Raw genomic sequence first — 72089 nt, forward strand, 5'->3', positions numbered from 1 at the left:
GATCTGTCACTATAGGAAGTATGGAAACTGTTTTTGTTTTCTGTGAACCTCTAAAGTGGAAAGATGAGACTCCTGGAATGTGCTGTTGTGGTGGTAAAGTTCAACTTCCTCCATTTACAGACCTACCCATGCTTCTTAATTCCCTTTTCATAGGGGAACATCCTGAAAGTGAACACTTTTTGAATTTAATCCGAAAATACCACAGTGCTTTCCAAATGACTTCTTTTGGAGCTAAGCAGGTTGTGGAAGGGCATTTCATGCCTACCATCAAAGTTCAAGAACAGGTTTACCACTTAATAGGTAGTTTATTGCCGTCTCCTGAACATCAGCATACGTTTTTACAAATTTATTTTGTCGGTGATGAAGAAGAACAAATTAATATAAGATGTAAAAATGCATCTGTTGTCAATCCTAATTTGATTCGACAGCTTCAAAGAATGCTTCATGACTGCAACCCGTACATTAAAGACTTTAAATCTGCAGTGGAAAGTCTACCCAGTGATGACAAGGATCAGTTTCAAATAGTCATTCATGCTGAAAGAAATCCTGTTAATGCTCATAAGGGCTGTTTTAACAAACCTACAGTCAATGAAGTTGCAGTCGTCATAGTAGGCCAAACATTTGAAAAAAGGGATATCGTGTAACAAGCTACAGACAGCAAACTTCATAGAATCAGCGAAGTTCATCGATCATATGATGCTTTACAGTACCCAATTATGTTTTGCTATGGAGAAGACGGCTATTCCATATCTCTGCCTCAGGTACATCCTACCACGAAACAGCCACTTAACAAAACAATCTCACCTTTGAATTTTTATGCATATCGTCTAATGATAAGACAAAATAAACAAAATCACATATTCCACTGTAGATCTTTGCTTAGCCAGTTTTTGGTGGACATGTATGCAAAAATAGAAACAGAGAGGTTAAATTTCATCTGAAATAACCAGAAAACATTTAGAGCAGAAAGTTACATTCACCTCAAAGACGCCATTGATAAAAATGATGCAGACCTCAGACAGTTGGGCCAGGCTGTTATCTTGCCATCGTCATTCACAGGAGGAACATGCACGAACGTACCCAGGATGCGATGACCAATGTTCGTCACTATGGCCGTCCAGACTTATTCATTACCTTTACATATAACCCAAAATGGACAGAAATTACAGAAGCTCTACTCCCCAGGCAAAAACCCCAGCATCGTCATGACATCACAAGTCGAGTTTTCCATCTTAAAGTTAAAAAGATCATGAGTTTGTTAACCAAAGGGAGTCTTTTTGGAAAGCCCAGATGTTACATGTATTCTGTCGAATGGCAGACACGTGGTCTCCCTCACATTCATATTTTGTTATGGCTTGAAAATGCAATCACACCAGACCGGATTGACAATATAATTTGTGCAGAGATACCAAATCCAAAAGAAGATCCTATTCTGTACAACATTGTTAAACGTAATATGATACATGGGCCATGTGGAAACTTCAACCCACATTTCCAGTGCATAAAGGATGGCAAGTGCTCCAAGAGGTACCCCAAGGCATTCCTCAGTGAGACCCAGACTGGTGATGATGGGTATCCGAAGTACAGAAGAAGATCGCCAAGTGAGGGTGGGTTTACAGTAACTATTGAGAAGGCTCCAAGGGACTTGGGTACTTGATAACAGCTGGGTAGTTCCTTTTAATCCTGTTCTTCTCCGCACCTTTAATGCACACATCAATGTTGAGTACTGGAATTCTGTCAAATCCATTAAATATATTTGCAAGTATGTGAATAAAGGTAGTGATCAGGCCACATTTGCAGTGGAGAATGAATGTGATGAAATAAACATATACCAGACAGGTCGCTATATTAGCAGTTTTGAAGCCATTTGGCGTTTTTTCTCTTTTCAAATCCATGAAAGATTCCCTTCAGTAATGCACCTTGCGGTTCATCTGGAAAATGGGCAAGGAGTCTATTTCACTGCAGATAATGCAATAGACAAAATTAACACCCCTTCAAAAACTACTCTTATAGCATTTTTTGACCTGTGTAAGGTTGATGGCTTTGCAAGAACCCTCCTATACCACGAAGTTCCTTCATTCTATTTATGGAAAAAAGATAGATTTGTTTGAAGAAAACAAGGAACGTGTGTTATCGGATATCCAGGAGTGAAAAAAGACACAGTTCTTGGTAGAGTTTATACAGTGCATCCAAATAACTCTGAATGTTACCATGTGCGACTGCTCCTGCATGAGGTTCGGGGCCCCACATCTTTCAGTCATCTAAAAACTGTTGATGGTGTGCTTCATCTAACATTCCAGTCAGCATGTAAGTCAGTCGGCTTACTTGAGGACGACAGTCATTGGAACAAAACATTGGAAGAAGCAGCTTTGTCTGATTCAGCAGTTAGGTTGAGAGAATTGTTTGCCATCATGGTGGTCTTTTGTCAGGTGTCTGAGCCATTGCTGTTGTGGGAGACTCACAAAGGCAATTTCTCTGAGGATATCTTGCGGCAAGTACAGAGACATAATCAAGAAATAAACATACAAAATAAAGAGCATATTTATAACAAGACCTTGATTTTGCTGGAAGACATCATTCTGTCTTTGGGAGGTCAAACCTTACAAGAGTATAGCTTACCAGAATCAATACAAACTGATGACATTTTGGAAAACCGAGAATATCTGAAGCAAATTAATTACAATGTTGCAATACTGAAAGACACAGTGACAAAACATGAAGCATGCCTTACTGATGACCAAAAGATTGTCTACCATAAAGTACTACAAAGTGTTGAGTCTAATTCAAACAAAGTCTTCTTTTTGGATGCATCAGGAGGAACTGGAAAAACCTATTTGATAAATTTGTTGTTGGCCAAAGTAAGGAGCACAAAAAACATTGCAATTGCTGTAGCATCCTCAGGCATTGCTGCTACACTACTACAGGGAGGAAGAACATCACACGCCACCTTCAAGCTGCCATTAAATTTAAATCGAGTTGAAGCCCCAGTCTGCAGTATTTCGAAGCAGAGTGACCTTGCACGAGTACTCCAAGACTGTAAACTTATAGTGTGGGATGAATGTACAATGTCGCATAAAGCCGGAATAGAGGCAGTTGACCACACTCTTCGAGATCTCCCTAACAGCAACAAACTTATGGGAGGAGTCACAGTGTTGTTCTCAGGAGACTTCAGGCAAACTTTACCTGTCATGCCCCGAGGTACTCGTGCTGATGAGGTCAATGCTTGCCTCAAGAGTTCCTTTCTTTAGCCAAAAGTAGAAAAATTATCTCTTTCTACAAATATGAGGGTTCATCTGAGAGGTGACATCCATGCCGGCGAATTTGCTCATCTTCTGTTAAAAATAGGCAATGGAGATCTTAACAACATCCATAGCATCCTTAGCATCCCACCAAACCTGTGAACTACTGTCAACTCTGTAGACAGTCTTATAGCAGAAATATATCCTGACATTAAACACCTCAGACAGAAACCTGCCTCTTGGCTACGAGAAAGAGCATTGTTAACGCCTACAAACGCTTCTGCCTCTGAGTTAAATCATTGTTTGTTGGAACGTCTTGGTGGAAGTGAGATTGTTTACAAATCGATTGACTCAGTTCTGAACAGTGATGATACTGTCAACTATCCTGTTGAGTTTCTTAATACACTGGAGCCACCAGGAATGCCAGCTCACCGCCTTACTCTCAAGGTTGGAGCACCCATAATGTTGTTACGGAATTTGAACCCTCCAAAACTATGTAATGGAACAAGGCTGCAAATAAAGACACTGCGGCCGAATGTTATTGAGGCGACTGTGTTCACAGGCTGTGGTGAAGGTGAAACAGTGTTTATTCCATGGATACCTATAATCCCTTCAGACTACATTTTTGAATTTAAGTGGCTTCAATTTCCCATTAAATTATGTTTCGCCATGACTATTATTAAGTCGCAGGGGCAGTCACTGACAAAGGCAGGTATAGATGTGAGACAGGGCTGTTTCTCTCATGGACAGTTCTATGTGGCGTGTTCCCGAGTCGGCCAGCCAAGTAACCTGTTCATACTGGCTCCTGGGGGTGAAACTGCCAACATAGTATACAAAGAGGCCCTCACCACTTAATACCATTATTTGTTTTCTATTTGTAAAATGTATGAAAAAATGTGAAGTTTTAAATGTTTCTTTTAAGCAAAGTTCTAACCTTACCTATGTTGAGAGTTAGATTCCTGAGTTTAGTATTTTACATTCATATTTGTTATTTACAACAAAAAACTACCTTTTTAGTTTTAATGAGGAATTATTATTTCCTTTTAAAATTCAATTATTTTCTTATTTGTTTTTCACAAATCTTTTTAATTTTATTTTACATAAAGGAAACGACGCATGGTTACCTTCCGTGGTGTTTCCTGGGTAATGCAAAGAACCATGCAAAATGGTGAACATTAGAGATGAGCGAGTATACTCGCTTCGAGTAATTACTCGATCGAGCACCGCGATTTTTGAGTTCTTCCGTACTCGGGTGAAAAGATTCGGGGGGCGCCGGGGGGAGGCGTGGCGGAGCGGGGGGTAGCAGCAGGGAACAGGGGGGAGCCCTCTCTCTCTCCCTCTCCCCCCCACTCCCCATTGCAACCCCCCACTCACCCACGGTGCCCCCCAATCTTTTCGCCCGAGTACGGAAGTACTCAAAAATCGCGGTGCTCGGGCGAAAAAGGGGCGTGGCCGAGTAGGTTCGCTCATCTCTAGTGAACATATTTTTTTCTTTGGTATCTCTAAAGTAACCACGACTTCATAAGATTTTTCGTGTGAACACCAGATAAACACCAGTACCAAATTAACTCGGGCGAAGCCGGGTATATCAGCTAGTCTGACATACTGTGGATGCAGGTGCAATGTACTTTTCTGAAGTATCTAAATAAGGAAGAAACACAAACCAATGATGCCAAGTGTTGAATGAATGCCTGGAAGTTTATTCCATGTTATGGTCTCCCACAAGTGATTATCTGATGGGTATGGGGAGGGGAGAGAGTTGTGGGGGTGGAAAAGGAGTGTAGGGAGAGGGTTATGGGAGTGGGGAAAGGAGAAGATTATGGGGAGGGAAGGGGAATGGGGATGGGGGAGGGGAAGTTAGATGTTCTAGCCGTTGTCATCTGATATTCTAGGTTTGCAGCAGCACAATAGTCCTCGGATGACTCTAAATAAAGAAGAAAAAAAGTGTGAGACATTTCTGAGAGGAGACTTTTATGGGAACAGTAGTAACTAGAGAACAGGCTTCATACCAGAGGATGGAGGGTCGGGGAGGTTTAGTGGGGACTGAAGCCAGAAGTGCAGTGCAGCTTCAACTCCAGGTAATACAATAAACCAATGTGAGGGTTTAGGGGCTGCTTGACCCCCATTATCCTTCCCTACATGGACTAGATGTACTTATCCTTATGTAGGTAAGTTGTGATTTTAGCTACTGAACATGAATCTGCTCATTAGTGATGAGTGAACTGAAACAGTCCAACCCTGTTTTGGGTTAAATGTCACTAAAAGTTCAGTTCAGCGTGAACCCAAATCTCGGGCGGTTTGTCTCAGCTGAACCTCCACCACTGTTATACACTAGTTTTAGGGGTATTGGTGAAGTTCTGGTTCAGTTTAAACTAATGTGGAATGAACCAAACTTTATGCTGAAATTCAGTGAACCAGCCAAACCGAACTTTTGAAAAGTTCACTCATCACTACTGGTCATTATATGTTCATATACCCGCACAACATATAACTCCTGTATACAGTAGTATACACTGAGTACATTGCAGGTATCCCATAACCTATATAGGATCACCATTACCTCTAATCTATACATAGGCAAATGTAGGCAGAGAATAAAGCTATAAAGCTTTGTTCACATCAGTGCCAGTTTCTGTTCGGAGCCGCTGGCGCAGATCACACATGAAACGCTGGACAAAGAAATGCTGCATGTCCGGTAAAACGCTGCCGGATGACAGCAACTGAACAGACCGCATTATAGTCAATGGGGTCAGCTCACCGCCTTACGGTTCTATTATAAAAAGGAACCGTTTGGCTGAAGATTCTGTTTTCCTGTTCCCATAATAGAGCAAAAAAAACTAAATCCCCATCCCCAATGCAAATGTGAGCATAACCGAAGTTTTATTACCCTACCTCCATGAACCTCACAGAAAAAATACCATCAGACATAAAGAATAAATGAATTTGTATTTACCTGGTGAATCTGGCCCATCGTCCGAGGGTTCGGCTGCTTCTGCTGCTGGAAAAAAAATGTACAAGATGATAAAACCCAATGTCCCAAAACTAAAACATTGTATTCTATGGCCGTCTACGGCATACCATGAACTGATGATGGAATGCTTGTATGAGAGGTTATTCGCATTACTTCCCTTTCATCATCCTCCCCTTGTCTCTGAAGTGTGATTTCTGATGAGGGAGTGCGGGGGATATCCAGTGGGATGAGCCCAGATATTGGGGTAACAGTCACTGATGCAGGGTCCTACAATGAGATTCATCTCATCATGTATCCCAATAAGCCCATTGGAGATGATTCTGTACTTTCACAGTGATGTCATCAGTTTCATCCATAAATGTCTCATGGCCGGAGGGTTCTTCACCATCTTCTTCCTCCTCATCTTCATCACTATTAAACAATACATAAATATTATATATATATATATATATATATATATATATATATATATATATATATAGTGTTGTGTGATACATGGGGTATTTATGCAATAAGCACATTGGAGATGATTCTGTACTTACACAGCAATGTTATCAGATTCATCCATGGATGTCTCGTGGTCGGAGGGTTCTTCACCATCTTCCTCGTTGTCATCATCTCTGTTGAACAACATATAACATATATATACATTTAGTTCTGCCATCTAATGTGACCAGAAGATAATCAGAATCATCCCAACCCATCTTGTCTCTGATACATAGATCCAAATGGAACTAGGCACAAATATGGGGAAATGTACGTCACTGTGTATGGCAGTCTAAATCCGAAGTGCGCCAAATCTATTGAGAGGCAATCATTTCTTACTAAATTTAGCATATCTCTGGCCAATCTGTGTGCCAGAATGTGGAGTCTATGTCAGCTGTCAGCTGCTACAGATTTGTTCCATAACTTATGCCAGGTTTTGGCTACATCATAGTAAGTCCCTCAGGAAGTTGAACTTCCCTTTTGCGTTCTCTGATTTTTTTTTCTACAAAAGTGGTGATTGAGGTGAAAAAATATAAAACATCACGATTTTTGTTCAGTTCAGTGTGCTGTAAAATTAGCTATTTTTTTCCCAACAGAAAACTGGCTAAAGACTCTAAGTACATTCTTCCCCTTGTAATGTGTGGATATCCATGACTAAACTAATGGTGCCATGTCTTGTAATGTGCAGCACAAGAGCGCCACCCAACGGCAATAATAATCGTATGCTAACATAAGTCCTATCCAGTCATCCCGGGAATGTGTCCTGTGTACCGACCCAACTCATCATCTGTGTGATATCCAGTGTGTACCGCCATGTTATTTATTACCGTCTGGATAATACAAGTCATTATCAATGAACTAGGTGTAATGTTGTGTCATATATGGTGTGTACAATTAGCCCATCGTAGAGGATGTGGTACTTACAGATTGATGTCAGAATCGTCCAGGTATGCATAGTTATAAGAATGTTCTTCCTCATCTTCATTGCTATTAAACAATACATAAATATTATATAGTGTTGTGTGATATATGGTGTATTTATACAATAGACACTTTGGAGATGAGTCTGTACTTACACAGTGATGTCATCAGGTTCACCCATAAATGCCTTGTAGTAGGAGGGTTCTTCACTATCTTTCTCGTTGTCATCATCTCTGTTGAACAACACATAACATATATATACATTTAGCTCTGCCATCTAATGAGACCAATAGATAATATAACTGTATAAAAAGAAAATCTATAGATGAGGGTTACAAATGAACTGTTATCCCTTTTCTTTTTAGGAGGAGAATTAAAAAGAAAAAAAAAACAGCAGATCCAAAACCACTAGAACAATAGGGTTATCATGCTAGAAGATAATTACCGGCAATACACAACACGGTTGTCCTCAGTGTACTTCAGCCAACTGTGCGAGAAGAAGAATCTAGAACAGACAAATCAAAGAATTTTCAGTAACAACCAATCAGATTGCAGCATACATTTTCTGGTGACTGCATAAAGGTCTACTTTGTATGATTGGCCTTCCATGGCCAGTCGGTGTTATAGGCTTCTCTTGCCTTGCAAAAGAGCAATGAGGAAGTGTAACATGATAATAGGGGCTCCTGGGTGATGGTTGATATTTGTGTTATATTTCCTTCTACATTCCGGCTCTTATCACTGTGTTATCTATGGCCCCCCTTGTCCCTGACTTGTGATTATCTGATGAGTGTGTGGTTATGTCTGTGAAGAATAGCACCAGATATTGCGGTAACAGTCACTCTCATGGGGGTCCTACAGTGAAATACTTACATATTTTGCACGAAGTCTTTAAGTTCTTTCTGTGGCTCCTCATCAGCATATAGATAATAAGTTGGTTCCAGGGAGACCATCGCCACTTGCTCCCCCTGGATCCTATTGCAGAGTAAAGAAGAGGGTGAGTATCTTGTACATTGTCTTCCTACTACAGGGTATATAATTGAGGCACATCAGCGCCAGCCGTCATTTTCCAGATACAGGCAGCACTTCTGATACTGATGGATGAATGGATGGACATTGGCGTGTCAGATGAGAAACATCAGAGAACAAACACCTTGCAACCACTGCTGGAAGAACACAAGCCGATGGAGGCAGAGTTATGGTCTGGGGAATTGTCCGTGGCATTCTCTGGGCCGCTCATCCATGTGGAGGGCACTCTGAACCAATTTGGTCTGAATCCATCCTTGCAGATCACGTAGGCTCATACATGGTTTTTACGGTAATTTTGTTTGACTAATAAAATGTGTTATATGTTTGTGATATTTGAGGACGCAACAGGTTCTTCCTTATGGACTCTTTGTTTTTGTTCCCATTATCCTGGTTTATGCCATAAGTTGGTTGCACCTCGTTACACTTGTTTTTGTGGTGTCCATCTATTTATCTATATTTCATGAAAGGGTCATACAATAAGATACTTACATTCTAACTGGATATGCTAGCTTGAACTTTTTCTCGAATATTCAGCTCACTCTCTCTCTATCTCTCTCTCAAAACTGTAAAAGAGTAAATAAGATAGTGAGAATCCAGGTATGAGGGTCAGCCATTATTCCTCCTGGGTGATAGTTGATATGTGTTATTTTTCCTTCTACATTCCCGCTCTTATCACTGTGTTATCTATGGCCCCCCTTGTCCCTGACATGTGATTATCTGATGAGTGTGGGGTTATGTCTGTGAAAAATAGCACCAGATATTGCGGTAACAGTCACTATCATTGGGGTCCAACAGTAAAATACTTATATCTCTTCCCAGCAGTCTTTAAAATCATCTTGGGCCTCCTCATCAGAACAATCTTCAAAGTATGCAAAGTCTGGGCAGACCTCCGCCACTTGCTCCTCCTGAGTCCTATTAGAGAGTAAAGAAGATGGTGACAATCTAGCACATTGTCTCCCTACTCTCCACGCCTCCAGAAACACACGTGCCTTCAGCCAATCACAGCCAATGACAATGATGTCATTGAATGGCTGTGATTGGCTCTGTTTCTGGAGGCGGGGATTTCAAGCCTTTCGTAGAGAAAGCAATAGTCTGCCGTGGACCAGGAGGAAGCAAGAGCCTGCAAACACCAGGAGGGAGTGACAGTCTGCAGGAGCGCCGCAGATCGTCTGAAGAAGTGAGTAATGCTTTTTATTTTTTGCTCCACTGTATTGTCGGCTATACGCCGGCAATACAGTGGAGCAAAGAATAAAAGTGACAGTTGGGGGGTCGTCTTATACGCCCCGTCGCCTTATACGCCGGTATATATTTTTATTGTAACACATTTCTGGATGAATTGCAGGGAAGGGGTTATATATTTAACCCCTTCCCGACCATTCATCCTGCGATCGCCGGCAGCCCATTGCATTCAGTGGAACCTGCTGTATTGCCGACTCCATTGAATTCAATGGGCAAACATCGTTCTTCTCTGCTACAGCTGTTACAGCTGTGCCAGAGGAGAAAGATCTTTACGCTGACAGTGCGGGGGGGGGGGGGGGCCCACTCTTGCCGCTATTGTGGCTTAATAGTGGGACCTGTGAACTTGAGATGCAGCCCACCATGTAGCCCCTCGCCTGCCCTATCCGTCACTGTGTTGTTCCCATCACTTTGTAGAATTGCCCAGATTTTCACACATGAAAACCTTAGCGAGCATCGGCGAAATACAAAAATGCTCCGGTCGCCCATTGACTTCAATGGGGTTCGTTACTCGAAACGAACCCTCGAGCATTGCGAAAATTTCGTCCCGAGTAACGAGCACCCGAGCATTTTGGTGTTCGCTCATCTCTACTCCCGAGCCATCTGTCATGTTTTGTTGTGATCTTTTTCATCCCGTCTTCCAAGAGCTATAACTTTATGACATTTTTATTGACATAGCTGTATAAAAACTTTTTTTGTAATAGGACCATTTAGTGTAAGGTATAAGGTACTGGAAAACGTTAAAAAAATGTTTAAGTTGGGTGAAATGGACAAAAGATGCAATTGCAGCAATGTTTTTAAAATTTTGTTTTTATGACATTCACGGTGCTGTAAAAGTTACTTAACATTATTCTGTGGATCAGTGCAATTACAGTGATACCAAATTTCTACAGCTTTTTCAAAATACTTTACTAGAAAATAATTAAAAATTATTTTAGCAAAATTGCTTGTTTTGAGGTAGATACAACTTTTTGTTCCAATCTCTGTAGACAAGGTAACAAAACAAAACTTTTTTGTTTTGTTCTATGATGTTCACCGTGAAAAAGGGTCGTTTTGTGGAATTAAAATTTTTTTTTTAAACATTTCATTTTCAATTTTGTTTTTTTTTAGCCCTATTAGGCTATTAGACGATGCAATCTTCTGGTCACTCCCATAATATACTGCAGTACCTTTGTATTGCAGTATATTATGCTTGTCATACATCCTATACTCAAAGATGGCAGGACTACGGATATTTATTAGACCGCCTGTTTGCCATGACAACCTATTAACACCCTTGCAGAGGACCAACGGAAGTGACAGTGTGTCTCTGAAACCCCCTGCTGTAGATGCTATGGGCTGTGGCATCGAAGGGATTAAACAGTTAGGGTCATCTGATATGTGCACTCAGCTCCTGATCCGTGCCATCACTATGTGTATATGAAAGGTAGGAACAGCTACTATGAATGGTCACCACGTAGGATTATATTTATATTTTACCCCAGGGAGATTTATAATGAGAATTCAAGTCTGTGAGAGTCACTATATGCCACTTGTACTTCTCTCTCAACAGGTTCTGCATTCCATCTTCTTTTTTGGACATATTAACCGCCCACCAATCTCACCAGATGAATTTATTCCTGAACAGAATGAACAGTTTAAAAAAGATTTCCCAAAGCCTTTCAGGGAGTACAAGACCCATTATCCTTGTTACTCCCCCTTCTCTATTCTCCTGGAATACGTAAGTTGTACTTGTTACACAAGCAGAGAGAAAAAAAAACCCACGACACTGCCCCCAGTAGTAGTAATGGTGACACCGCCCTCCCCAACACTGCCCCCCTAGTAGTAATGGTGACACACACACCCTACCCGACACTGCCCCCAGTAGTAGTAATTGTGACACCCCCCTCCTCGACACTGCACCCCATAGTCGTAATGGGGACCCTTTCCTTCCCGACACTGCATGCCATAGTAGTAATGGTGACTCACCCCCTCGCCAACACTGAACACCATAGTAGCAATAGTGACACACCCCTCCCTGACACTGCACCCCGTAGTAGTAATGGTGACACATACACCCTTCCCGACACTGCACCCCATAGTAGTATTGGTAACAACCCCCCCCCCCCTTCCTTGACAATGTCCCCGGTAGTAATAGTGACACCCACCCCCTCCCCCCCCGAAGTAATACTTACCCTTCAGCTGAGGACCGGTGGACGCTCCTGTCGGGATCAGCTTCAGTGCAAACTGCATGTGCAAAGAATCTGCCAGGCCTTCTGAAGCGATAAGCGCTATTGCTACGTAACCAGGTATGATCGTCCACACGGGATGGGGGGGCACCACTGTGGGTAAGTATATATCTTCTGTATGGCTCGTTTACAAAGCACAAAGTATATTAACCCCTTCCCACCATTAACTACCTACCCACCATCAGGGCAGGAGGCTACACCAACCTCTATCTAATTTAGCCTAAAGAAAATTGCTCTCCATTCAGCGCTTTAATGCAGTGCAGACAGCTAGTTAACTGAGTCAAGACTATTTGACCAAGGGTTCAGTTAGCTATACTAACAAGTTTGCTGACCTTTCTGCAGATCTAGATTTAAGTGGAGGGGTATTGTCTTCTCCTTTACTTACTCAGTCTAGACAGTCAGTAAACTGGGTCACTAGCATCTGACTGCAGGTCTAGTGAGCTAAACTAGCAAATCTGCTGACCTCTTTGCAGATCTAGATTTAACCTGAGGGGTATAGTTCCCCTAATCCTTATCTTTTACTCTGAGTGCTGAGACACTGGTCTATACAGCAGGAGAATGGTGTTATAGAATAATAAACCATCTCTACGTTACCGACACTATCAAATCGGGTAGACCAATTGTAGCGACACACCAATGGTAGCTGCTAAGAGGCGGTGTATAAATACCAAATTTACACCTGCCAATCAGGAGAGCCAATATCAGAATTATTTGGGACTCCTATAAAATCTATCTTGAGCCGTTCCAGAAAATTCTTTTGCAACTAAAAATCAAGATGCACCAGCAATTATTCTCTCGCATAAACAACTAATTAGGTAGATATATCTACTCTGATTCATATATCTGTCAAACCTTCCACATTGATGGACATATGTATTCTAAATAATCGACCACCCGGTTCTTGAAAAGTCGTGGGTCCGACTGAAATGCATTGAACCATTCATTTTGAATCAATCACTGAATATCTCGATTCAGTCAGTGATTACATCAACTCACTAAGGTCTAGAGTTTTTTGGCTAATTATATATGAATATTAGAAGATGGTTGGTCAAGTCTATCAACCAAACCAGTGAATGAAAACACTAAATTGGGACAATATCTCATACTGAGGGGTGATAATAAGTTATAACCTATTACACTACAAAATCTCAGATATATGGGAGACACAACTAGGGAGATTGACAACGCCCTATCCCCCCATGTATATATTGTCCCTCTAATGGGAAGTTCCTATGGCACACAAACTGCATAGCCATACGTGAGACGTACAAACTGAGTCTAAAATCACACTTCCTGTATGTGGTAACACCGTGACCTATACCAGCACGTGTTCTGTTCATTGTTGTTTTGTCTTTGTCTTGTTTTCTCATCAGTGGATGAGTGTCTTGAGCCCAAAGTGTGTTTTTTAAAGTAAAAGTAATAAAATATTATAGTTTTAAGGGATCTTCTGTGATTTGGGCATTTTATAAATTAGTTCCCTCTGTCTCTGTGATTCTCAGTAGTAGTAATAGTGATACCCCCTCCCCTTCCTCCCCCCCGACTCTGCACTCCGTAGTAGTAATGGTGACACCCACCTCCCTGACACTGCATCCAGTAGCATTAATGGCGACCCCCCCCCGACACTTAACCCCATAGTAATAATGGTGACACCCCTTCTCTGACTGCACCCCGTAGTAGTAATGGGGACACCACCCTCCCCGACACTGCACTTGGTAGTAGTAATGGTGACACTCCACCTCCTGACACTGCACCCTGTAGCAGTGATGGTGACAGCCCCTTCACCGACACTGCACCCATTAGTAGTAATGGTGACACCACCCTCCCCGACACTGCGCGCTGTAGCAGTAATGGTGACACCCCCATCCCCAACACTGCACCCAGTAGTAGTAAAGGTGACAGACATAGCCTCCTCAACACTGCCCCCAGTAGTAGTAATGGTGACACCACCTCTCCCTGACACTGCACCCCATAGTAGTAATGGTGACTGTTCCCTCCCCGACACTACCCCCAGTAGTAGTAATGGTGACACCCTCCTCCACCCGACACTGCACCCTGTAGTAGTAATAGTGACACACACACCCTCCCCGACACTGCACCCCCTAGTAGTAATGGTGACACACACACCCTACCCGACACTGCCCCCAGTAGTAGTAATAGTGACACCCCTCCCCCCCAACACTGCACTCCTTAGTAGTAATGGTGACATCCACTCCCTCCCCGACACTGCCCCTAGTAGTAGTAATAGTGACACCCCCCTCCCCAACACTGCACCCTGTAGTAGTAATGGTGACGCCCCCCTCCCTGACATTGCATCCAGTAGTAGTAATGGTGACCCCCCCCCCTGACACTGAACCCCATAATAATAATGGTGACACCCCCTCCCTGACTGCACCCCGTAGTAGTAATGGGGACACCATCCTCCCCGACACTGCACTTGGTAGTAGTAATGGTGACACTCCACCTCCCTGACACTGCACCCTGTAGCAGTAATGGTGACAGCCCCTTCCCTGACACTGCACCCAGTAGTAGTAATGGTGACAGCACCCTTCCCGACACTGCACACTGTAGCAGTAATGGTGAAACCCCCATCCCTGATACTGCACCCAGTAGTAGTAATGGTGACAGACACAGCCTCCCCAACACTGCCCCCAGTAGTAGTAATGGTGACACCACTTCTCCCTGACACTGCACCCCGTAGTAGTAATGGTGACTGTTCCCTCCCCGACACTACCCCCAGTAGTAGTAATGGCAACACCCACCTCCCTGACACTGCATCCAGTAGTATTAATGGCGACCCCCCCCCCCGACACTGAACCCCATAGTAATAATGGTGACACCCCCTCTCTGACTGCACCATGTAGTAGTAATGGTGACACCCCACCTTCCCAACACTGCACCCTGTAGCAGTAATGGTGATTCTTCCCTCCCTGACACTACCCCCAGTAATAGTAATGGTGACACCCTCCTCTTCCCGACATTGCACCCCATAGTAGTAATGGTGCCACACACACCCTCCCCGACACTGCCCCCAGTAGTAGTAATGGTGACACCACCCTCCTTGACACTGCACCCCGTAGTATTAATAGTGACACACACCCTCCCCGACACTGCACCCCATAGTAGTAATGGTGACACCCCTCTCCCTAAAACTGCACCCTGCAGTAGTAGTGAAACCCCCTCTCCCCAACAGTGCACCCTGTAGGAGTAATAGTGACACACACACCCTCCCCGACACGACCCCCAGTAGTAGTAATTGTGACACCCCCCTCCTCGACACTGCACCCCATAGTCGTAATGGTGACCCTTTCCTTCCCGACACTGCATGCCATAGTAGTAATGGTGACTCATCCCCTCGCCAACACTGAACACCATAGTAGCAATAGTGACACCCCCCCTACCCAACACTGCACCCCATAGCAGTAATGGTGACACACCCCTCCCTGACACTGCACCCCATAGTAGTAATGGTGACACACCCCACCCCGACACTGCACCCCATAGTAGTAATGGTGACACATACACCCTTCCCGACACTGCACCCCATAGTAGTAATGGTGACAACCCCCCCCCCCTTCCTTGACAATGCCCCCGGTAGTAATAGTGACCCCCCCCCCCCAAAGTAATACTTGCCCTTCAGCTGAGGACCGGTGGACGCTCCTGTCGGGATCAGCTTCAGTGCAAACTGTGCATGTGCAAAGAATCTGCCAGGCCTTCTGAAGCGATAAGCGCTATTGCTACGTAACCAGGTATGATCGTCCACACGGGATGGGGGGGCACCCCTGTGGGTAAGTATATATCTTCTGTATGGCTCAGTTACAAAGCACAAAGTATATTAACCCCTTCCCGCCCCATGACGTAAGGTTACGTCATGGCAAGCTGGTACTTCCCGCAAAATGACGTACCCTTACGTCATTGGGATAGCACGAGATCATGACTGATCTGGCGCTATCCCGCAGCGGGAGGTGGCTGTCAGTGATAGCCGGCCTCCCGCTGCAACAGCAGGGAACGAGTTCACAGAGGCCCTGCCATGCCTTATCACAGCGATCATAAGTGCTGTGCTGCAAGTCCCTAAGAGGGACTCAAATTGTGTTAAAAAAAGAAAAATGAAAAAAAAAAAATGTAAAAAAACCCCTTTTTTTGTGCTTTTTCTAATATTAGCATAAAAAAGGTAAAAAAAATTAAAATGGCGCATATTTGGTATTGACGCGTCCGTAACGACGTGTACAAAAAGTTGAACATGTTTTTTATTTTGTACGGCAAAAAGCGTTTAAAAAAAGCGCTAAAAAACAGAAAAACAAAAAATGCAATAAAAGTGATAAGAAAAGCCGTATATTCCCCAAAATGGTACCAATAAAAACTACAGCTCATCTCGCAAAAAATATCCCCTCAAAAATCTCTGTACATAGAAAAATAAAAACGTTACAGGACTTTGAATGCAGCGATAAAGAAAAAAAAAGATTTCCAAAAAAAAGGGGTTTTATTGCAAAAAAGTGTAAAAACCTAAAAAAGTATAATAATTTTGGTATTGTGTCATTTATGCTGCATTATTAACGCTGTAAAAAAAAAAAATTCTATGGCAGAATTGATGTGTTTTCTCTCTCCATTTTTTTTCTAAATCACTGCATTCAAAGTCCTATAACAGCTGAGCACTCCGAGGAGAGAACAGCTGTATACTGAATTTAGCGTCTCTGGCTTGTCTTCTGTATACAGTGCGAGCTTCATTTACATGCTAATAAGCTGTTAAGTAGCTAACTAGCTACTTAACAGCTTATGCAAAGTGAATGCTCAAAACTGTCACTCAAACTGACATTTGAGCAGATTTTGAGCGCTCATCCTGCCGTGTAAATGCACACAACGATTATCGCTCAAAAGATGGAAGATGAGCAAATTTTGAGCGATAATCGTTGCGTCTAAATTGGCCTTAACCCTTTCCAATCCAATGTCGGGCCTGCCCCGTCATCATAATTTCCCTCCACTGCTCCAATGTCGGGGCAGGCCCGACACTGCAGTGCAGGAGTGCATCTGCACTCGATCGTCAGACACATCGGGTGCAGATGCACTCCTGCACTGGTCCTCATCGAGGACCCCCGAGGAGAAGGCAAAAAAGGGTTTTTAACCCTTTCTGCCTTCTCCTTTACACATTACTTAGCGCTCAATTAGCGCTATGTAATGCATAGAGATTCCGGCCGGCCAGCGATCATGTGACTGCCAGTGTTACCTGACCCCCGGCAGTCACATGAACGCTGAGCCGAGAGCCTGCACCGTTGGAGGACCTGCTTACCTGACCGGTGTCTTGCGCATTCTCCTTCTGTCTCCCGGCCCAGCGATCATGTGACTGCTAGGTGCCACCTGACCCCAGCGGCCACATGATTGCCGAGCCGGGAGGCAGAAGGAGAATGCGGAAGACGCCGGACAGGTAAGGAGGTCCCTCCCTGCACCCTCCTGAACTCTGTCAGTTCAGGAGGGTGCAGGAAAAATGTATTTTTTCTCATCCATTCTCCCCAGCTCCAATTTATTTGGAGCTGGAGAGAATGGGTGAGAAAAAATAAATGGATTGGAAAGGGTTAAGACATTTTAAGGGCCTCCTTATCCACATTATCAGCTGTGGATCATTCTAATAAATGTTTCTTTAACTTGACTTTGTTTTTCCAGATTGTGGAAAGTCTAAAACCAGAAACTCCAGATGTACTCTTGAAATATCTAGAGGGTGTCATTAAATCCCTGTTGATTGATGATGAAGAAGGAAACAATAGTTTTGCAGCCTCTGCGGTCACATACTGCTATGTTACAAATCCGTGTGATGGAAAAATTCTCAAAGAGGCTTATGGATGCTCAATGTCCTGTAAAGGAAAGGACCAAAAAAATATAATGATTAATATATCTGCCCTGCTTGTGTGGGACAGGGCAATATCATATGCAGTTTGCTCTGCGGGTATGAGTCCTCCTATAACATTCCCAGTAGAAGTGCACTGTAAAGCCTACAAACTCAGACCCAAAAGAGAAATCCCTCCATGTACAAAATGCTTCAACATGTACAATGGACCGTTTAGCCCAGAATACCAACCACTCAACAAGAAGGAGGACTGGCCGTACGGAAACTGCGCTGAAAATGAAGCACTTAGCCGACTGCTTCAGAGTCACAAAGATGTGGGGAGAGAAATATATATCATGGATGAAGATGGTGGGAAACTGATGAACAAAGAGGATATGGAAAATAAGTTTAAAGACATACATGAGGGTGAAATACAAAAGAAGCTCTGGCAGCAACTTACATCTCGGAAATTTACGCTCATCCCAGGAGAATGGAACTTATTCACTCCATCAGTCTGAAGTATCACATCAGGGTCTTCTAACGCATACAAATCACAAGTTGCTGTGGAAATATGACTATTGGTCACGATGGGTGTGCTTAACTATATAGAGTTTAGCTTGGTCTCTCTCTTTTTTATATTCTCTCTTTTTCATATTCTCTCTCTCATACTGTGTGCTATTTAGCAGGGACAGCTCTATAGGAGATAAAACCTCCAGACTCACAGGCTGAAGGAGCTACTCCCTGAGACAGAGAGCTCAGAAGGAGCTGAGAGGGCTGCAAGCCTGGGGTCCAGTGCTGATCAAACTGTAATGCAATGACTCTGAAAGAGAAGGACTGAAGGGCAAATGCTGCCCGATAGCACGTCCCAGTCATGCTCGTGAGTGTTGCTAGCATTGCTGAAAGCGCTGCAGGCATAGAGGTGGGGTGGTCGGGTAGCATTCTCCCCCAGCCCGTCTCCATTCACAGTAAGTAGACAGTCGTTCAGTTTTTGCATGCAGAAACGAGATGGCCCTTAAGTGCAGACTGCATCTGTCCATAGGCTGTATCTATTCAGCTGAGCCTCAAGAACTGACAAGTATTTCTAACAAATGCCCAAATGCTGCTAAACTGTCACTGAAGTGAACCTCATTAGACCTTCTACAGAACATCAACTGTCAGCTGATGACAAGTCAAAGGAGGGCTCCTCCTTGAAGACTTTTTGGCAACAAATGGCGCAGAAAGGGCAACTCAAATAGTGGAATTTATTAAAAAAAATAAAGGGGCTCTATAGTTAGCCATGGATACCTGCACATTGCACACCCATGAACATAGAGAATGGAGGACAAAGAAGATTGACACCATTGTAAAAGGCGAGGACAGATTCCGCCTTAAAAACTTGTTTAAGAATTATTACAAAAAGTGTAACCCTATAATTTATTTTATGTAACTTTGTTTTATTTTTATTATTAATTCATCGAATTTTGTTTGCATTAATAAATTGTGTTGTATGAATCCACTTGTCCTTCTTTAAAGCCGTATCCGAACGAGTTTGGTAAAACATTCACACAGACTAAAATAAGCGTATCTTCCCTGAGGAGCATCTGCTGGCCATCCTGAGGTAAGAGCAATTAGTTTTCCATGTGTGTTTAGAGATCTTTTTTTCCTAGAATGTGTTCCCTTTTTTCTTTTGTAATATCTTAAGTATTTGTATCTGTCTTGTCGTTTCAGATTCCTCGCCACCGGGAACTCATTTGCATCACTGCATTTTTAGATCCTGTTGGGCTACTCTTACATCTGTGGGATTATCAGGAGGACCTGCAATGTTATTTTGAGTGGCTGAAGCCATTGGTGATGTCACCGCCCTCTCCAAAAGACTGGCTGGACATCGCCGAGGGATTCCAAGTTGCCGCGCAGCTTTCAAACTGTATCAGGGCCCAGGATGGCAAGTACATCTGTGTGAAGAAGCTACTGCACTCAGGGTCCCGATATTGCAAATATAAACAGTACTTTTCCATAGTTCTGTTAGCCGTAGCTGACAGTAACTACTGGTTTGTACTTATGGATATCGGGTCCTATGGAAACACTGCAGATGCTCCCACTTTCAGGGATTCAAAAATGGGGGAGCGGCTTCTTTTCAAGCGACTGTCCCTCCCAGAGCCACGGATGATTCCTGGTTCTTCAGTTCCAATGGATTCGTTATTGTGGCGGATGGGGGCTTTGGCCCGTCAACCCACATTCTGCAACTATTTCCGTGCAGAGGGTTGGGCAACAAAAGACAGGTCTTTAATTACCATCTCACAGAGGCTCAGCATTTTGTCGAATGCGCCTTTGGGATTCTTACCAGTAAGTGGCAGATTTTCTTGTGCACCATTCAGATGGAACCCAAGAATGTGTGCATGGTAATTAAAGCTGCTGTGGCAAAATTAATAGAAGAGTTTAAGAGGGGACTAGACATCTTTTTAGAGTTCTACGACATTACAGGATATAGACATTAGGTGACCAGCTGGTTGTTGATCCGGGTCTTGGAGTTACGTAGGAACTCAAACGTTGATCCAGGGATTATTCTGACTGCCTTAATGGAGTCGGGAAGTAATTTTTTTCCTCCAAACAAGCTCAATTGGCTCGTTGGGTTTTTTTTACCTTCCTCTGGAGCAACAGGGTAGGGAGGGTGTTGAAAGAGGCTGAACTGGATGGACATTGTCTTCATTCAGCCTAACATACCATGTTACTATGTGGTACTGCATAATTTTTGCCGGATTAATGACGCGGGTTTGACTGTGGCGGATGATCCACATCCAACAACCAACCAGTTGTTGCAGTCGAACAGAACCTACAGCGTAGGCCAACATCTTCTGGACTTCTGGAAGTTTGAAACCTCTTAGCAGACTACTTCCTGACTCCTGAGGGAGAAGTTTTGTGACAGAGGAACTCTATCCATGAAGCCTGAGGATCTGAACTCTCTAAAGCGTGTTATTTTTTATGAGTACCGGCTTCCAAATTATTTTTTTAGCTAGGGTTTTTGTCATTTTTTAGGTAGGGACTCGCAAGACAATGAGGACCCTTGACGTGGGTTGCGAGCTTATATAATATGGCCAAATTAGCTCAAGGTTTCTTTAAAAAGGCATGTCATGAACTATTGCTAGTTTAAAGTTTTTGTGTTTTTGCATAATTTGGCCATATTATAAACTAATACCTCATTACCATTTGTTTGTCACTCCAAAATTTTTAAAAATTTTGTTTTAAAAAAAAGCCTGTGTGCATTGTCTCCTTTACAATGCCAAGACAAGGTTTTGTTGAGTAAACATGCAAAGGAATGTGTTGCAGCACAGACGCTGTATAGGGTTTTTGTTATTTTTGGGGGGAAGAGGGAATAGCTATGCTCTGAACTTCGTGTTATCTGCTCCACCGCTGGTGTCACTAGATGCAACACAAAACTACACATCTTAGAGACCATCATTGATGACATAGCAAGGGGTCACACAAGAACACTGCTGCTATTCACTGGCTGAAGGTAGCTGCTGATTAGCAACAGCATTCACAAAAGTCAGCGTAGAATTGGGACCCTGCAATACACCAGCGGTGGTCAATACAGGCCAGGTGAGTAGTTAAAAGTATACCAGAAGTCTAGTCTAGTAGAGTTGACTTTGGCACTCAATACTTTATCTCAGCATGACTTAAAGGGGTTGTCTCGCGGCAAACATCAAAATTTTACATTAGCCCATTCCCCCTGTCACCCCCCTGGCATAAAATAGCATTTTAAAGCGGTTTTTAAACCGCTTGCTACTCACCGATGTGATGAAAGATGAACTTATAAAATTCTTCTCCCAAGATGGCCGCTGGTCCTTTCCCAGGGATGCACTGCGGTTTTCTCCCATGGTGCACCGTGGGTCTTCTCCCATGGTGCACCATGGGCTCTGTGCGTTCTATTGCCGATTCCAGCCTCCTGATTGGCTGGAATCGGCACACGTGACGGGGCGGAGCTACGCGATGGCGCGTAGAAGGGGGCGGAGCCAGAACGCCGCTCGTGCCCGGACGAACCAGAAGAAGAAGACCCTTCTGCGCAAACACGTCTAAAAAAGCAAGAAGACCTCGAAATTAGACGGAGCCATGGAGACGGGGACGCCAGCAACGGAGCAGGTAAGTGAATAACTTCTGTATGGCTCATATTTAATGCATGATGTATATTACAAAGTGCATTAATATGGCCATACAGAAGTGTATAACCCCACTTGCTTTCGTGAGACAACCCTTTTAACATAGGAGAAGTGTTGAGATAAAAAACATTAAGAATTACACCAAACACGCATTCTTTGAACATTAACAATTGTTTATTAACAAAACCAAATGAATAAAAATAGAACATTTTGTAAAACAAAAAAACTATAAAAGACGTATTTTTATTAAATAATAAATTATTAACTTCTTAGAAATTCCGATATTGAGTCCCAGGAACACTCTTGGGTTAGCAAAAAGGGTCAAAGCCCATGCCAGCTTTTCTTTGCGAACACACTGGCATGTCACTGCTGTGACCAGTAGGGCCCAGTATTGCAGTTACGGGCAGGGTCAACTACAGGGTGGTTACCTTTGTGTACCCAAAAGTTGGGTTTTCATAGTAGCCATGGCCGAAAGGCAAATAGCCATAAGTACCTTGGTGTTGGGGTGGTGGTGGGGTAAATTGTTGCAGAGACTGTCAATATCTGTACTGATCTATCAGATGATGCAGTTTGCACAAAGAGAATGGTGGTAACGACACCTCTAGCGCATACAGCATGTAGGTGAATAATTGAACTTGGTGATTATGTTGTTTGGTCATGTTTACTGAATTTATATCCTCCTCTGTACCCAAATGTGTCCTTTGTATTTACATCTGGCTTCTGACCTCTTACTGCCTCCAGTCTCTGATTACCACAGGAGCGATTAATTTTTCACTTTTTGGGATATTACATATTCGCGGCAAAATGGTAAATGATTTTGAAGTTTACTGCCAAGATGCGAGGCCATGCATGTTCTTTCTGGCAGGCATATCAATAGATGGGCGTTGTTATCATAGTCTATCTTCGTATATTACCAATAGAAACTACAGGACGTCCCACAAAAAATGTGCCCTCACATAAATATGTTGCCGAAAAAATTAAAAAGTAAAGGTTTGGGTCAGAGTTTAACCCCTTTAAGGGGTTGTCCAGGAATAGCCTAAAATGTCCACTGTCAGTAGGACAGGAGAATTCATGTGAAGTACACAGTACTTGTAGGTGCTGGCAAACCCTTTGCGCCCTGCTTGTGAATTCTCTTGTCTTAACTATGATGGGTTATTGCAAGTTGCACTGACAGCAGCCATTTTATATCATTCCCAGTCAACCGCTGTAAGGACATGGCCTAGTTTGGTACTTATCAATGCTGCAATTTTGTTTTCATCTCTGCATTTAAACCCCTTAGATGATCAATTTTTAAATATTATTTTCTGCCGCCATTTTGTGCGCGTAATAACTTTTTTATTTTTCTATTGACGTAGTTGTGAGAGGACTCATTATTTGTTGGATGTCCTGTAGTTGGTGTTGGTGGCATTTTGGAATACATACAACTTTTTGCTTGCTTTTTATTGCATTTTTCTTGGCAATTTTTTTTTCTGATGACGTTCATCGTGCGGGGTTAATAATGTGCTACTTTGATAGATCGGATGTATACAGACACAGCGATACCAAATATCTATTTTTGTTTTATTATTTAGATTTTTTATTATAAATATTGCAAAAGGGGGATGTTTTGAACTTTAATAAACTTTATTGTTCTTATTTTTACTTTTTTTATAAGTCACCAGTACGGACAACACCTTGCGATGACCTGATCGCTTCTGCAGTATGATGTAATGCCATAGCACTACATCATACTGTGATCAGGCAGGTAGCCTATCAAGCCACCCCATGGGCATGGCTTGATAGGCATTCTGCCATAACAGCCCTGGGGCCAACAGCTGATCAGAGCTGTTGCTGCCGGGTGTTGGCTGTAAGAAACAGCAGGAGCCCGTGGTGTATTAAGGGAGATCACTGCGCAATCTCTCTTCATACATAGACCGACGACACAGGCCGTCAAAAGACATATCGGTGGTCGTTAAGGGGTTAAAAAGGCAGAACTTTGTATTTTTTCTGTTGACATATGAAGGCTATTGTTTTTGGGAATGCATGAGTTGTATTTTGAAATAACACCATTTGTAGGCACATGTAATATATAATTTATTTATTTACATTTTTTTAAGGGAAGGGGGCACGACTGCAAGGGGTTAACCTACTTCTACTTCTTCAATCCTGCACCCCTTGCAAGATGAAGCATAAAGCGTGGCGCTGGTTCTGTTCTCCCGGCTCTGATTTGTCGCATTGTGAGTGTCCCCGAGGTTTTCCTACTGTGCGCCGCTGTGAGGCTCCCCTCACCTATGCTGTCACTGTCGGCAGGGCTGTGCTTGTCGCCTCCGTGCTGCGCGCTGCAGGTATTCTTCCGGTGTGTGTCCACGTGGAGTGTATGCAGCTACCCCACATGCTGTAAACCTCAGCCGGTCCGGCAGCGGCTGCAGAACAGAGCACACTGTCAGTGCTTAGTAAGAAAGCCCCAACGGTCTGGTACTGGTCCACGGACTGGTGGTTGGGGACCCCTGATCTAAGTAAAACTATGTCATGTAACTATACTTTCTTTTCATGTTGTTACCAATGCCCCTCACATATGCTCCTCTTTAAAATGTAATTACAGTCATTGACACAGTGTCAGACATCAGGGGATTATAGCACAGTCTTGCAGGTCTGTCCAGATTTTCCATTTTCCTCTTAGGCTGAGCTTATACTGCATTTCAGTCTGCACCCAGCTTTTCCACATCAGGGTTCCATATGAGTCACGGAAAACACCACTCAGACGGAGCCCTGGAGGAAACGGTGGCCATATTGGTCTCCATTTTAGTAGAATTCCACTCCTTTCTGGCAGACCACGGACACCAACATGGTCACCTTTTTGCTAATGAAAACCTATGCTTTTGTTCAGGGTTCTTTCTGAATGTCGTTTCAGTGATTCAGACAAACTCGCGGGATGGTAAAGATGGGTGTACACTGAAATACGATGTGAACCCAGCCTTTCTAACATAAATGCACACTTTTACACATACATGCACACAAGCGTACTTTTAGATACATATACTCCACATAGGCACACGGGCATACTTACACCCACACAGAGTATAGTGGGCAGGGTCAGTCCTTCAACCTGGAAAAATGGGTGGGGATAAATCTTATGATATGCCATGGGTGGCGCTACCATCTTTTCCAAAAATCCAAGGTGCAGTCGGCCCAGCCGCACACAGGAATAGCGAATTTGTGTGCTGAATAACTTGATTACCTGTTTTCTCCTCGTAACGCCAGTGCCCGATCGCAGTGATGGAAGATGAATAATAAAGTCCACAGTCAAAGAGAGAGTTTTTAAACTGGAGGCACACAGTTTTTTTTAACTTGTACGGTCAAGGCAAACGTTTCCAACAAACAGCATTTAACAGTATTAGGTTTTACAATGCAAACACTCCTGTGCAGATTCTTCCCTCAACAAGTTTGTATCCAGACATCCCTCTCCACTCTGAATATCCGCAGTCTACGTTATCTGACGGACAATTACTGGGGTGTTCCCGTTACTTGTTGGGCACATACCGCATACACTTCACTTTTCTCCGTTACAATCACATTCACCCTTCTGGCTACTCAGTTTCTCAGTTGCACTTCTTACTGTGGTAGATGAATGGTGGAACCATGCACTCGCCACCACCCTCGCACCTCACACTTCCCAGACGAAAGACATCCTATTGCTGCAGGAGTAAGCCAGGGACTCGGCACGGGTAAGCTTCAGATCTCCTGTCTCCTCCTCACACGGTCTCCTTCTCCGATCAAATCTACACTCTTGCTTGAGCAAACTTCATTGCTGCTCTCTCGCATTACACCTCTTCTCTCTCTTCCCGACGACAACCAATATCTTTTTCTTCTCCCTCCTTTTTCTGACTCATCACACACATCACGCATTCAGCGGGTGAGGAAGACAGAACACATAACTGGGATAGGATGAGTGAACACAAAGCACAAACACCAATACAGTTACATACTACAATCCACAACACGAAGACAAACATCAGAGAGACACTCTAACTCCGGGCCACTACATGCATAAATATGTGGCCAGTTTCAAATGAGTGTATTACAGGCGCATTTTACAGACAACTGTCCCAGCCTGCCTGCAGATCTATTGGTCGAAACACCCAGCATGATGTAGATGTATGAAATCACCAGGATGAGAGTAGAAGCAGCGGTGTACATAGAATGCATGGGGAGGACAAACTGTGCATAGCCATGAGTACCCATAAAAGCCCTTTCTCTACTAGCGGTCGGAGTTCCAGGAGCGGCTCTACATGGACTACAATAGGGGAGGTCTGACTGGCCATGGGTTCCCCTGGAGCCTCGGGTGGCGGCACTTATCATAATCTGCCATTCTCTATGACACTCCACACTGTGGGATTTTGAGCTGCGGCACACCGAAGGTTCGGGAGATCCTCACGCCCTCTGTGCTGTTTTATCTCTTTCCCCTTTCTTTTATTTGTGTTTTGTTCATTATCGTCAATAGATTATGCTTAGGAATTAGGGGGTCACTGTCCTACAAAAGGAACACACAATAATCCTTTGGTTTGAGGATCTGACAGGCACATTACCATTGGACAGAGATGTAAACCCAGTATGAAGTGGAAAATGTACTTTAGTTAAATATATTCTGACTATTTACCTTGATCTTTTTGACATTAATGTCCCTTATCACTTAATCATCTTCATTTGCTAATAAAAGGGCCTCCAGGAGCTGTTTTCATAACATAGCATGGGCTGCAGCAGCGACAGGCAGGCTGCAGCAGCGACAGAGACCCATGTGAGGATCGGAACACCGGCGGTAGGTATTGATGTTTTTTTACATGTAGTGTAAAATTTTCCCCATTGAAATGAACTGGAACACATTAATGGCATTTCAGTTCATTTCAATGGGGAAAATTGATTTAGCTTACGAGTGTTTTGGGTTAAGAACTTCATCACTGAACGAATTAAACTCTTAACTCAAGGCACCACTGTATGAAGTATTTACCTTGATAGGGTTATATTTGGTCAAGTACTCTAGTACTCTGTTTTTGCAGTGAGACGTACATTCTGGGGTACTAGTAGTAGTGACACCGATACACACTGTTACCTTTGTGACATTAGATTCCATAGAGGTTAATACATCTAGTCCAGTAGTGACAAACCAATGGCATGTGTGCCTAAGGCGGCATTCAGAGCCCTCCCTGCTGGCACATGCTGCCATCGGCCACTCACCACATTAGTGAATACCGGCAGGAATGCCGCAGCTGCAGGCTTGTAACCCGATTGTTTGCTCTTAAATCAGAGCAGAAATTCAGGAGAGAGCCTGCCCGCAAGTCAAGAAGCTCGCAGGCTGAGGCGCCCGTAAACCAAGGTACCACTGTTTATAAAACAGAAAAGGGGGACCATCCTGTAATTGGACCATCCTGTAATTAGATGGTATCCCTTGTCCGTCTTAGTATAATTATTGTGGTGTTTTGACATCCTTTAGTTGGTATGTGGAGGGCATCCCAGACGTAATAAAAATAACAGAGGTTTGGTCTAACAGTTGAGATAATGTCTTTATTTGTACTTAAAGAAAATCTTTTATTCCCCCCCCCCCCGCTTGCTATTGGATGAGATACATATTCTGGGAATATACCCTTCTGGTACCATGACCCTCTTCTCATGTTTCATAATATTTTACATGATGGACATATCTCAAACAGCTGTGTTCTATCTTTCCCTACACAATGTGGTTGCTGTGATATTGATATAAAGTGGGTGGTACAGGATGACCCCTTTTCTGTTTCATATATGTAGTATTTACCTTGATAGGGTTATACTTGGTCAAGTACTCTAGTGGATGAGCTTTTATATAGATATTTTGCTCCATTATACTTGTTCTGTTTTTGCAGTGAGACGTCCATTCTGGGGTACTAGTAGTAGTGACACCGATACACACTGTTACCTTTGTGACATTAGATTCCATAGGGGTTAATACATCTAGTCCATTACATACACTATGGCGTAATCACGCTAGAGGTGTGTAGTCTCGCGCATGCCCGGTGGTTTAGTAACTTGTTTTATGATTCTCCTCTGGGTAAAAAAAACATCAACAGGGAATATGTGGAATCCCACACATGCGCAGTAGATCACATCGGACGTAGCTATGATGTTAGCTGGCACCAGTCACTTGGATAACTCTCCCGAGGTTGGCAGGAATCCAGCACATGCGTGTTTCAGTACTGGAGACGCCGCAATTGCACCAAATGGAGTGGAGCAGGATCTGATGGCTGCCCTGTGCCCCTCGGTCACCTGTCTGATCGACAGGTATGATTTTCACCTATATGGGAGGAGGTTTTAATTTGGTTGTGGTTTTTGATTAGCTGTGTGTTTGTATATAATACGTGTACCGTAAGTATATTGTCAGCTTGATAAAGACTGCTGAGGAACAAAGTTACGTCCTTTGGGATGAATTTGCACCATTGATGCTGCCTGTTCGTGTTTTAGCGCTGTGGAATATGTTGGCACTATAAGAAGATATAAAAATATTCAGGAATCCTTTTTGATTTGCAGCAATGAAGTATGCAAAGATGTAGTCTGCCTTCCTCTTGTAGATTTGGTGGAATCCAGATTCTGTCTGGAAAAGAGTGGCATCTATAATCTAACTATTGCCTTGCTGGAAGGTCACTGAAGTAGTTGAAGGTAGCTTTCAATAAAAGTTTCAGCAAGTGATAAACAGCAATGGGATGGTTTTGTCAGGGAGCTGGGGTCTGGGTACTGGTAGTCCCTAACAGCTGCCCACAACCCCTGTCCCTACCTACTTGCCCCCTTGGGCTAGGCCCCAGGGAGACAACAGGGCGACGGTCCCTATACTCTCTAGGGAAGCAGGGCAAGGGGTCAGAATTACAAACAGATACAGAGACAAACAAACACAGAGGAAAGTAAGGAATTCTGGGTCAGCAACAGGAGAATACGCGAGACCTTCACAGGTGTACTAGCATTGAAGTCCGCTTCCTGCCTATGATTGCTGAAGCTGTGGCCCAAGGCCTATGTCCCGGGGGAACTGCAACGGCGCTAGGTTGGGCCTGTGGAACTTTTTTCTGGCTAATCCAGTCTTTGGAGCAGTGAAAGAAAACGTAAGTGATTTAACGAGACCTTCACAGGTGTACTAGCATTGAAGTCCGCTTCATGCCTACGATTGCTGAAGCAGTGGCCCAAGGCCTATGTTATCAGCGCAGTGTAAGTCTGCCATGTTTGGCCACTCTGATTACTTTATTGTTCATGTATTGGGTTGCATTGGACCCACCTATGCTGTTGGTGCACACAGACTTCCCATCGCGGTGTTTGACCTGTCTGGCACAAAGACACGGACTGACTTGGGTAGGGGGCAGAGTGCGGATGGCTTTCCCCTTGCGGTGTCGATTGAGCTATCTGACACCTAGACAGAATGAATACTGTGTGGGCACATGGATTCCCCATAGCTATGTAACTCATGCCCACGTTTGCAGATCCTGATGGAGGTTGGCACTTTATTGGAATGAAGATCGAACGTCAATTTCTTATTGCTTCTGTACAGCATTGTGGGCTATCGCCCTGGTCCTTTTAAAGAGGGTCGCTGCCTAGCCGTGCCAACCCTCTGCAGTGTGTGCCTGCGGTTCCTCCTCATCGCAGACGCACTTATAAATAGACATGAGGGTGGTGTGGCATGAGGGCAGCTGAAGGCTGCAGGGTCGTGCGCGGGGGGGGGGCAGCATGTAACCCAGGAGAAGAGGCAGCGGAGTGTCCCGCAGGCAATGATTGTCCTTTGTTGGAGGTAGTGTGGTGCTTAGCTAAGGTGTGCCTTGCTAATGAGGGTTTGTCCGAAGTAAAAATTGTTAGGGGGGGGGCCCACTCTTGCCGCTATTGTGGCTTAATAGTGGGACCTGGGAACCTGAAATGCAGCCCAGCATGTTGCCCCTCGCCTGCCCTATCCATTTCTGTGTCGTTCCCATCACTTTCTTGGGTTTTCCAGATTTGCACAAATGAAAACCTTAGCGAGCATCGGTGATATACAAAAATGCTCGGGTCGCCCATTGACTTCAATCGGGTTCGTTACGCGAAACAAACCCTCGAGCATCGCGAAAATTTCGACTAGAGCAACGAAGACCCGAGCATTTTGGTGCTCGCTCATCTCTAGTAATAATCAATATATATTCATCAATATATATACTATAACATTATATCATGATGTTAGTTGTGTTCAGATTATTAGTTTAACTCTTTCTTGTCCTCCTTCCTTATTTCATTTCTTCTTTTCTCTCACTTCTTTCCCGATTTACATGTTTCTATATTGGCAATAAACGAAACATTTTATATACAAGATATAAAATATCAAATATCCCTAATGAAATTTAATGAGAAAATCTACCTGAGATGACATATGCAATATATTATAAGAAGCAATATACCATATACATCCGCTGATAACTAATGAAATATAAACCTAAATAACAAAGTTTTATTTACACATATCTTATAATTGACCAAATACTATAATAGCAGGAAAAAAAATTACCCCCCCCCCCAAAAAAAAAAACACTCTTTATTGATCCATTATTTAATATATGCATAACAGGTCTGATCTGCAATTGAGACCATTGAGATGTCTCGTACCCAATTTCAGCATCCAAAATGCTTCTCTCTTTAATAATGTATTGTGATCTACCTTTAACCCATTTCCGCAACAGGGCGTAAACTTACGTCCTGGGGATAGCGCGGGATCACATATGATCCCGCGCTATCCCGCAGCAATAGCCGGCTGTCAGTCACAGCCAACTTCCAGCTGCAACAGCGGGGGGGCATCGGAGATCGCGGCAGGGAAAGAGTTCACAGAGGGAGCGCACTCCCTCTGTGTCTTCGGCCGGCTCTGGCGTCCTGTGTTACCAGAGCCTGAGATCGCTGTATAAACGATAAAGCATGGCAGAGCAGTAGCCCTGCCATGCCTTATGACAGCGATCATCAGGGCAGTGGTCAAAGTTCCCCAGGGGGACACAAATGTTGTAAAAAAAAAACAAAGATTAAAAAAAATGATAAAAAAAAAAGAGTAAAAAAAAAAATTTTTTTATGCTTTTTCTCAGATTAGCATAAAAAAAGGTAAAAAAAAAATAAACCCCCTCATATTTGGTATTGTCGCGTCCATAACGACGTGTACAATAAGATGCACATGCTTTTGACTGTGCACGGAAAAAAACGCAAAAAAAACTACAGCTTTTCTCACAAAAAATAAGCCCTCACAGAGCTCCGTACATCAAAAAATAAAAAAGTTACAGGACTTTGAATGCAGCGATTTAGAAAAAAAAAAGGATTTCCAAAAAAAGGGTTTTTATTGCAGAAAAGTGGAAAAACCTAAAAAAAATTTAAGAATTTTGGTATCATTGTAACCGTACCGGTCCGCAGAAAAAATGGAATGTCTCATTTATGCTGCATGATTAACACTGCTGTGTGAGCCATGCAGTCCTTGGGAAGTGTGCGGCCAGTGGATGGGAGTATCTCTCCCCCTGGTCCTCTGTATTCCCTGAACCCGGCCGCGATGTCAGAGTGGGGGGGGGGGGGGGGGGGGCAAATGCAGCGTTGAAGCCGCTTTAGAGCGCATTTACCTCTTTGCTTTGATATAGTATATTTACAATAAAATAAAGTAGGGGAATGGGTTCCTCATTTAGTGTTGAATGTTTTGCTAAATAATTTATATAGTATTGGATTACAGGGTGCATGGCAACGGTTTTGGTTGGTGTTGGCGGTGGCTCATTTTCTTTTTTATTTATATTTATTCTATAATTTTTTAAAACTTTTTAAAACTTTTTTTTTACATCTATATCCCCTATGTCATCATATAAGTCCTCTGGGGTCATTCAAATTGTCTTTTTTTTTATTTCACACTTTTTCATAGGAGCCCCAGTTACAGGGTAAAACATCCCCCCGTAGTGACAGTAGTCACCGTCAGAGCTGCTCTTGGTCTGCTGGGACCCTGCAGCTCTATTCCGCTAGGGGGCACCCGGCATTCACATGATTCCCATGCCGAATAGCGGAAGTAATATTTCCACTTTCTCTCTTCACTACAGATTGCTCATTTAGCACCATGTAGCCTGTAAAGGAGAAGGCGGAAGCGGATGACTAACAGCTGAGGACCCGAGCTGCTCCTGCTTGATTGCAGTAGCAGGAGCTTTAATCCTGCATCGTACTTTTTCTATTGGCCGGGGTTAAAGACAAGGACTGAGCGCCGTATATTTACCGCTCTTGGTCCTTAAGGGGTTAAGTATTGATGAGCATGTCACCATGGGGAAGCTGAGCTCAAAGCACTCACTTAAGTGTGTATCCTGGCAGAAAACTCAACTGCGAATGTTTATAAAGATAGCCGTCACATAATACGGAATAGCAGAAACTATAATAGGTCCATCAGACATACAGAATTACATTATAACATAGGAAGTAAGGCTGGAAAAGGACATCTGTCCATCCAGTTCAGCCTGTTACCCTCCAATGTTGATCCAGATAAAGGCAAAAGAAACCCAATGAGATAGAAGCCAATTTTCCCTTTTTTATGGCAAAACATTCCTTCCTGACTCCATTTTGTCAATCAGAATAATCCCCAGATCACCGACCCTTGAAGTTATTAATGATTGTAACATGTAATATTGTATCACTCAAGAAAGACATCTGGGCCCCGCATGAACTCCTCTTCCTCTATCGAAATTGTCATTACCATGTCCTCAGGCAGAGAGTTCCATAGTCTCACTGCTCTTACCGTAAAGAACCCCCTTCTATGTCGGTGTAGAAACCTTCTTTCCTCCAGGCATAGAGGGCTCCTAATTGTTACAGTCACAGTCCTGGGTATAAGCAGGTGATGGGAGAGATCTCTGTATTGTCTCCTGATATATTTTTGTTTAATCTGTTTAGTGATTTTCACATAAACATTACACCATCGTATTTCTGTCCCTGACATATTTATACATAGTTTTTAAATCGCCCCCCGGCCTTTTTTCTAAACCCCAATTTTGATAACCTCTCTGGGTATTGTAGTCCACCCATTACATTAATTACTTTAGTTGCCCGCCATTGTACCCACTGAAGCTTTAATATGTCCTCCTTGAGTACCGGTGCCTAAAACTGTCCACAATATTCCATGTGGGGTCTGACCAGTGACTTGTAAAGAGGAAGAACAATGTTCTCATCATGTGTTAGACCTCTTTTGATGAACCCCATTATCCTATTTGCCTTGGCAGCAGCTGCCTGATACTGGTTGCTCCAGTTAGGCTTACAGTAAAATCCCCAAGTCCTTTCCCATGTCCGTGTTTCCCAGTGGTTTCCCATCTAGTGTGTACTGGTGACATATATTTCCTTTGTCCATGTGCATAGCTTTGCATTTATCAGTGTTAAACCTCATTTGCCACTTTTCTGCCCAAACCCCCAAGTTATCCAGATCCTCTTGTAACTAGTGACTCAACGTTTTAGGGCTTTACTAAGACAGTTTGCAGTTCTTAAGGTGCAAGCCCATATAGAGGAACAGATAGAAGAAGCTGACAGAAACTGGAGAGCTGATGCCGCAGCTAAGGCTTTTATCCTGTTACCCCTTCTTGTAAATATCTACACCGTGCAAATAGTGAGCGGGAAGTAGCCCTGCCATGCCTTATCACAGCGATCATCAGGGATGTGGTGAAAGTTCCCTCAGAGGGACACAAATGTTGTAAAACAAAAAGATTAAAAAATGTAAAAAAAAGTTTAAAAAACCATTTTTTAATGCTTTTTCTCACATTAGCATAAAAAAAGTGCAAAAAAATTTAAACCCAACATATTTGGTACTGTCGCGTCCGTAACGACGCGTACAATAAGTTGCACATGCTTTTGACTGTACACGGGAAAAAGCGTTTAAAAAAACGCTAAAAAACTGAGGCAAAATGCTAATTTTTAGCATTTTGCCTCACTAAAAAGGTAATAAAAGTGTTTAAAAAAGCCATATGTACCCTAAAATGGTATCAATAAAAACTACAGCTCGTCTCGCAAAAAATAAGCCCTCATAGAGCTCCGTACATCAAAAAATAAAAAAATTACAGGACTTTGAATGCAGCAATTTAGAAAAAAAAAAGATTTCCAAAAAAAGGGTTTTTATTGCAGAAAAGTGGAAAAACCTAAAAAAAATGTAAGAATTTTGGTATCATTGTAACTGTACTGACCCGCAGAAATAATGGATTGTGTCATTTATGCTACATGATTGACGCTGTAAAAAAAAAAAATTAATCTATGGCAGAATTGATGCGTTTTCTCTCCCTGCTATCATAAAAAAAAAATAAAAGTTTTACAATATAGTCAATGCACCCAAAAATGACGCCGATAAAAACTACAGTTCGCCACGCAAAAAACAAGCCCTTATACGGCCGCGACAACGGAAAAATAAAAAATTATGGCTTTTGATAAATGGAGAAGAAAATCCGTCAAAAATCCTTGCGGCCTTAAGCCCAAAATAGGCCATGTCATGAAGGGGTTAATGCCCCTTATGACCCCCATTAAGTGATAAATCCTCTAATGGTCCCATTTAATAATATTGCCCCTCATGGCCCCATTTAATAATATTGCCCCTCATGGCCCTGTTTAGTAGTAATGCCCTTTTAAATCATAATGCCCTATTGCCCCTCATGGCCCCATTTATCAGTAATGCCCTTTATAGCTATTACAATTAATAAAGCAGCTATCCTTGCCTGCATCGATCCTCTTGCTGTTGGCCTCTGCAGTCCGCACACCTGGTCTCTGCTACATCCAGGTAAAGTGATTGCTACAGCCAGTACCTAGCCTCAGGATTATAGAGGATGGAAACTGGTCATAGCAATCAGGTTTTTGTCACATGATTGGCCTACCTGAAAGTAAACTGGGAAACAGTAGCATGGACTGCAAAAGCTGGGAGGGAAGGAGCGATGCGAGTGAGGGGAGTATAGCTTGTTCTGTATTTTTATTGCAGCGCATTTCCACTAACAGGTGATAATAATAGGGGCTAGCGAAAGGCCTATGATGTAGGTTGGAAGGGGTCATTTATTAAAGGAGCCCACTGGAGTCTGGAATGGCATCTGTATTTATTTCGAGGAGTGACCTGAGGTCTGAGACCACCTTGGGGTTTTCTACTTTCAAGCCTGATAGCATGTATGGTAACGTTGTTTGTGTTTGTCCCCCCCAGATTTTATCCATGATTTGGCTCCTATGATCAGCGCCACACGTCAGAGAATCAGTACAGCTTGAAGAGAAGAGAACACCAGCGCCAACTGCAGTACAGAGAGAGAACCACTGGGGTCGCCCTCCGCAGCCTCCACAACCTATTGAATCTGGAGTTTAAGACCATCTTTATTCATGTGCCTTATTAGGTTATATGGACATCACAGAGGGACTTCCTCGGAGACCTCCTCTATAAGTCAGAGTTCCTAAAGGGGCTTTACAAGTAATAAGGCATTGGTGGCATTGGGCGTTGGGGTGGAGTCATGTGGGTGATTAGGAGAGGGGCAGGGCAACGAGAGGAGAGAAATCTCCTGCTGCCACCCCGCTGAGTCCTAACGATATTAGCTCCCATATGTGCGGGGACGAGTGTCGGGCATTGTTTGTCCGACACTTGTCCCGTCTAAATCAGCCTTTAGCCTTAAAGACATTCTCCATCCCTGCAGTCCATGGCCGCTTCCTTATGTACTTTACAACCTTTCAGTATATGCACACAGCAGTCGGTTAGATTGTTCTCAGCAGAGGTGTAACTTGAAGGTTCTGGGCCCCAATGCAAAATCTGTAATAGGGCCCCCAAATACAATGGTTTATTCATAGTACTGGGCTCCCTATATGGGGAAGAGAGGCCTTATGGGCCCCCTAAAGCTCTTGGGCCCGGGTGCAACCACATCCCCTGCATCCCTTATAGTTACACCCCTGGTTCTTATTATATACACATAGAGGGGAGGTAGACTTTCCTCAGTATACAAATCATTTCCCAAGGCTTTATGCTTTCTGACTAAAGAACTATCTCATGTATTGTGGATTTTCACACGGGTTTTCATGCTTAGAATTAAATATTGAAGTTGCAACCCCCCCTTACTTTTCCTATTTAGGACGTAAAGAATGGCTGTGCAAATTTAGTGTTTGTACAACACCGGGAAGTTAGACGATTAGTTGCGAGTCAGTATGTCAGTGAGTCAGTCTGTGAGGGCTTTCACATATGTATATATATATATATATATATATATAGATTACTCCCTCTAATGCACATAAAGCCCCCCCCCCCCCCCGCGCCCTATGTGGTTTCTGTATTATCGCCATATATGAGTGATGGTCATGGATCTCTCAGTGTTATAATTGCTAGACATAGCCACACAGTTACAGTCTATTCAAATAATGACATTGTTGCCCATTGTGCAAGGTTTGGGGGGCTGAGGGGGGGGGGATTTAGAGACCACTTTGATTATACAGAATATGATTGGCTGCTCAGGCTCTACTGGTCCCTAACAGCTGCAGCGTGTGATGTCACGGAATGTTGTGGCTGTTGGCCCCTCCTCCTTTCATTATGTCCATTATGACATCACACAGGTTATATAAGGAGCTGCAGCGCCAACATTCCATAGAGCGTTGCAGTTGGTGTTGGAGGTAAGTCCGCTATATGTGAAGCTCCTGTATTGTCTTTCACTATCTTCCATCTTGTGTCCTCTTCTTCAGTTGTGATCACTTCTTTCCATTCCCTCCTTTTCCAGTAAATCCATCTGTGTTGTAAATGTACAATGTGACATTATGGGGTGCGGGTACACGTTGTTATATAAATGTGGCAAGTGTTAGCATATCATCCAGCCCGCCATAATGCTTGTATGGAACGTGATATCCACTATAAGCATCATCTAAGTTCTGGTGCCTTTAGTTTAGATGATATGGAGTCCGGTGAGCCTCTTTTCTTTCTCACCTGCTTGCACGTTCCTGCGGTTCCCCGTCATAGTCAGCGCACAGCAAGTTTACCTCTTTACAGAAGGCTGTGAGCGCGCTCTCAGAGAAGAATGGGATAATATTTATACGATTATTAGTATTGATATCTATTAGATATTAGACATGGATTCTACTGTTTTTCACCATGTTGCTGGTGGTACAGTGGTCAGTGGGGTGTCCACCATACTTGGGGTCTGGTCGGTGGGTTGTCCACCATACTTGGGGTCTGGTCGGTGGGCTGTCCACCATACTTGGAGTCTGGTCTCTGGGCTGTCCACCATACTTGGGGTCTGGTCTGTGGGCTGTCCACCATACTTGGGGTCTGGTCGGTGGGCTGTCCACCATTCTTGGGGTCTGGTCGGTGGGCTATCCACCATACTTGGAGTCTGGTCGGTGGGCTGTCCACCATACTTGGGGTCTGGGTTTGGTTCAGTGGAGGGTTTTGTCTTTCTTCTGACCAACATCCAGTAGTTACATGTGATAAGTACGGAGTGTGATACTCATTTACCAGCTGCGGACAGTGGAGCCTATGATGCCTGCTGTCAGGGTTCAGTTCCAGGTGCAGATTATAATTGTATCTAGTTGATGTTATTATTTTGTTACTTTGTTGCATACACAGTATTTACTAATACAACATGTCTAGAATGCAGGATTGTACCAGATTGCTTATTTGTATATCCCCTATTGCCTAATTATAACATCCCTCACTATATTACTGACTATGGTTGATTCAGATTCTATTAGGCCACATTCACACTTGGTAGATTTCGTCTAGTTCTACTTGGGCAATCGCGATTTTGCTGTGAAAATATTGTGCCAAAATTGCAACTTTTTTCCTGCGTTTTTTGAGCGTCAGCGCTGCTTCTTCTAACAAACACATCGCTGTCACTTGTAATTCTTTCACACGTTTTTTTTTTTGCTCAATTTTGCCGTGATTTTTTAGCAGGAAAATCAAAAGGACTTTCTAATGTAAAAAACTCATCGCATCGCGTGAAGATCGCAAGTTCGTTCTTTGTGATGCGATAAAAAGGAGGCTCCATTGAAAAACATGGGAAATAGAAAAGAATGCCAAACTAGAAAGATAGGACATGCTGCGATTTTTGTTCTCACCACATTGTATGAGTGAAAACATTGCAAATGTAAAGGAAACCATTAAAAAAGATTGATTTCCTAATTCAGCATTTTTACTCACTCTTGTGTTGTGCAAAAATCGTGTGATTTTCTCGCCCCATGTGAAACCACCCAAAGGGCTCCTTCCCACTGGCGATATAAGCACGCGATTTTTCATGCAATGAGAGAGTGAGTGAAAACACAGAATTATGAAATCAATGATTTCCAATGGTTTCCTTCACATTTGCAATGTTTTCCCTCATGCGTCTGCAGCTCTGCAGAAATCTGTCCTGCACTGTCTTTCCCTGCATACCTGCTTGCTTTTATTCATTGTTATGTGGTCTCCAAGCAACCTGTGAACTATCTGCCTACAAATCCGCGCCCATCCGCAATTACATTGAGTGATTTGAACACTCCCATAGAGATTAATGGAGTCTGTCTGCCCAGAATCTGCGCTAAAATAGAGCCTGCTGCGATTTTTTTTTTTTGCTCGAAAAATTGCAATTCCCATCATCCCGTCTGTTTGAAGCTGCAGAACTCAATACCTTCTAATGAGTGAATATTACAACGGATCGTCTGTGCGGGTGCCGATAATAGTTTCCGCTATTCAAATCTGTTTGCACGCAGACAGCCTCAGTCAGTGAGTGAATCAGTCTGTGAGGGCTTTCGCCTTTATATATATAGATTACCCCCCTCTAATGCCTATACAATCCCCTGTCCTGCCCTATGTGGCTTCTGTATTATCACCATATATTAGTGGTCGTGGATCTATCAGTGTTATAATTACTAGACATGATCACACAATTAAAGTCTATACAAATAATGAGATTGTTGCCCATTGTACAAGGTTTGGTGGGCTGGGGTGGAATTTAGAGATCATTTTAACTATACAGAATATGATTGGCTACTCGGGCTCTTCTGATCCCTAACAGCTGCATTGTGTGATGTCACAGAATGTTGTGGCTGTTGGCCCCTCCCCTTTTCATTATGTACATTATGACATCACACAGGTTATATCAGAAGCTGCAGCGCCAACATTCCATAGAGTGTTGCAGTTGGCGTTGGAGGTAAGTCCTCTATATGTGGATTATGGGTTGCGGGTACACGTTGTTATATGGAGGCAGCAACTGTTAGTATGTCACCCGGCGCACCTGAATGCTTGTAGGGAACGTGATATCCACTATAAGCATCATCTAAGTTCTGGTGCTTCTAGTTTAGATGATATGGAGTCCGGGAAACCTCTTTTCTTTCTCACCTGCTTCCACGGCCCTGCTGTGTCCCCGTCAGAGTCAGCGCACAGCAAGTTTACCTTTATACAGAAGGCTGTGAGCGCGCTCTTAGAGAAGAATGGGTTAATATTTATACCTATTATTAGCATTGATATTCACCAGATATTAGGGATGGATTCTACTGTTTTTCACTATGTTGCTGGTGGTACAGCTATCCATCATCCAACCATCCAACATTTCCACATCCATCCTCCACAATTACATTCTATAGAGATGACAATGTCACCCCATGTACAAGGTTTTGGCGGCTGGGGAAGAATTTACAGACTAATTTATCCATATGAAATTTGATTTCCTGCACGGCCTCGTCTTGTCCCTAATTGCTGCTTGTGATGTCATCAAATGTTGTTGGCTCCTCCCCCACATAGTATGACATCATGTACATTATATAAGGAGCTGCTGAGCCAACATTGCATTGAGGGTTGTAGTTGGTTGGAGGTATGTTCTCTGTATCTGGAGCCCCTTTGTGTCCTTTATTTTCTAGCATGTCCATAGCTTTCCTTGAGGTCACGGTCGAGGTTGGGGATGCTCTGTTATAGAATAATGGCTGACCCTCATACCAAGATTTTCACTATCTAATTTACTCTTTTACAGTTTTGAGAGAGAGAGAGAAATAGCGAGTTAATTACTGAGAAAGAATTAAAGCAAGCATATCCAGTTAGGATGTAAGTATCTTATTGTATGACCCTTGCATGAAATGTAGATAAATAGATGGACACCACAAAAACAAGTGTGACGGGGTGCAACCTACTTATGGCAAAAAAACAGGATAATGGCAACAAAAACAAACAGTCCATAAGGAAGAACCTGGTGCGCCCTCAGATATCACAAATGTATAACACATTTTATTAAAGTCATACAAAGTTACCGTAAAAACCATGTATGTGCCTACGTGATCTGCAAGGATGGATTCAGAACCAAATTAGTTCAGAGTATCCTCCACATGGATGAGCGGCCCAGAGAGTGCCACAGAGAAATCCCGCAGACCGTAGCTCTGCTGCCACCAGCTTGTGTTCTTCCAGCAGTGGTTGCAAGGTGTTTGTTCTCTGATGTTTCTCATCTGACACGCCAATGTCCATCTATTCATCCATCAGTATCAGAAGTGCTGCTTGTATCTGGAAAATGATGGCGGGCGCTGATCTTCCTCAATTATACACCCTGTATTAGAAGACGATGTGCAAGATACTCACCCTCTTTACTCTCCAATAGGACCCAGGAGGAGCAAGTGGCGGGGGTCTCCCTGGAACCAGCTTATTATGATCTGTATGCTGATGAGGAGCCACAGGAACAACTTATAGATTTCGTGCAAAAGATGTAAGTATTTCACTGTAGGACCCCCATGATAGTGACTGTTACTGCAATATCTGGTGCTATTCTTCACAGACATAACCCCACATTCATCAGAAAATCACATGTCAGGGACAAGGGGGGCCATAGATAACACAGTGATAAGAGCCAGAATGTAGAGGGACATATTACACAAATATCAACTATTACCCAGGATCCCCTATTATCATGTTACTTTTCTTCATTGTTCTCTTGGAAGGGGAGAGAAGCCGATAACACTGACTGACCATGGCATGTCAATCACACAAAGTAAACCTTCATACAGTCACCAGAAAATGTCAGCTGCAATCTGATTAGTTGTTACTGAAAATTCCTTGTTTATAATTTTTTCTTTTTCTTCTCCCACAGGTGGCTTGATACCATTGAAAATGAAAACACCGTCTATTACAGGTAATTATCTGCTACTATGACAACCCTTTTGTTCTAGAGTTATTGAAATAGCTGTTTTTCTCTTTTCTAATTCTCCTAATAAAAGGACAGAAAGGACTGACATTTCATTAGTAACCCCCATCTACCCCCAAAATGGTGCACTTAACGTAATCAAATGATCCCACAATAATAAATTATAGTTATTAGAACATAAAGATGCAAAAAGATAAAAAATAGATGCTTCCTGAAAGCCCAAAACAGGCCGATCCTTAACACTACAGGGCGTACATTTACATCCTGCAGTTTCAGGGTATGTAAGTAGGGGGATTGCACAACAGCTCTGATAAGCCATGCTGCTGATCAGAGCTTTTGACCCTTTAAATGCCCTGATTAATATTTGGGTGTCCTGCACTGCCCTCCCTGCAGTGAGTTGTGTGGTTGCCACGGCAACTTGGGTCCCTCGGAAAAGCCCAAGGGCTTCCATTGCAAATTGCCTATCAAGCCGTGCCTGTGGAGTTGTTTGATAGATTACCTGTCAGATCGCAGTGGGATGTAATACTATGGCATTACATAATATTGCAGGATCTAATCTACAGTTTTTGTCCCTTAGGGGTATAAAAAATGTAAAAAATACTTTTAAATAGTTTTAGCAATTATTACAAAAAATAAAAGGTAATAAAAGTAAAAAAAAATAAATTGATATATGTATAAAAAAAATCTAAACAGTAAAATAAAAAAACATTTGGTATCGCTGTGTCTGTAAAAGTCCGATCTACCAAAGCAATGCATTATTTACCCCTTATGGGGAACGTCGACAGAAAAATAACAGAACTCCAGAATTGCACTTTTTTGAAAATGTAAAAAAAAAGCGATGCAAAAGTCGTATGTTCTCCAGAATGGTACCAATAGAAGCTGCAAGATGAGCACAACTGAGTCAATGGGAAAATAAAAAAATTCAGAAGATGGGGGCAGAAAATAATTTTAAAAAATGAAATATCTTTGAAAAAAAAATAAAAGTAGTGCCGAAAAAAAAAACTATATAAGTTCAGTATCGTAGTAATCGTACCGACCAATACAATAAAATGATCAGGTCATGTTTGTTGCATTGTGTACACCGTATGAGCAAGATCCCACCCGAGAGATGGTGGAAGTTCATTTTTTTTCCATTTCACTCCTCTTATAATACTTTAAAAAGTTTTTCAGTAGCATTGAAAAAAACAACTTGTCCTGCAAAAAGCAAGCCCTCATACAGCGGCGTCGATGGAGAAATAAAAGAGTTAGGATTTATTGTAGGAGGGAGGAAAAAACAAAAATAGAAAAAAAAGAGGGCCGCACCCTTAAAGGGTTAACCCTGCCACCTATAGGTTTTTGTTATATGTACAGTTATATTATCCTCTGGTCCCATTAGCCACCAGAACTAAATCTACATATATATATATATATATTATGTGTTGTTCAACAGAGACGAAGACGAGGAGGAGGAAGATAGTGAGGAACCCTCCTTCTATGAGGCATATATGGATGAACCGGATGACATCACCATGTAAGTACAGAATCATCTCCTATAGGCTTGTTGTATAAATACACCATATACCACACAACACTATATATATATGTAATATTTATGTATTGTTTAATAGCGATGAAGATGAAGAAGAACATCCTAATAATTATGCGTACCTCGACGATTCTGACATCGATCTGTAAGTACCTCATCCTATACGATGGGCTTATTGTACACACCGTATATGACACAACATTACACCTAGTTCATTAACACTCAGTTGTATTATCCAGACTGACAGTAATATATAACATGGCGGTACACACTGGATATCACATAGATGATGAGTCGGGTCGGTACACAGGACACATTCACGGGATGACTGGATAGGACTTATATTAGTATATGGATTCTTATTGCGCTCTTGTGCTGCACATTACAAGACATGGCGCCATTAGTTTAGTCATGGATATCCACACATTACAAGGGGGAGAATGTACTTAGAGTCTGTGGCCAGTTTTCTGTTGTGAAAAAAATGGCTAATTTTACAGCACACTGAATTTGAACAAAAATCGTGATGTTTTATATTTTTTCACCTCAATCACCACTTAAAAAAATTAAAAATTAAAATTAGACTAGCAAAAGGGAAGTTCAACTGCCTGAGAGCTTTACTATGATTTATGCCAAAACCTGGCATAAGTTATGGAACAAATCTGCAGCAGCTGACAGCTGGCATAGACTCCACATTCTGACGTACAGATTGGCCAGAGATACGCCAAATTTAGTAAGAAATGATCGCCTTTTAATATATTTGGCGCACTTTGGATTTAGACTGACATATACAGCAATGTACATTTCCCCAAATGTGTGTGACTAGTTCCATGTAGAACCATGTATCAGAGACAAGATGGGTATAGATGATTTTAATGGAGGGTTGTCCATCTTGTGGTGATGGCGCAGGGTGTGAACGGCTCTGATAGACATCTACCCATCCATCATTTTCCGAAGTGCTGCTTGCATCTGGAAAATGATGGCGGGTGCTGATGTTCCTGAAGTGTAGTAGGGAGACGATGTCCTAGATGTCCTAAATTGTCACCATCTTCTTTACTCTCCAATAGGACCCAGGAGGACGAAGTGGCGGAGGTCTGCCCGGATTTTGCATTCTTTGAAAATTGTGCTGATGAGGAGCCAGAAAATTTTAAAAACTGCTGGGAAGAGATGTAAGTATTTCCCTGTCAGACCACCATGAGAGTGACTGTTACCACAATACCTGGTGCTATTCTTCACAGACATAACCCCACACTCATCAGATAATCACACGTCAGGGACAAGGGGCCATAGATAACACAGTGATAAGAGTGGGAATGTAGAGGCACATATAACACAAATATCAACTATCACCCAGGAGCCCCTATTATCATGTTACTCTTCTTCATTGCTGTCTTGCAAGGCGATAGAAGCCGATAACACCGACTGGCCATGGCAACTCAATCATACAAAGTAGACCTACATACAGTCACCAGAAAATGTAAGCTGCAATCTGATTGGTTGTTACTGAAAATTCTTTTTTTTATCTGTTCTAGATTCTTCTTCTCACACAGTTGGCTACAATATACCAAGGACAACCGAGTTGTGTATAACCGGTAATTATCTTCTAGCATGATAACCCTATTGTTCTAGTGGTTTTGGAATTGCTGTTTTTTTTTCTTTTTATTTCTCCTCCTAAAAAAGGAAGGGATAACAGTTCATTTGTAACCCCCATCTATGGATTATCTTTTTATACTTACAGTTATATTATCCTCTGGTCTCATTAGATGGCAGAACTAAATGTATATATATGTTATGTGTTGTTCAACAGAGATGATAACAACGAGGAAGTTGGGGAAGAACCCTCCTACTATGAGGCAGTTATGGATGAACCGGATGACATCCCTGTGTAAGTACAGAATCATCTCCAATGGGCCTATTGTATAAATACACCATATATCACATAACAGTGGCAGCACTATATTTATATATAATGTTTATGTATTGTTTATTAGCGATGAAGATGAGGAAGATCAATCTAATTATGCGTACCTTGACAATTCTGACATCGATCTGTAAGTACCGCATCTTCTACGATGGGCTTATTGTACACACCATATATGACACAACATTACACCTAGTTCATTGATAATGACTTCTATTATCCAGACTGACAGTAATATACAACATGGCGGTCCACTCTGGATATCACATAGCTGATGAGTCGGGTCGGTACACAGGACACATTCACGGGATGACTGGATAGGACTTATGTTGGTATATGGATTATTATTGCCGTTGGGTGGCGCTCTTGTGCTGCACATTACAAGACATGGCACCATTAGTTCAGTCATGGATATCCACACATTACAAGGGGAAGAATTTACTTAGAGTCTTTGGCCAGTTTTCTGTTGGGAAAAAATGCTAATTTTACAGCACACTGAATTGAAAAGTGATGTTTTATATTTTTACACCTCAATCACCACTTTTATAGAAAAAAAATCAGAAAAAGCAAAAAGAAATGGAATAACAGTTCATTAGTAACCCCCATCTATAGATTTTCTTTTTGTCCTTACAATTATATTATCCTCTGGTCTCATTAGATGGCAGAGCTAAATGTATATATATGTTATGTGTTGTTCCACAGAGACGATGACAATGAGGAAGATGATGTAGAATCCTCCGGCCACGAGACATCTGTGGATGAAGAATCTTCCAGCCACGAGACATCTGTGGATGAAGAATCTTCCAGCCACGAGACATCTGTGGATGAATCAGATAACATCCCAGTGTAAGTACAGAATCATCTCTAATGGGCTTATTGGGATACATGATGAGATGGATCTCATTGTAGGACCCCGCATCAGTGATTGTTATTACCCCAATATCTGGGCTCACCCCCCCTGGATATCCCCCGCACTCCCTCATCAGAAATCACACTTCAGAGACAAGGGGCGGGTGATGAAAGGGAAGTAATGCGTATAACCTCTCATACAAGCATTCCATCATCGGTTCATGGTATGCCATGGACGGCCACAGAATACAATGTTTTAGTTTTTGTTTTGGGACATTGGGTTTTATCATCTTGTACATTTTTTTCCAGCAGCAGAAGCAGCCGACCCCTCGGACGATGGGCCAGATTCACCAGGTAAATACAAATTCATTTATTCTTTATGTCTGATGGTATTTTTTCTGTGAGGTTCATGGAGGCAGTGAAGAAAAACTTCGGTTATGCTCACATTTGCATTGGGGATTTTGTTTTTTTGCTCTATTATTGGAACAGGAAAACAGAATCCTCAGCCAAACGGTTCCTTTTTATAATAGGACCGTAAGGCGGTGAGCTGACCCCATTGACTATAATGCGGTCTGTTCAGTTGCTGTCATCCGGCAGCGTTTTACCGGACATGCAGCATTTCTTTGTCCAGCGTTTCATGTGTGATCTGCGCCAGCGGCTCCGAACAGAAACTGGCACTGATGTGAACAAAGCTTTATAGCTTTATTCTCTGCCTACATTTGTCTATGTACACTATTAGAGGTAATGGTGATCCAATGGTTATTGGGTACCTGTATTCTGCTCAGTGTATACTACTGTATACAGGAGTTATATGTTGTGCAGGTATATGAACATATAATGACCAGTAGTGATAAGTGAACTTTTCAAAAGTTCACTGAATTTCAGCATAAAGTTTGGTTCATTCCAGATTAGTTTGACCTGAACTGGAACTTCACCAATACCCCTAAAACTAGTGTATAACCGTGGTGGAGGTGCAGCTGAGACAAACCGCCCGAGATTCGGGTTCACGCTAAACCGAACTTTTAGTGACATTTAACCCAAAACAGGGTTGGACAGTTTCAGTTCACTCATCACTAATGAGCAGATTTATGTTCAGTAGCTAAAAGCACAACTTACCAAGATAAGGATAAGTACATCTAGCCCATGTAGGGAAGGATAATGGGGGTCAAGCAGCCCCTAAACCCTCACATTGGTTTATTGTACTGCCTGGAGTTGAAGCTGCACTGCACTTCTGGCTTCAGCACCCACTAAACCTCCCCGACCCTCCATCCTCTGGTATGAAGCCTGTTCTCTAGTTACTACTGTTCCCATAAGACTTGTCTCCTCTCAGGAATGTCTCACACTTGTTTTCTTCTTTATTTAGAGCCATCCGAGGACTATTCTGCTGTTGCAAGCCAAGAACATTAGATGACAACGGCTAGAGCCTCTCCCTCCCCCATCCCCCCCTCCCCCTCCCCCATATCCTTCTCCTTTCCCCACTCCCATAACCCCCTCCCCATACCCATCAGATAATCACATTTGGGAGAGCATAATGTGGAATAAACTTTCAGACATTCATTCAACACTTGGCATCATTGGTTTGTGTTTCTTCCTTATTTAGATACTTCAGAAAAGTACTTTGCACAGTATGTTGGATGACCATAGATGATACTTTTCGTCTCACTAATTTTCCTCCTCCTCCCTCCCCCCCCTTCACCCACCGACATAACTCTCTCCACTCCACAATTCCCCTCCCATTCCCAAACATAAAAAAATGGACAAACTTGTACAGGACTCTCCACTGGTTTGGCGACATGAGTGCCCAAAGAAGGTGTGAACCAGACCCTTGGTCATGACCAGCTCCAGGTGTACATGGACTCTTGGTCAACAAAGTCAAAGTGTGCCCCTTTAGCAACTATAGACCCCACTCTGCCCTCTCAGTAACTTATTAGCCCAGCTGTACCACCTGAGTCACTAAGGCCCTATTGTCTTCTCCAAGTCATTTATAGACCCCGCTGTGCCTCGGCAATAAAATAAACTCACTCACTTCCATCATGTTCCCACGGCATCCTCTGTCCTCTGCCTTGGACTCTTATGGCCAAGATTGTGCGGTATGATATCATTATGCCCCTTGTGTGATGGAGAAGGCACCAGCATGAGCTGCACACGTTTTTGCATATGTAAAAGCTGCATGCACTAAAAACAGAGAATAGAACCCATGGGTTTCAATGGGTTAATTCCCATAAGTGCATTTTGTGCGCAGGTCTATGGCAGGTGCACAGATACTCAAAGGGAAGGATAAAACACTGTGCAAAAGGCAGGAAAAGAAGATAGCTGGCTCTTATTAGGCTTTAATGTCCATTCAGTTCCACAGTAAGGTGGGTCACACGCACATGTGAACAAGGAACAACTGATATTACTGACTAATCAGCATACAATAGCTCTTGATTATGTGACAGCCTTCCAGGAAGGGCTGTGCCAGTTAGCTGGATCACCCTATTGGTACTTTATAGATCCTGAAGATACAATGCGAATTACCATGATTTCGAGCAAGCCAAAAAGGTTAAAGAAGAGCACAAGAAAGGCAATTTGGCATTTTATATAACTATCAGATGAAATATGAACTTTGACCCTGATCATACCACGTTCACTTAAAGACCTGCATATATAGACAGTGACCTATGTCGCATTTCTCTAGCTGTCAACAAAACTGCTGATCTGCTTAAGGATTTCTCCACTAACAATATGCACCATTATCATAGTGTGGTGCATAAAATATGCAACTTATTCCGCAGTGATTTCAGGTATTTATTTATTACACCACACCAAGCTGGGTACTCCTTTTACCGACCTTGGAAGGATGAGTCAACCCTGAGCCTGCTAACTGAACCTTACAGGGATTGAGCTTGCAACCTTCAGGTCAGGAGTGAGAGCTTAGGACTACCTTTCTGCTACCTCAACCCTCTGCGCCATATTACATGCATATTTGCTGGGTACTGTGTATTGCACCCAAAACAATGTATGTGCAATACGCAGGCTAAACACACTCATCTGAATGAACCCTTAGTTAAAGGCACATGACAGAACATCTGGTTTCCAAAGGGGACTCTCAGACCATGAGAAACAGAGGTTCTGGTCTTGTGAGGGCAATATTAATACTTTTAGCCTTTCATAGGCTTTCCAAGATATTTTTATGCAGCTGGCCAAAAAATAATAAAAGAGCCTATACTCCCCAGGCCTGGACCCCGGCTGGGTCTGTTTACAAGCTGAAGTCGACCAATATACAAAACATCACAGACTGCTGCAGCCAATGAAAGGCCTCATCAGTGCACCGCTATAAACAGACCCAAAGGGAAGAACAAGAGGTGTAGCAGTGGAGCCGTAGGGGTCTGGTGCAACACCGAGGCCTCTGATTGGCTCCATGTATTCCAACAGTTGATCAGAAGTGAAAGATGTATTAAAAGGAGCCTGTCATGTCCTATGCGCACCATGAACTAAATTTATGGTTCTCATACTGCAAGACAGATTCCCTTTTTTTTCGTTTCAAAATGAGTTTTTTGAATTATTCATTTTTTTTAAAAACTGAGAAGCTTTAGCAAGTTCCCCGCGCGGGGGTATCTTAGAAATTGAATTAAGGTAAACTTTCGAAAACCACACATATTATCAGCTGATACGGTGCAGAACAAACCTCTTTTTCCCTTTCTTCCCTCAGCTCTCCAATCCCCCCATCCGTAGAAAACCCCAGAACATCTAATAGCCCTTACTGATTATCTCTTTACATATTGTGTCTTGGTAATATAAATTCTTTTTGCTTATTTCTCTAGCCCCCCCCCCCCCCCCCCCCCACTATTTAATATTATAAAATCTATTCTGCTCTGGATCTGACTCCTCATGCGCTGAGACGTCTGTTTATGCCAGGTATTTCTAGAAAAGATGCCCATGGCTGCCACGTTTTGAGGAATAGCTCCATGATATCTTCCCTCATGGCCGACAGCCTCTCATACAGCATCATTCTAGAGATTCTTGCAATAACTGGATTAAGTGTAAGAGTAGGTGTGAGCCATTGGGAAGCTATGTAGATTCTGGCGCCCATGCAGATGTGTTGTGAGAGCTTATGCTGTTGATTATTATAGCCAAGAGGCTTGTCCGCCAGGAGGCAGGTCCACAGAGAAAGGGAGAAGGATCTACCCAGGACTTTAACTATCAGATTGGCCACCTGCCTCCAGAAAGACCTTACCAATGAGCATGACCACCACGTGTGGGATGCTAAAGCAATTTGGAGGGGTGCTTGATGAGTATTTATGAATTATTGAGGGAACTAGATAGGATCTGTGTAATATTTTAAGAGACGATTCGGCCAGCATAACTTCATGCTGCCCTTTGAAATGAAAGTACAGCAATGAAGCCATCGGGGCAAAGAGAGGGTGATGTTGAGATCTGATTCCCATCGTTGCATAAATGGAAGTTTAGCTCCCAGTGGGGGCTGATTCATGTTGGCATACAATAGGGATATCGTGCCCGTTTGCATTGGGGACCACATACAGGTTCTCTCGAACGCGGTGGGAGTGAAAGTAGTATTAGTGGTTCCTACCATGGAACGGAGGAAGCTATAGATTTGTCCCAATTCCAACCAGAGGTGTTCTGGGGCTGAATATTTATCTATCAGTTGTTGTGGTGTGAGGAGTTTGCCGTGCGGCATAAAATGGTAGAGTAGGATGACCCCTCTAGCCCGCCACCATGGAAAACTATCCTCTCGAGAGCTTAGGGCGAATGCTTGGTTAGGAATAATAGGCTGCAAAGGGGGAAGAGGTGACATCATAGAGTATTTAAACCTGTTTTTCTTCCAGATCAGAAAAAGGTGGTAGGTCAGCGGTGATAAATGTTGTACAGTTGTGGGTTTTATACCTTTATCATAGAAAATTGTCCCAAGTTTTACCGGGGCCAGAAGGGTTGCCTCCAGATCTGCCCACAGAGGCCTCCTTGTAAACACAAATATGGGGGGAATCTGTGACAACTGAGCTGCCAGAATATACTTTCTAGGATTCGGGACTGACAGTCCGCCGACTCGTTTGTGATAGTGCATAACTTTATGTTTTATTCTGGGTCTTTTGTTCCTCCATATAAAGTGGAAGACAGATTCCCTTTAAGCTTTTAATCACCTAATCTTATATTCAAAAGGATACCACAGTGCATAAAAAGTAGAGACACATACTAAGATGAACAAAGATGGAGAATTCTTCCAAAACCAACTTGTTGACGGTTTTTAAAAATGGCAAAAAATACATTATATGTCAGATTTTTAATTTGCTGACTATGACGCCAATGTTACTCATTTCATTACTGGATATTATAATATTTTCCGTTGTAGCAGGAAATAAAAAATTGTTAAACATACCTAATTATGCCGTCCAAGTTGATTTTAGTTCAGGGCTTATCTCCGGACAGTCTGAGCTTCCCCAATATAGCTGATATACGATGCAAGGAAATAGAGGATGTCAATGATTACGCTGTTCAACAGCATTTTTGTATCTGGTGTCCGATATATCAATTCTTATGGATTTTTGGGTGTAGAATCCGAATTTACCTTTAGAAATGATGTATCATGTAAGGTTTTTATGTAATTTAGATTTTTTTCAGTTTTTTAAACAAGGTTTTTCTGTTTCTGCTCATTTTCCGGTGAATTATTTCTATAAAATTAAATCAGTGACTAAGCTAAACTCTTTATTTGAATGCAATACACAGTGGTGGATGAATTTCTAAAAATGGTCACTAGATGGCAGAACAATGTAGTTGAGCAGGAAGGTTACCGACATGATCCTATCTGTACTGCTGTTTAGTTGTAATCCGCATGAAGCACATCTCTTCATTCTTACCTCAGCATATCGGTATTTTTTGAGTTTCATTCACAAATACATTACCAGAAAAATATTATTGAGATCTGAGTTTTATTTTTTTGTATTTTAAACCAGACAATATTTGGCAACACTGTATTATTGTCTATATAATAGTGCTGTGCATCTCAGATATGTGACATGATAGATAGAATCTGATTCTTCCACTGAATTCAGCACCTCAAAATTAGTTGAATCAACCTGTTTCCAAACCAGATACAGAAAGTTTGGGGACTCAGAAAAGTCTTGAAGAATAATGGTCTGTCTATTATCATGTTAAAAATGTTTACATAATAGAAGACAATGGAGTTTTCTCCACAATTCACAGGACACATCAAAGCTGAAATAGTTTGTATATTATTCCCTCACTATTCTCTCTGGAAGGCAGATATCCTCATTTAATGCGCAAAACCAATTACCAATCCTGTGATTGGCTGAGCGCTGTGACCAATCACAGGCAGTGCTCAGCTGTCATTCAATGAATAGCTGAGTGCTGCCTGTGATTGGCTGAGTGCTTAGCCAATCAGACGCAGCCCTTTCAGCAGGCGGGGATTTTTAAATTTTGATTGGAGCATTTGTAGATATGGTTTATCCAACTCCCATAATCTGTGTCGTCTCGTAATCCGTATGAAGGTCAAAGGAAATCCAAGCACTACTACATAGGTGTCTTTAATAATGGTGGCCATTCCGTATATGCAGTGGTTACATCATGGATGCACATATCTATGTACACAAGATAGATACTTACAGCTTTTTCATTAAAGGTATATTGTACATTAACCCCTTAACAACCAGCCCATAGTGTTTTTACGTCCTCCCGAAGTGGGCTTTATTCTCTGAGGACGTAAAAACGTGTGTCCTGCAGAGAATAAAGCCCCTCGGGCTCTGGACGTGACAGCTCCATGCTGTCGGTGCCCGCAGGTAGCCAACAGCATGGAGCTGTCATCCCAGGCTGTACAGACCCCCGCCCCGGCATTGCGATCGGCGCTATCCAGTGGATAGCGCCAATCGCAAAAAAGTAAATAAAGGTTGAAAAAAGTTACATATTCAGCTGCCCTGATGGATCGGATCCATCGGGGCAGCTGAAATTACTCACCCGGGTCCGGCACGCTGCTCCCCGCTCTCCCAATGCTCCAGGCCCCGTAGGCGTCCTTCTGCGCATGCGCGCCAGGCGGCATTACGTCAGCCGCATGCGCAGAAGGCCCAGCGGCGCGGGAAATTTAAAATCTCCTGGCTTCCGGCTCCTGTAGGTAGCCGGGAGGCAGGAGATGTCAGCGGGGACCGCGGTGAGCGGTCCCCGGTACGGCGATCGCCGTCATACAATGGATATTGGCGATCGCGGAAAAGTAAACAAAGATGTTAAAAAAAGAAAAGTTTCACCTCCCCTCATGGATCGGATCCATGAGGGGAGGTGAAAATACTCACCCCGCTTCCTACATGTCCTGCGGCCGGTCTCCGGACCCCGCTGGCTTCTGCGAAGTGCTGATGTGGCACGCATGCGCAGAAGGCTGGCGAGCCCCGCAAATTAAAAAATCTCCCTGCACCTGGCTGTCACAGTTAGCCGAGTGCAGGGCAGGGAGATATGACTGGGGACAGCTGTATGCGGTTTCCAGTCATATGATCACCGTTATCCATCGGATAACGGTGATCATATAAAGTTAAAAAGTAAACGTTTATAAAGTGAATGGGTGTGTGACTGCTGCCTCTCATCTGATTGGTCCCGCTGAGCCAATCAGAGGCAGCAGTCACACACCCATTCATAGATTCATGAATGAGTGTGTGAGTGGAATCTGCCTCTGATTGGTCAGGCTGTAATCAATTAGAGGCAGCTCATTCAGCAGGCAGGGATTTTAAATCCCCGGCTGCTGAATACTACTCACAGCTGTTCAGAGCAGTTCAGGAGGACTGCCGCTGGCCGCGCTGAACTCCGTCTGCCGGGACCAGGTGAGTATATATATATATATTTTTTTTTACACATTTCTGGATGAATTGCAGGGAAGGGCTTATATATTTAACCCCTTCCCGACAATTCATCCTGCGATCGCCGGCAGCCCATTGCTTTTAATGGAGCCGGCTGTATTGCCGGCTCCATTGAATTCAATGGGCTAACATCGTTCTGCCAGGACAAGGTGAGTATATATATATATTTTTTTTTTTACACATTTCTGGATGAATTGCAGGTAAGGGCTTATATATTGAAGCCCTTCCCGACAATTCATCCCGCGCTCGCCGGCAGGCCATTGCTTTCAATGGAGCTGGCTGTATTGCCGGCTCCATTGAATTCAATGGTCAGTGCTCGTTTAATCGAGACGAGTACCGCGTGGTGCTCGTCTGGAGTAACGAGCATCTCGAGCACCCCAATACTCGAACGAGCATCAAGCTCGGACGAGTATGCTCGCTCATCTCTAGAGATGAAACATCTTCTCGGAGGCTTCCGCATTTGAATCCAGATGCGATTATCCTCCATGGACCCTTCCGGCTGCTGCGCATGCGCCCACCGGCAAAATGCCGGACACATTCGCAGGAGCCGGGGAGCCCAGGAAATTTTAAATCTCCTTGCTCCCAGCGACCAATGGTCGCTGAGTGCTTGGAGCAGTGACCGGCGGCCTCATTGAGCGGTCCCCGGTCACATGATAAAGTAGCGATCTAACATTAGGCCGGTCACACATGACCGGAGAGGAATTACGGGTTCTGCATGCGCTTGATCAGCGGTAATCCACGGATCAATCGCATGCATTGGATTACATAATTCCCCCCAATTAGTGGGTCGTAATTACGTAATCCACTCGCAGAAACAGAACTCGGCATGCTACATTTTACCGTGGATATCCGCGACCTAGAGCCCATTGTGCTCTATGACCACGGATATACCCGCAGCCCATATGCAAACACATTGTGTACGGGCTGCGGGTACCCGGGTCATCTCTAAGCGATGGCGCGGGAAATAAAAACAAACAACGGTGTACTGCGCATGACCGCCTGTGTGAATAGGCAGTTATGCGCAGTACATTACGCGGCCGTACGCAGGGTCACGGCCGGCTCACAGATGGGATCCGCTGTGGGCCTCCGCAAGCGGATTCCACCTACGGCCGTGTGAGCCCGGCGTTATTCAGACCACTACCTGTAATCCGTAATTTACAAAAAGCCCCTGGAATGCTCGCCTTTATGCAGTTCCAGGAGCACCTTGTTGAGCGCCTTCTGTGTGAGACCGCTGCACCGCAGCAAGATTACAAAGCCTCACAGAGCGCCACTTTTTACACCCCATACCTGCCGCTGAGGTTACGAAATACCCCCCAAAAAGCATGAGAGGAGGGGGGATACCCGGTTTTCTTGCCCCATGTGCCCAACCAGCCTCCGTAATTACCCCTGTCTTCGGACATAAAACGCAGTTTATATTATTACCTTTATCTAATATTTAGGGAATGCCAAAAAATGGGGATAGCGGGGGGGATTATTTTTAGGAAGTCAATTTTTTTTCCGTATAAGTGGGCAATGGGGCCTGGAATTTATTCAGTTCTGCCCTGAAATCCAGCGGGTGTTCCCTCCATTATGGGCCTAGCCATGTGTCCTGTAAGTAGATTAGGGCCATAATGGATATGTTTCTGAACACGGGACAAACAAAGGTATCCATTTTGGGGTGAAAGTCTTCATTCCTATGTACACTGTACAAAAAAACCTGTTTTTAAATTGACAAAATTGCCAAAAAATGAAAATTGTAATTTTTTCCTTCTGCTTTGCTTAGGTTCATTCAAATACTGTGGGGTCAAAATACGCAGTACACCCCTAGATGAATTCGTTAAGGGGTCTAGTTTTCAAAATGGGGTCATTCGTGGGTGTTCTCTATTGTTTTGGCCGCTCAATGACTCTACAAGTGGGCATTGGGGCCTGGAATTTATTCCGTTGTACCCTGAAATCCAACGGGTACGCCTTCCATTATAGGTCTAGCCATGTTTAGGGCCACAATGGGTATGTTTCTGAACACGGGACAAATGGGGGTACCCTTTTTGGGGTGAAAGTCTTCATTCATATGTACACTGGACAAAAAAAACTGTTTTTAAATTGACAGAATTGCCAAAAAAAATGAAAATCATAATTTTTTCCTTCTGCTTGGCTTAGATTCATTCAAAAACTATGAAGTCAAAAAAGTCATCGTACCCCTAGATATATTCGTTGAGGGGTCTACTTTTCAAAATAGGGTCACTTGTGGGGGTTCTCCATCGTTTTGGTCACTCAATGGCTCTATAAGTGGGCAATGGGGACTACATCTCCTTCAAGCAAAATTTCTGTTCCGAAAGCCACCGGTTGCTCCTTTCATTTTGGGCCACATTGTGCATACAGACGTAATACTAGGACCACAATGGGTATGTTTCTGAGCACAGGACAAACAGGGGTATCCATTTTGTGGTGCAAGTCTTCATTTATATATGTGTTGTACAAAAAAAACTGCTTTTGAAATGACAGAATTGCCAAAAAAATGAAAATCGTAATTTTTTTCCTTCGGCTTGGCTTAGATTCATTCAAAAACTGTGAAGTCAAAAAAGTCATCGTACCCCTAGATAAATTCGTTAAGGGGTCTACTTTTCAAAATGGGGTCACTTGTGGGCGTTCTCCATCGTTTTGGTCACTCAAGGGCTCTATAAGTGTACAATAGGGCCTAAATCTCCTTCAAGCAAAATTTCTGTTCCGAAAGCCACCGGTTGCTCCTTTCATTTTGGGCCCCATTGTGCATACAGACGTAATACTAGGGCCACAATGGGTATGTTTCTGAGCACGGGACAAACAGGCTTATCCATTCTGGGGTGCAAATCCTCATTTTCATGTGTACTATAGAAAAAAGTCTTGTCTTTAAAATGACATATTTGCAAAAATATGAAATTTTAGTTTTTCTCTTCTAAATTGCATTGACTCCTAAAAAAAACTGTGGGGTTAAAACACTCATGACACCCCTCAGTGAATACGTTAAGGGGTGTAGTTTTTAAAATGGGGTCATTTGTGGGGGTATCTATCATTTTGACTCCTATGAGCCTTTCCAATCTTGGCTTGGTGTAGGAAAACAAAGTGTTCCTGAAAATGCTGAAAAGTATTGTTAAATTTGTACGTCTCCTAAATGGTTAAAAAAAACCAAAAGTTTTTGCAATGTGCGCCCAAAATAAAGTAAACGGATAGAAATATATATATTAGCAAAAATTTCTATATTATGTTTGCACATATTTGAAATATTGCAGTTGGAAATGTGAAAAAAATGACGATTTTTTCAAAATGTTCCCAATTTTGGCGCTTTAAATAAATAAACACAAATTCTATCGGTATTTTTTTTCTGCCTAAATGAAGTACAACATGTGGCGAAAAAACAATGTCAGAATCGCTTGGATATGCAAAACCTTTCTGGTGTTTTTCCATGCTAAATTGACACGTGTCAGATTTGCAAACTTTGGCCTGGTCATTAAGGCGCAAACAGGCTTGGTCACTAAAGGGTTAAGTAAAAAATACTTTTAGCTGAAAAAAAGCTTTCTTCCTAAACCAGCAGTGAATGTTAGTAAAGAAACAAACTAAAACATAGTAAAAAGCCTGCGCACTTATGAGGGGGAAAGAAGAGAAAAAAGCCAGTTTATATTGACCACGAAATCAGCAGCAGCCGTTGTAATGCATTTATTGAGTTTCTACATGGTTCCTTTCATCTGCTGTTACAGTCATTTAAATGTGAGATATTGGACAGACTGGTCAAATTTAAGTTGACCCTTTTTAATACGATGGATTCTTTTCACTTCAGGTGCTGAGAATGAAAATCAGGCGTCATTAAACACACTAGAATATGAAGAGCCCGAAGGTTATTGATGGGAGCGGGAAGAACACATCATGTCCTCTGCATTTTCATTGAAGCCACCTTTGTAGTCCCCACCACACTGGTAACACTCATCGCTTTCCTCTTGTTCTTATAAGTAAACGAACAACAAATAATCTATTTTGTATTTAAAATTATAGGAACCTGCCACCCCCTATTGGCACCGTAAATGAAGTTATGGTGCCTACAGGACAGGTCCCGCTGAGTCCAGGGGTGTCATTTTTATACTTACTGGACTCCTTGTTCCAGTACCGTCGGCCCAGGAAGGCGGTGGGCATTCAGTCAGTATATTTTTTTTTCATTCTCTCCATGCGGAAGCACTCCAGTGGGCATGAAAGTTGGCATCAAAGTGGGCAGACAACGACATTTTACTGATATGTATAAGTAACTGGTGTTTTCAAAAGGTTAATGGATTAGACCACTGTTCTAAGACTGCTAACACAGAGAGCGGGATGTCCCGCAACAAATTGAGTTCAGCCTTGTCCAAAGTGGTTCTGGGCATGACAGCCTGCAACAAAGTGGGCATATAATAGTCTTGGCTGATCTGAATAAGAAACTGGTGTTTTAACGGTTTAATTGGGTTTCGGCCACTGTTCTAAGACTGCCAACAAACAGAATGATGCCCTGTATTAAATATAGTTGACTTCAGCCTGGCCCAAAGTGGTTCTTGGCAAGAAAGCTGGCATCAAAGTGGGCAGACAAATATACTTTACTGATTTGAATACATAACTGGCGTTTTCCAAGGGTTAAATGGGTTTAGGCCACTGTTACAACACAATCAACACACATTTGGCGATGCCCCGCATCAAATATAGTTGACTTCAGGATGGCCTAAAGTAGTTCTGGGCAACAAAGCTGGCATCAAAGTGAGCAAACAGACATTTTTTTAAACTGGTGCTTTTAAATGGTCGAAATGATGTAGGCAGCTGTTTTAACACTGCCAAGACACAGATGGTGATGCCCCTTGTCAAGTGGAACTGAGTCTAGCCTGGCATAAAGTGGTTCTGGACATCAAAATTGGCATTAAAGTGGGAAAAATTCAGCTTTTTACTGTTATGAATAATTATGCCCATTTTGATGCCAGCATCCATTTCCAGAAAACCCATTTAACACTTTGAAACTACCAGTTCTGTATTTAAAACTGGACATCTCCCCAGTTTGATAGCAGCTTTTCTGCCCAGAACCCTTTTGTGTCGGTCTGAACCCAACTATATTTGATTTAGGGTATCTGTTTGCTGGCAGTCCTAGATAAGTGTTCTAAATGCATACAACCCTTTGAAAACACCAGTTACATATTCAAATCAGTAAAAAAAAACGTCTGTCTGCCCACTATGATGCCAGCTGTCATGCCCAGAACAGCATATCAATATTCAGGTCCGGAAAAGAGTGGCACCATCTTCCCCCGGAGAGTATTTCTATTGATTACTTGAAGGCACTTCTAGACTCCATGTTCGATTCATGTTCATTATTGATTACAGATATTGTGATTATTGCTGAAGTTATACTATTGTTAGCGCATGTTTTGGGGTCAGTGATTGTGATGATCTACTACAAGACGGGATGTCCTAATCTCCATCTACCATTCATGTCCATTACTTATAAAGATGAATGAGTGAATATAGATTCTAAACCCCAATCGCACCAGTGTTGATGCATTAGATGTGCAACACATGCTATACGGGTATTGATTTACGCTATAGTGGTCAAGTAAAGATTTTCTCTCCTAAACATCTGGCTAGGACAAATGATATTTAACCCCGTAATGACCAGGCCTATTTTGGCATTAAAGCGTACCAGAGTTTTCAGCAAGTTTTCTAAAATACACCAGGTTCTCTATATGTTCTCATTTGCTGCTGTTTGTACCCCGTTTCACGTCTGTAAGTTCTGATTTTGTGGTCTTCCACATTTTTCTGTTGTCCTGCTGGGAGAAGGTACCCCAGGCTGACATCAGGGTCCTTCTGCAGGTTCAGGAATAGGGGATATACCTCCTGTGACCCCTGAATCCAGGTAGGTACCACCAGAGGGGAAGATGGGCTCCTCATCTTCCAGGGAGTAGACTCAGGAAAGGCTACCCAGGTTTCACTGCAGGCGCCATGTTGAAGGATATAGGCCTGATCACAGCTCGCCACACTAACTGAGAGAGGCTTTCTATAAGTAATAATGGCGGGCCAGACATCATGTGATAACATTATTTATTAACTTTGTTAACAAACGCAGCTGGTATTTTCAGTAACAACATCTGAGTGACCGCAGGCTATAGGCTTGAACCAGTTTGTGATATAATCAATAACAGAACATCGGGTAACTGTTCTTGAAAGCAATTTACAGTCCATTCTGTGCATCCCTGGTGCATCCCTTCTAAAGTCCATGGGAGCCACTAGCTGTCGCAGCAGTGTGGTTTCTCGGAGACACTGGCATATTGAGATAGAGGGGGATTCTTCATAGGTTAGAACACAATTCTTAGATGCTGCAGCAGAGTCCATAAGCAGTGCAGACACCGGATACTAAGTACCGTCTTTTTCAACCATGTGGGGCTTCCCCATTACAGTAGCTTTCCTGTAACTCTTTCCTTCAGCCAGAATCTAGCAACTGTAACATAGATCATACTAGAGGGCCTGATATAGCCTTCTCCTGGTAGCCGAGAGCATCCTTTCACTGGAATGACCCAATACCCAGTGGGTGCTCCTATGTCATAGCCAGTCACATGTTCCACTGCAGCCAATTAGAATCAACACATTCCCCTATTTGGCAATTTACTAATTGGCAATTACAACCTAAACTTAAAAGGGGGCAAAATTGTACAAATTACCAAATACTATATTGAAAAAACAAACCCAATATATGGTCTGGACAGCACCTCTGTTTGTCGCCAAGGGTGGATGAAATAAACCTGTAGCAGTTTACAGCGTGAGAGAGTAGGGTGTGCATTAGAACTGTCATAGGTGGAGGAAACCCAATCCCAAAAGGGACATCAAAAGAGAGCATGCATGGAGAAGAACTGGGGTGCAGTAGCCCCCAGGAGCAATAATTGGTAAAGGGAAAAAAGAAGAATAACTCCTGTGCTCAGGGAGATCTACAAGGACACTAAATGACACTGCCTGAATAGACACAGGTACAGACCACAAGAAGGAATGAAGCCTGTAATCAATAAAACAAGGTCTACATAGAAGACACCTCTGTGATATAGTCAAAGAGACATAAATTTATTTGACAATGAAGAGGGCTGCAACGCGTTTCGGAGCGCCAAATGCTCCTTTCTCAAGTTCAAAACTAGTAATCGGTAATAGTTACAATAAAATCATTAAAAGATAAAAGATCTAGTGTAGCATATATACTATATGTGAACAACAGATTGATGTTTGGTACTCCTCTGTACACATGCAAACACACTCTAGGAGATTGCCTCATCCTTCTGTTACCTCACAGCATACGTTTTGGTAAACGCTACTTCACAGCCTATACACAAACAAGTGTTGTCTACCCCGCTTACTACTGACCCTCTACATAGCAAGCCTAGCATTCTGCCAGTAATTCACTGTCCTAACTTCCTTGCCTTTACATCCCATGCTTCACAGCCTATACAGAAACAAGTGATATATACCCCACTTACTAGTGAACCTCTACATAGCAAGCCTAGCATTCTACCAGTAATTCACTGTCCTAACTTCCTTGCCTTTACATCCCATGCTTCACAGCCTATACAGAAACAAATGATATATACCCCACTTACTAGTGAACCTCTACATAGCAAGCCTAGCATTCTACCAGTAATTCACTGTCTTATCTTCCTTGCCCTTAAATCCCATGCTGAATTGGGCAGTCAATGGTCCAATTAGCAGGGAAGCAGTATCTGAACGCCCACCCCATTGCTTTCTAATGATGATCAGGCATTTAGAGACATTCTGACCGACTATAATGTGTTTGTGTGCACACAAACACACATACACATCCACATAGTGTAACAGCAGGAAAGTTAGCACAGTGTCTGCAGATCTGTCAGGCTGTAGCCTGTGAGTGTCAGGGAACTATCTGTGAAATAGGAACTCCCACTGTTGCTATGGAAATGCCCCAGTATCCCTGTAACTACAGAAGCTTTGTACCTAATGATAGAGAGTGGAATGCAGGGAAGCTGGAAGAGAAACTCCTACTAGCAGCCACTTCAAACATGATTTGCAGTGAAAAAGCAGTAACATTTTTAAAACAAGTCTACTACAGAAATGCTGTGACTAACACAAGCTAGTAGATAAGCAGAAGTTGTCTGAAATATTAGTGATTTATTTGTGTTCAAACAGTAATTAAATTATAGTTGTTTGCATTTTAAATTTATACAGGTTACTCACAAAGATAAAAAAAATCTAAGATTTTTTTTCTTATTTGATAAAATTATTAAAAATTTGTAGTGTTTTCTTAATTATATGACTTACTGATAACCGGTTTTCCTGACTCTTCAGTGGCAAAACCTTTTAACCACAATAACATAAAGTGCTTGTAAACTGAGTGGGATAAATTCGACTGACCTACCAGATTGTTACAAGTGGATAGCCAACATAAGATTTAATTGTAGAAACCCAATAACATAGAGATCTGGACTTTTGACTTGGTCATTCCAAAACCTCAACTTTGGCATTCCAGCATCACATATAGAACGTCTCCTCAAAAAGATGGTTAATAGGGATGAGGGAGCATACTCGTCCAAACTTGATGCTCGTTCGAGTATTAGTGTGTTCGAGATGCTCGTTACTCGAGATGAGCACCACGTGATGTTCGAGTTACTTTCACTTTCATCTCTGAGAAATTTGCGCGCTTCTCTGGCCAATAGAAAGACATGGAAGGCATTACAACTTCCTCCTGTGACGTTCCAGCCCTATACCATGTTAAGAAAATTGTAGATCAATGTATCAGTTAATTATTCTATATTGCATTGTAGAGCATGATACTGGTATGAGTAGTGAAAGAGTTAAATATATCCCTTCTTTAGGCCTCCATGTCTTCTCAGGAAAGATGATAGTCTACTAGACCCCCCATGTATGCATATCTATAGACAGGAAGCTACACACCACAGGGGATAGGTCTGGAAAGTATTACATGCATTCCTTTCTCCTGAATTCATAGTGGTCTCATTGTATGTAATAGATACACCCTAGAAGGTGTAACCTATGTTAAGCATTTTTTATCTTAACCTATCATATATTCTATCCATTTTTGGAGGTATAATCTTTACTGTGATGTCATTTAGACTATATATGCTTTGTCCACTTCAGAATAAAGCAGAAATTATTTGATACCACATAAGTGGTTTGATTTGAATTTCTCCTGAGCTCAGATTACTACACGGAATCTGATAGTCTTCTTCTTGAAAACAAATTCTCTCTACATTTTTGGTCCTTCGGACCGGAATCACTCACTGCAGAGGGAGAGGACAGCCTGGCTGTGAAAAGGTGGGTCTGAAGTACTCTCCGATCATTAAAAGACCTCCGTCTTGCTTAGACGTAATTAGAGGCCAGTCGGGCATCCTGTCTGAAACAGTGACGTTTTTCCGAACTAGCCGGAGAATTTGGAAGCCTCCCAGATAACGTGTAGTAAGTATAACAATGGTTAAACTTTTCTTCTCTCTTCTTCTTCTTCTGTATACTTTAGTGTTAGTAGAATTTACAATGTGTATTGTAAATGAGAGGCAATCATAGACGAAGGGACAATAGCAGTAGTCTATGTGAAATGTGTAAGGTAAATGAGAAGTATAGACGAATGGGTTGCCAAAGGGGCAATAGCAGTAGTCTATGTGAGACCATAGCCATTGTGAGAAGGCTACAGGAAAGAATTAACTCCGTGCGACACGTAAAAAGTGGTTAGATGACGTCATGGGACACAGGGGTGTCCAGGAACTTTACTTCTTATCTTTCTATTACTTTCTCTTTGATATTGTGTTATAGAGTAACTAAGAATATGAAGAGGGCGGCCGCCTACTAACATAATGTACTATTTGTATTGCTGTCTTATATTGCATGAAGTGAATGTGTGAGTGATTGAGATGAGTGGAATAAATAAATAAATTAAAAGTTCTAGTTGTAAAGAATTATGTGATACAATACGGACAAAATCAGCTAAAAGATCAGCAGAAATACGGATTATCCGCTGCTGAAGTCTGGTTAAAAGAAGCCCCAAACTGTCACGCCCATATAAAAAGAGACGCCCGACAGTTTGATGGACAATTCAAAGGGTTAATGGGGAGTTCCAATTGAATGAAAAATAGAGAGAGCAGATAGAATAATTCTATGGCCAGATTGGAGTTCTGTAGAAGGAATTTAGAATGGGAGGGGAGGAGATGGTAGACCCCTTCCATAGGATAATCAGGGGGCATGAGAGATGATCCTAATGCTGCATATAATCAGCCATTAAGGAACACGTTTGTAAGTGCAGTAAAGAAGGAAATAGGAGGTTATATAATGAGATACATAGTTACCATGAGGATGGGATCGTTGCAGGATGTTTTGCAATATGCAAAACATGCAGAAAAGTGTTACAAAGAAAAGGGTCAGAAAGTGAGGTTTTTTATACAGGGAGAGGAATGTGATATGATGGTTCAAGAAAGTCAGAGAGGTTATTGGATAGCAAGAGGATGTGAAAGTAGAGACAGAGGGAGAAGCAGATGTGGGATGCAGCTCGGGGATTTAAATGTGTGTTTGAATAATGGAAGTCTAGTGATTTTGCCCGAGAGTGCCCTGAGAAACAATGTTCTCAGCGACCTTGGGGAAAAATGACTAGGAGGGGTGGATGTACAACACTTGGAGGATCTCAGGGCAATCTCCACTGCCTGAGATAGATCTCCAGGTGAATGGGCGGATGATTACTTTCCTGGTGGGCTAAGGAGCCACCAGGACATTAATACATCCCAATATGTAGCCAATGTTAAATGTAGTAATAGTCATATCCTGGTAAGAGGGGTTAATGGCCGGACCCACAGGGAATCCCTCTCTGAACCAGTTATAACAGACCTAGAGACAAATAAGCCTGTGAAATGTCAGATTATATAGTCTTGAATATGACCAGTAAATGTGTGGAGATCAGATATTATGATAAAATTAGGTATACCTTCACCAGAGTACCTCAGGGCTGCTGTGAACCTCCAACAATTGTCTCCCAGGCTATGTCAGCACACTTAGCCCAGTTCCAGCCTCTTAGAGGTAGTCAGCGACTACTGCATGTTGGTAGTCAGCAGCAGACAGTGGAGAGCATTGTGGAGGGACACAGTCGTACTCTTGAGGTTTATTTATGAGCAAGGCCATAAAGTAAACATGTAGAAACTCCAATACGGTCAGCAAACGGTTAAATATTTGGGGTATAACCTGTCAGATGAAGGTAGGCAAGCAATTCTGGAGGTCCCACAACTATGAGCAAATGATCTCCTTTTTGGGAATGAGAATGTTACGTGTGCTGCTGGGATTTGTTGTTCTATTGTGTTTCCAGCAGCACAGCACTCACAGGGTTAATGATTGAGCTGGCTGGGTGTGGTGCTGTCTGCTAGCCAATCCCCTGGTCAGTCTATCAGGTGGGCCGTCATGAATGCTTGTCTGGTGAGGGTTGCAGTGTGACTTGGTTCATGTCCGTTTGTACGTTTAAATTCTGTCAGTTTTGTGTTAGCTTGCTGTGTGTCCTGCTATCTGTGTCCTGTCCTGTGGCTGCGTACGGTGTGAACGGTGTCCGGTTCTGCTGGACTCCTGGTTAGTGTAGGGACTAGCAGTATAACCAGGAGCCATGAAGTGGCCTGCTAGCTTTCAACATCTTGTACAACATGTCAACCAATACCTGGTATTTATATTCAGCTTCCAATCTGTTACTAGTGGTTGTATGTTGTATGCAGTGTATTCTGGGTCTGTCATGTGGCATGTGAATGCATCCTGTTCTGGTGTGTGGCTCCTAGGATCAGCTAGGGCCCAGATCCGAAGACCGCTGGGCTGCCCTTATTAGGGCAATGTCCCCGCTTAGGTAGGGCCACTATCATCCTCCCTTGTAGCACAGGGTCAGTTGCCTGAAACCGGTGTGAGTCCCGTGTGACCCTGGTGATACCCGTGTGCGTCCCCTTTGGTCATGATCATGTGGGTTCCGTGCTTTGCTTGCCCACACGATCGTAACAGACAAACTTCTATAGCTCCTGGATCTCAAATTCTGCATCTCTGACAGCGCTTCTTACCAGAATCATCTATGATGACCCTCTGGCTGCAGCCGGCAGGATCCAGTGAGATGTGCCCTCTAAGGAAGCCTTTGTCAGGTTAAAACAGACTCTGGTGGGCACATCAGTCTGGGGGGCTGCTGAACTAGAGCAAGCCCTTTGTGCTAACTGTTGACTCAGGAGAAGGATATATCACCTCTGTGTTAACTCAGGAACACGTGGGAAGCAGACTAGATCCAGTGGCCGAGCGTTCCCAGCCTGTGTACAAGCGGTAGTCAGACCTTCTGCCACTATAGTGCTGTCCCCCCACACACTGAGTACCGTACGCAGTTAGTTATACTCATATCTTAGTCCTCCTAGACATCCCCCTGCAGGGCACTACTGCTCTCAGCCACACCTGACAACCTAGGGATGTGCTACGCTCCATCCATCCACCTTACTGCCTATTTCTTCAGACGGTCCTCCACACAACTGTCTAGGAGAGATGGCACATAAGGTGTTACTCAGACCAGATCTGCAGGAGGCATCTCTTGTAGATGCTGAATACACTCTTTGTAGATGGGCTGTACATCTCCGTAGAGAAAAAAAAAAAAAAAAAAGCTATCTTACCTAAATCGTTCTTCAGATGTGCAGCAGTTTTGAGCCATGGCCTGTGTCATGTCTCAACAGGGGGGATGGTAGCACTCATATGGACAGTGTTCACAGCCTAGGGGTTTACCATCTACTCTAAAAAAAAATTTTTTTTGTCTTGTATTATTTGTGCTAAACAATGCAGAAGGGAGTATAAGACCAGGAGGGGGTGCCGTCCGACACATGGGGGATGCTGGGAGAGCTCTGAGTGTAACTTCTATAGAAGGAGTGACGAGCGCCATACTGGTAGATCTGCTCCCTGACCTACTGACTGCAATCCCTGCTAGCCGTCATAAACCAGCCCTGCAGTCACACCGTTTCTGCCGTCACACGACTAAATGTCTGACCATTTGTCTATGTGTATAGCATCCCTCACTCTTCACTTTGCCATACCGTGCACATCTCCACCCCGCCATACAGTGCACATCTCCAGCCCCTTTACCCTCTGTATCACCCCATTACCTGTAGTATGTAAGCTCGTTGGAGCAGGACCCTCACCCCTATTGTTCGCATCGCCTGATTACTATGTAACCGTGGTTCTGTAATGTTTGTACTTTTGTCTTTCTGTATTCCCCTGTCTATGTAAGCGCTGCGGGATATGTTGGCGCTATACACAAAGATTATTATAGATGTGTGTCAGATGAGGGACTTGTTGGCATTGCACACAAAGGGGTAAGGCGTGGCTAGATGCTTGCCTGGCTTGATAGTACTCCTAGTCAGGCCACGTCCCTGGTGGCCATCTTAGTGCTAGTCATGGCCTGCGCCCATTTTAGTACCTGCTGTAATACCTTTGGCCGCCGCCCAGACGCCATCTTGGCTCCTTACATCCCATAGCTGTACCTTCTACCTGGCATCCCAATGCTTGCACTTGTAGTACACAACACCAGTGATTAGTGCCTTCTCTGAACTGCATAGGAATAGTCAGCAGCCTCCATCACTGTCCTCTGTGTGTTGATGATATGTTGTCTATCTTATTAAGTGTGTGCTATAAGATGGGGTCAGCTCACAAATGGTTAAATCGTCTGTTACATGGGAGTGCTTCTTTCACCCTCGCCCCCACCTTTCAGCTTTAGAGTTCAGTGAGGGAGGGAGGGGGGAGTGTGACTGACTCTAGCCATGCTCTGCTTGCTTGATATGAATAGACCTGTAATGAAGATGATCAGGAATGAAGTTTAGTATAAACCTGTGTGAACAGGGAACGTCCATTCTTGCTGTTATTTGTGTACATGTCAGTTCTGTGATTGGTTTGCAGTGATTTTGATTGTTAAATGGTGTTTTCAATGTGATAATGTCATGTAAGATATAATAATAATGAAGTTGTTGATAATGTGAGAGCTGAGTGTCCCTATTAAGGGAAGGATAGCACAAGGTTGCTGCAGTTATCTGTAGGAGGCAGACACAGCTAAAGCTCTGTTTATCTTACTCCATTACCTCTCCTTGATAAGAGAAATTCCTGAGGGGGGTTGTTAAGGTTGGAGGATCAAGCGACTGCAGATGATTGGAGTAGTAGTAGTTGTGTGAATCTTAATGTTATGCAGTAAATATTGTGTATAGAGAATGTTAATAATTATATGAGATAGAAAGACTTGACCCCACGATAGATAAAAGTTAATGACAAGTCCTCACGCTGTGATGAACGTAAAATGTGTGATTAAGCTTCTTAACTCTACCTACCCCCCACAGATAAGTGATCCATGTTATACATTGAGTTTGCTGCTTCCACCTGTGAGCGGGGACCAAATGCCTGCTGTTGCCTCTGATCCTGGGGTTATACTTGCTTCGCGCTACCTGGTAATGGGACTGAGGCAGACTATGGGAGACTGCCTGAGGGATGCTGTGCGGAGAGGAGAACCGTAAGGGCACGCTGTCTCTGGGATATGGCCTGAGCTACAGAGGGCACGCACAGACGTGTGGGGGTTGTGTGGTGACCGGGCCTAGAACAGGTGCCAGGTACAGCCCCTAACGGGATTGTGCTTGGTACAACTGATAATGCCTATATACCTCATGACCTCCGAGGGCAACAGCAAGGGCCGTGTCTGGAGAACTAGGAACACCTCTCCCAAAGGTTCCTCTGACCCATCGGGGTCCCAAGGGGGGTACCGGACGAGTATGGGACGAGAAATCGGATGGCTGCAGGGGGTTTGAGTCTCTTCTTGCATGGTGGGTAACAGTGAATAAAAATGTAGACTGGATTATATATATATTATAACCAACAGAGATTTGTTAATTATACAAGAGATGCAATCAAGGGCCTAGCGGAACAACTAGGACACACCTTACACTCATTGCATGGCAAAATAGAATGGCTCTTGATATGTTACTAGCAGAAAAAGGAGGAGTTTGTAAAATGATTGGAGGATATTGTTGTACTTTCATTCCTAATAACACGGCACCTGATGGTAGTGTTACTCGAGCATTGGAAGGGTTAAATGCATAATAAAATGAACTAGCTGATAACTCTGGCATAGACGATCCATTCACAGACTGGTTGGAAAACTTGTTCGGACACTGGTCACAAGTCATATACTCCACATTAGTCTCTATGTCAGTATTTGCCTCCATTCTAATACTCTGTGGTTGTTGTTGTATTCCATGTATTCGAGGACTATTACAAAACCTTATTAACACTTCCATCACCAAAACTATGTTCCAAAATATACAAGATGACGAAGAACAGGATGATTTACTGGGTCAGGTGACCACCTTTTATGACAAGTGATGGTTAAAAGTTCTATGAAGAAAGCACCATTTTTCTTTGATGATTTTGAAGTGTGACATTTTGATTCCAGTGCGTTCTGATTGTACCGGAGGATCGCTCTAAATCACTGATGGACATTTCGATAAGTAAGATTTTATATCATGATGGACAATCATTTATATATGAAGAAAGGAGCATCAATCTCATAATAAATAAAGGCCAAGCTTCTCTTGGAGGCGGGCCTAATTGTGGGTACAATTGGTGGAATGACTTTATATATATAGATATCAATGTAATACTTTTATATGAAATAATTATATACTTAGTCTTGAAGTGTGAACCCAGGCGTCCTGGTAATAAAGCTTCGGGCCGTAGCCAGGGGGTCTGTGGTAGAGTCATTATATATGTGTATTTACTATTATACTGTGTTGATGTATTGATCTAAAGTGGGGAATGTTAAGAAAATTGTAGATCAATGTATCAGTTAATTATTCTATATTGCATTGTAGAGCATGATACTGGTATGAGTAGTGAAAGAGTTAAATATATCCCTTCTTTAGGCCTCCATGTCTTCTCAGGAAAGATGATAGTCTACTAGACCCCCCATGTATGCATATCTATAGACAGGAAGCTACACACCACAGGGGATAGGTCTGGAAAGTATTACATGCATTCCTTTCTCCTGAATTCATAGTGGTCTCATTGTATGTAATAGATACACCCTAGAAGGTGTAACCTATGTTAAGCATTTTTTATCTTAACCTATCATATATTCTATCCATTTTTGGAGGTATAATCTTTACTGTGATGTCATTTAGACTATATATGCTTTGTCCACTTCAGAATAAAGCAGAAATTATTTGATACCACATAAGTGGTTTGATTTGAATTTCTCCTGAGCTCAGATTACTACACGGAATCTGATAGTCTTCTTCTTGAAAACAAATTCTCTCTACATACCACCCCTCTGCAGTGAGTGGCTGGGCAGATCAGATGACACCCGAGTATTTAAATCTGCCCCGCCCGCGACTCGCCACAGATGCATGCTGACATAGATCAGGGACAGTGCTGCTGATACTGCTGCTGCTATAGGGAGAGTTTTAGGTGTTATTTTAGTCTTCAAGAACCCCAACGGTCCTTCTTAGGGCCACATCTGACCGTGTGCAGTACTGTTGAGGCTGCTTTTAGCAGTGTTGCACAATTATTTTTTTTTTGTATATCGGGCGTGCAGACCATAGCGTCTTCAGTCTGCAGTCATTTTACTCAGTATAGGGGCAGTACTGGTGAGGCAGGGAAAGAGGTATACTGGCTATATAGGCAGTGGGCTTTTTACCAAAAACTTCCAAAAAATACAATATTAGACCTGCCTGTCACTGCCTTCAGTTTACTGCGTCTCTGCTGGGGGTAGCAGTTGGTGAATTAATACCCAGCCTTGTGCATAATTGTTTCCTGCCTCTGCAGTGCGTTACGTACGCGAAGTCAGCTTCCAACAGGGCAATCAAAATACAGTACATATCACAGGCAGTGTGGTTGTTCCCACCAAGTTAAAAAATATACAAGATTTGGCCTGCCTGTCAGTGCCTTCAGTTTACTGCGTCTCTGCTGGGGGTAGTAGTTGGTGAATTAATACCCAGCCTCGCGCATAATTGTTTCCTGCCTCTGCAGTCCGTTACGTACGCGAAGTCAGCCTCCAACAGGGCAATCGAAATACAGTGCATATCACAGGCAGTGTTGTTGTTCCCACAAAGTTTAAAAATATACAATATTTGGCCTGCCTGTCAGTGCCTTCCGTTTACAGCGTCTCTGCTGGGGGTAGTAGTTGGTGAATTAATACCCAGCCTTGCGCATAATTGTTTCCTGCCTCTGCAGTGCGTTACGTACGCGAAGTCAGCCTCCAACAGGGCAATCGAAATACAGTGCATATCACAGGCAGTGTGGTTGTTCCCACCAAGTTAAAAAATATACAAGATTTGGCCTGCCTGTCAGTGCCTTCCGTTTACAGCATCTCTGCTGGGTGTAGTAGTTGTTGAATTAATACCCAGCCTTGCGCATAATTGTTTCCTGCCTCTGCAGTGCGTTATGTACGTGAAGTCAGCCTCCAACAGGCAAATCAAAATACAGTGTATATCACAGGCAGTGTGGTTGTTCCCACCAAGTTAAAAAATATACAATATTAGGCCTGCCTGTCACTGCCTTCAGTTTACTGCGTCTCTGCTGGGGGTAGTAGTTGTTGAATTAATACCCAGCCTTGCGCATAATTGTTGCCTGCCTCTGCAGTGCGTTACGTACGCAAAGTCAGCCTCCAACCACAGGCCAATAAGCGGCACATTTAATTACAGCGTTCTGTTTCTGCTAATCTCGTAATACACCATGCTGAGGGGTAGGCCTAGAGGACGTGGACGCGGGCGAGGACGCGGAGGCCCAAGTCAGGGTGTGGGCACAGGCCGAGCTCCTGGTCCAGGTGTATCACAGCCGACTGCTGCGGGATTAGGAGAGAGGCAAGTTTCAGGGGTCCCCAGATTCATCTCACAATTAATGGGTCCACGAGGTAGACCTTTATTAGAAAATGAGCAGTATGAGTAGGTCCTGTCGTGGATGGCAGAAAGTGCATCCAGCAATCTATCGACCACCCAGTCTTCTACGCCGTCCACAGCTGCAACTCTGAATCCTCTGGCTGCTGCTCCTCCTTCCTCCCAGCCTCCTCACTCCATGAAAATGACACATTCTGAGGAGCAGGCAGACTCCCAGGAACTGTTCTCGGGCCCCTGCCCAGATTGGGCAGCAATGGTTCCTCTCCCACCAGAGGAGTTTATCGGGACCGATGCCCAACCTTTGGAAAGTTCCCGGGGTTCGGGGGATGAGGCTGGGGACTTCCGGCAACTGTCTCAAGAGCTTTCAGTGGGTGAGGAGGACGATGACGATGAGACACAGTTGTCTATCAGTGAGGTAGTAGTAAGGGCAGTAAGTCCGAGGGAGGAGTGCACAGAGGATTCGGAGGAAGAGCAGCTGGACGATGAGGTGACTGACCCCACCTGGTTTGCTAAGCCTACTGAGGACAGGTCTTCAGAGGGGGAGGCAAGTGCAGCAGCAGGGCAGGTTGGAAGAGGCAGTGCGGTGGCCAGGGGTAGAGGAAGGGCCAGGCCGAATAATCCACCAACTGTTTCCCAAAGCACCCGCTCGCGCCATGCCACCCTGCAGAGGCCAAGGTGCTCAAAGGTGTGGCAGTTTTTCACTGAGAGTGCAGACGACCGACGAACTGTGGTGTGCAAGGTTTGTCGCGCCAAGATCAGCCGGGGAGCCACCACCACCAGCCTCACCACCACCAGCATGCGCAGGCATATGATGGCCAAGCACCCCACAAGGTGGGACGAAGGCCGTTCACCGCCTCTGGTTTGCACCGCTGCCTCTCCCCCTGTGCCCCAACCTGCCACTGAGATCCAACCCCCCTCTCAGGACACAGGCACT

At 43.2% G+C, this 72089-nt stretch overlaps 2 long non-coding RNA genes and 2 pseudogenes across 2 annotated transcripts; all 4 read left to right on the plus strand.

Moving 5' to 3' along the window:
* The first annotated feature begins 1090 nt into the window (after positions 1-1090).
* On the plus strand, positions 1091-2111 carry LOC136587407 (uncharacterized; annotated as a pseudogene).
* Positions 2112-2411: 300 nt separating this feature from the next.
* On the plus strand, positions 2412-4094 carry LOC136587408 (ATP-dependent DNA helicase pif1-like; annotated as a pseudogene).
* A 40391-nt stretch (positions 4095-44485) lies between these two features.
* On the plus strand, positions 44486-45351 carry LOC136588175 (uncharacterized). Its single transcript, XR_010787550.1, has 3 exons — positions 44486-44532; positions 44639-44698; positions 45271-45351. It is a non-coding gene; the product is annotated as an uncharacterized lncRNA (long non-coding RNA).
* A 28-nt stretch (positions 45352-45379) lies between these two features.
* On the plus strand, positions 45380-46866 carry LOC136588176 (uncharacterized). The gene is made up of 3 exons (XR_010787551.1): positions 45380-45414; positions 45730-45771; positions 46781-46866. It is a non-coding gene; the product is annotated as an uncharacterized lncRNA (long non-coding RNA).
* Positions 46867-72089: the final 25223 nt, after the last annotated feature.

Source organism: Eleutherodactylus coqui, chromosome 13, assembly GCF_035609145.1.
Source record: "Eleutherodactylus coqui strain aEleCoq1 chromosome 13, aEleCoq1.hap1, whole genome shotgun sequence".
Taxonomy (NCBI): domain Eukaryota; kingdom Metazoa; phylum Chordata; class Amphibia; order Anura; family Eleutherodactylidae; genus Eleutherodactylus; species Eleutherodactylus coqui.